Source organism: Cervus elaphus, chromosome 22, assembly GCF_910594005.1.
Source record: "Cervus elaphus chromosome 22, mCerEla1.1, whole genome shotgun sequence".
Lineage (NCBI taxonomy): Eukaryota > Metazoa > Chordata > Mammalia > Artiodactyla > Cervidae > Cervus > Cervus elaphus.
The window spans coordinates 65,973,284-66,045,372 of NC_057836.1; positions in this window are offsets into that span (position 1 = coordinate 65,973,284).

Genomic DNA, 72,089 nt, shown 5'->3' on the forward strand with positions numbered 1-72,089 from the left:
GGCTCGTCTTGCATCTCCCAAGACGAAAGGATGTCTGAATCCCCTGTGGAGACCATAGAAAAAGACCTAGTTCCCCACCTCATCGCGATCGGAGGCCTCACATCATTTGAAAACTCCAGAGGTACGCGGAGATCCGTGCCTCCAAAGGAGACGATTCCTGACTCCTCGTGAAACATGATAGGAGTCCCAGGATTCCTGTGGCACGTGGAAAGGGACTCTTGGTCTCCCGCCTCAGCTGGAGAGGCATCCCAATTGACCTGCCAAGCCTTGAGGAGAACCCCGAGTTGTCCCTCGCAACTAGGCAGGAGTCCTGACGTCGCTGAAGAAACACGTGTGTGGAAGGGCCATCCCCGTCGTAACTCGAGAATATACCCCAGGTTCCCGCCGCAACTCGAGAAAAACCATGAGACTTCCCCCTCGCTGCGAGATGAGGCCCGATTCCCCTGCACTGCGTGCAGAGCAATTCCGTGTTGCACATCACACATGAAAGGAGCCTTGATTTCCTTGATGGCACTCCAGATAAACCCCAAGAACACTGTTTCAAGGCTAGAGGGATCCTGAGGTCACTGTAGCAACACGAAAGAGCTCCGTGGACCAAAAATCAACTCGAGATGAGAGGTTAGTCCCTGGCTTCGACTCCAGAGGAATACCACCTTACACAAGCACCTCAAGAGGAGGCTTCTCTCAGCTCTAGGTATGTGAGAGGGACCCTGAGTTTGCGGCCTCAAGTGGAATGGACACCGCGATGCCCTGATGCGAAATAAGGCCGGATATCCCTGCAGTGACTTGAATGCAGGCTCGTCTTGCATCTTCCAAGACGAAAGGATGTCTGAAACCCCTGTGGAGACCACAGAGAAAGACCTAGTTCCCCACCTCATCGCGACCAGAGGCCTCACATCCTTTGAAAACTCCAGAGGTACGCGGAGATCATTGCCTCCAAAGGAGACGATGCCTGAATTCTCGTGAAACTTTATAGGAGTCCTAGGATTGCTGTGGCACATGGAAAGGGACCCTTGGTCTCCAGCCTCAGCTGGAGAGGCGTCCCAATTGCCCTGCCAAGCCTCGAGGAGAATACCGAGTTGTCCCTCGCAACTAGGCAGGAGTCCTGACGTCGCTGAACAAACACGTGTATGGAAGGGCCATCCCCGTCGTAACTCGAGAATATACCCCAGGTTCCCGCCGCAATCGAGAAAAACCATGAGACTTCCCCCTCGCCGTGAGATAAGGCCCGATTCCCCTGCACTGCGTGCAGAGCAAATCCGTGTTGCACATCACACATGAAAGGAGCCTTGATTTCCTTGATGGCACTCCAGAGAAACCCCAAGAACACTGTTTCAAGGCTAGAGGGATCCTGAGGTCACTGTAGCAACACGAAAGAGCTCCGTGGACCAAAAATCAACTCGAGATGAGAGCTTACTCCCTGGCTTCGACTTCAGAGGAATACCACGTTACCACAAGCACCTCAAGAGGAGGCTTCTCTCAGCTCTAGGTATGTGAGAGGGACCCTGATTTTGCGGCCTCAAGTGGAATGGACACCGCGATGCCCTGACTCGAAATAAGGCCGGATATCCCTGCAGTGACTTGAATGCAGGCTCGTCTTGCATCTCCCAAGACGAAAGGATGTCTGAATCCCCTGTGGAGACCACAGAGATAGACCTAGTTCCCCACCTCATGACGACCGGAGGCCTCACATCGTTTGAAAACTCCAGAGGTACGCGGAGATCAGTGCCTCCAAAGGAGACGATGCCTGACTTCTCGTGAAACTTTATAGGAGTCCCAGGATTCCTGTGGCACATGGAAAGGGACGCTTGGTCTCCCGCCTCAGCTGGAGAGGCGTCCCAATTGCCCTGCCAAGCCTCGAGGAGAATCCCGAGTTGTCCCTCGCAACTAGGCAGGAGTCCTGACGTCGCTGAACAAACACGTGTATGGAAGGGCCATCCCCGTCGTAACTCGAGAATATACCCCAGGTTCCCGCCGCAACTCGAGAAAAACCATGAGACTTCCCCCTCGCCGTGAGATAAGGCCCGATTCCCCTGCACTGCGTGCAGAGAAATTCCGTGTTGCACATCACACATGAAAGGAGCCTTGATTTCCTTGATGGCACTCCAGAGAAACCCCAAGAACACTGTTTCAAGGCTAGAGGGATCCTGAGGTCACTGTAGCAACACGAAAGAGCTCCGTGGACCAAAAATCAACTCGAGATGAGAGATTAAGCCCTGGCTTCGACTCCAGAGGAATACCACCTTACCACAAGCACCTCAAGAGGAGGCTTCTCTCAGCTCTAGCTATGTGAGAGGGACCCTGATATTGCGGCCTCAAGTGGAATGGACACCGTGATGCCCTGACTCGAAATAAGGCCGAATATCCCTGCAGTGACTTGAATGCAGGCTCGTCTTGCATCTCCCAAGATGAAAGGATGACTGAATCCCCTGTGGAGACCACAGAGAAAGACCTAGTTCCCCACCTCATGACGACCGGAGGCCTCACATCCTTTGAAAACTCCAGAGGTACGCGGAGATCAGTGCCTCCAAAGGAGACGATGCCTGACTCCTCGTGAAACTTTATAGGAGTCCCAGGATTCCTATGGCACATGGAAAGGGACCCTTGGTCTCCCGCCTCAGCTGGAGAGGAGTCCCAATTGCCCTGCCAAGCGTCGAGGAGAATCCCGAGTTGTCCCACGCAACTAGGCAGGAGTCTTGACGTCCCTGAACAAACACTTGTGTGTAAGAGCCATCCCCGTCGTAACTCGAGAATATACCCCAGGTTCCCGCCGCAACTCGAGAAGAAGCATGAGACTTCCCCCTCGCCGTGAGATGAGGCCCGATTCCCCTGCACTGCGTGCAGAGCAAATCCGTGTTGCACATCACACATGAAAGGAGCCTTGATTTCCTTGATGGCACTCCAGAAAAACCCCAAGAACACTGTTTCAAGGCTAGAGGGATCCTGAGGTCACTGTAGCCACACGAAAGAGCTCCGTGGACCAAAAATCAACTCGAGATGAGAGGTTAGTCCCTGGCTTCGACTCCAGAGGAATATCACCTTACCAGAAGCACCTCAAGAGGAGGCTTCTCTCAGCTCTAGGTATGTGAGAGGGACCCTGATTTGCGGCCTCAAGTGGAATGGACACCGCGATGCCCTGACTCGAAATAAGGCCGGATATCCCTGCAGTGACTTGAATGCAGGCTCGTCTTGCATCTCCCAAGACGAAAGGATGTCTGAATCCCCTGTGGAGACCACAGAAAAAGACCTAGTTCCCCACCTCATCGCGACCGGAGGCCTCACATTCTTTGAAAACTCCACAGGTACGCGGAGATCAGTGCCTCCAAAGAAGACGATGCCTGACTCCTCGTGAAACTTGATAGGAGTCCCAGGATTCCTGTGGCACGTGGAAAGGGACACTTGTTCTCCCGCCTCAGCTGGAGAGGCGTCCCAATTGCCCTACCAACCCTCGAGGAGAATCCCGAGTTGTCCCTCGCAACTAGGCAGGAGTCCTGACGTCGCTGAAGAAACACGTGGGTGGAAGGGCCATCCCCGTTGTAACTCGAGAATATACCCCAGGTTCCCGCCGTAACTCGAGAAAAACCATGAGACTTTTCCCTTGCCGCGATATGAGGCCCGATTCCCCTCCACTGCGGGCAGAGCAATTCCGTGATGCACATCTCACATGAAAGGAGCCTTGATTTCCTTGATGGCACTCCAGAGAAACCCCAAGAACACTGTTTCAAGGCTAGAGGGATCCTGAGGTCACTATAGCAACACGAAAGAGCTCCGTGGACCAAAAATCAACTCGAGATGAGAGGTTAGTCCCTGGCTTCGACTCCAGAGGAATACCACCTTACCACAAGCACCTCAAGAGGAGGCTTCTCTCAGCTCTAGCTATGTGAGAGGGACCCTGAGTTTGCGGCCTCAAGTGGTATGGACACCGCGTTGCCCTGATGCGAAATAAGGCCGGATATCCCTGCAGTGACTTGAATGCAGGCTCGTCTTGCATCTTCCGAGACGAAAGGATGTCTGAATCCCCTGTGGAGACCACAGAGAAAGACCTAGTTCCCCACCTCATCGCGACCAGAGGCCTCACATCCTTTGAAAACTCCAGAGGTACGCGGAGATCAGTGCCTCCAAAGGAGACGATGCCTGACTCCTCGTGAAACTTGATAGGAGTCCCAGGATTCCTGTGGCACGTGGAAAGGGACCCTTGGTCTCCCGCCTCAGCTGGAGAGGCGTCCCAATTGCCCTGCCAAACCTGGAGCAGAATCCGGAGTTGTCCCTCGGAACTAGGCAGGAGGCTTGACGTCGCTGAAGAAACACGTGTGTGGAAGGGCCATCCCCGTCGTAACTCGAGAATATACCCCAGGTTCCCGCCGCAACTTGAGAAAAACCATGAGACTTCCCCCTCGCCGAGAGATGAGGCCCGATTCCCCTGCACTGCATGCAGAGCAATTCCGTGTTGCACATCAAACAAGAAAGGAGCCTTGATTTCCTTGATGGCACTCCAGAGAAACCCCAAGAACACTCTTTCAAGGCTAGGGGGATCCTGAGGTCACTGTAGCAACACGAAAGAGCTCCGTGGACCAAAAATCAACTCGAGATGAGAGGTTAGTCCCTGGCTTCAACTCCAGAGGAATACCACCTTACCACAAGCACCTCAAGAGGCGGCTTCTCTCAGCTCTAAGTATGTGAGAGGGACCCTGATTTTGCGGCCTCAAGTGGAATGGACACCGCGATGCCCTGACTCGAAATAAGGCCGAATATCCCTGCAGTGACTTGAATGCAGGCTCGTCTTGCATCTCCCAAGACGAAAGGATGTCTGAATCTCCTGTGGAGACCACAGAGAAAGACCTAGTTCCCCACCTCATGGCGACCGGAGGCCTCACATCCTTTGAAAACTCCAGAGGTACGCGGAGATCAGTGCCTCCAAAGGAGAGGATGCCTGACTCCTCGTGAAACTTTATAGGAGTCCCAGGATTCCTGTAGCACGTGGAAAGGGACCCTTGGTCTCCCACCTCAGCTGGAGAGGCGTCCCAATTGCCCTGCACAGCCTCGAGGAGAATCCCGAGTTGTCCCTCACAACTAGGCAGGAGTCCTGACGTCGCTGAAGAAACACGTGTGTGGAAGGGCCATCCCCGTCGTAACTCGAGAATATACCCCAGGTTCCCGCCGCAACTCGAGAAAAACCATGAGACTTCCCCCTCGCCGCGAGATGAGGCCCGATTCCCCTGCACTGCGTGCAGAGCAATTCCGTGTTGCACATCACACATGAAAGGAGCCTTGATTTCCTTGATGGCAATCCAGAGAAAACCCAAGAACACTGTTTCAAGGCTAGAGGGATCCTGAGGACACTGTAGCAACACGAAAGCGCTCAGTGGACCAAAAATCAACTCGAGATGAGAGCTTAGTCCCTGGCTTCGACTCCAGAGGAATACCACCTTACCACAAGCACCTCAAGAGGAGGCTTCTCTCAGCTCTAGGTATGTGAGAGGGACCCTGAGTTTGCGGCCTCAAGTGGAATGGACACCGCGATAGTCTGGCTCGAAATAAGGCCGCATATCCCTGCAGTGACTTGAATGCAGGCTCGTCTTGCATCTCCCAAGATGAAAGGATGTCTGAATCCCCTGTGGAGACCACAGAGGAAGACCTAGTTCCCCACCTCATGACGACCGGAGGCCTCACATCGTTTGAAAACTCCAGAGGTAGGCGGAGATCAGTGCCTCCAAAGGAGACGATGCCTGACTCCTCGTGAAACTTGACAGGAGTCCCAGGATTCCTGTGGCACATGGAAAGGGACCCTTGGTCTCCCGCCTCAGCTGGAGAGGCGTCCCAATTGCCCTGCCAAGCCTCGAGGAGAATCCCGAGTTGTCCCTCGCAACTAGGCAGAAGTCCGGACGTCGCTGAACAAACACGTGTGTGGAAGGGCCATCCCCGTTCTAACTCGAGAATATACCCCAGGTTCCCGCCGCAACTCGAGAAAAACCATGAGACTTCCCCCTCGCCGCGAGATGAGGCCCGATTCCCCTGCACTGCGTGCAGAGCAATTCCGTGTTGCACATCACACATGAAAGGAGCCTTGATTTCCTTGATGGCACTCCAGAGAAACCCCAAGAACACTGTTTCAAGGCTAGAGGGATCCTGAGGTCACTGTAGCAACACGAAAGAGCTCCGTGGACTAAAAATCAACTCGAGATGAGAGGTTAGTCCCTGGCTTCGACTCCAGAGGAATACCACCTTACCACAAGCACCTCAAGAGGAGGCTTCTCTCAGCTCTAGCTATGTGAGAGGGACCGTGAGTTTCCGGACTCAAGTGGAATGGAGACCGCGATGCCCTGACTCGAAATAAGGACGGATATCCCTGCAGTGACTTGAATGCAGGCTCGTCTTGCATCTCCCAAGATGAAAGGATGTCTGAATCCCCTGTGGAGACCACAGAGAAAGACCTAGTTCCCCACCTCATCGCGACCGGAGGCCTCACATCGTTTGAAAACTCCAGAGGTACGCGGAGATCAGTGCCTCCAAAGGAGACGATGCCTGACTCCTCGTGAAACTTGATAGGAGTCCCAGGATTGCTGTGGCACGTGGAAAGGGACTCTTGGTCTCCCGCCTCAGCTGAAGAGGCATTCCAAATACCCTGCCAAGCCTCGAGGAGAATCCCGAGTTGTCCCTCGCAACTAGGCAGGAGTCCTGACGTCGCTGAACAAACACGTGGGTGGAAGGGCCATCCCCGTCGTAACTCGAGAATATACCCCAGGTTCCCGCCGCAACTCGAGAAAAACCATGAGACTCCCCCCTCGCCGCGAGATGAGGCCCGATTCCCCTGCACTGCATGCAGAGCAATTCCGTGTTGCACATCAAACAAGAAAGGAGCCTTGATTTCCTTGATGGCAATCCAGAGAAACCCCAAGAACACTGTTTCAAGGCTAGACGGATCCTGAGGTCACTGTAGCAACACGAAAGAGCTCCGTGGACCAAAAATCAACTCGAGATGAGAGCTTAGTCCCTGGCTTCGACTCCAGAGGAATACCACCTTACCAAAAGCACCTCAAGAGGAGGCTTCTCTCAGCTCTAGGTATGTGAGTGGGACCCTGAGTTTGCGGCCTCAAGTGGAATGGACACCGCGATTCCCTGACGCGAAATAAGGCCGGATATCCCTGCAGTGACTTGAATGCAGGCTCGTCTTGCATCTCCCAAGATGAAAGGATGTCTGAATCCCCTGTGAGGCCACAGAGAAAGACCTAGTTCCCCACCTCATCGCGACCGGAGGCCTCACATCCTTTGAAAACTCCAGAGGTACGCGGAGATCAGTGCCTCCAAAGGAGACGATGCCTGACTCCTCGTGAAACTTTATAGTTGTCCCAGGATTCCTGTGGCACGTGGAAAGGGACCCTTCGTCTCCCGCCTCAACTGGAGAGGCGTCCCAATTGCCCTGCCAAGCCTCGAGGAGAATCCCGAGTTGTCCCTCGCAACTAGGCAGGAGTCCTGACGTCGCTGAACAAACACGTGTGTGGAAGGGCCATCCCCGTCGTAACTCGAGAATATACAACAGGTTCCCACCGCAACTCGAGTAAAAACATGAGACTTCCCCCTCGCCGCGAGATGAGGCCCGATTCCCCTGCACTGGGTGCAGAGCAATTCCGTGTTGCACATCACACAGGAAAGGAGCCTTGATTTCCTTGATGGCACTCCAGAGAAACCCCAAGAACACTGTTTCAAGGCTAGAGGGATCCTGAGGTCACTATAGCAACACGAAAGAGCTCCGTGGACCAAAAATCAACTCGAGATGAGAGGTTAGTCCCTGGCTTCGACTCCAGAGGAATACCACCTTACACAAGCACCTCAAGAGGAGGCTTCTCTCAGCTCTAGCTATGTGAGAGGGACCCTGAGTTTGCGGCCTCAAGTGGTATGGACACCGCGATGCCCTGACTCGAAATAAGGCTGGATATCCCTGCAGTGACTTGAATGCAGGCTCGTCTTGATTCTCCCAAGACGAAAGGATGTCTGAATCTCCTGTGGAGACCACAGAGAAAGACCTAGTTCCCCACCTCATGGCGAACGGAGGCCTCACATCCTTTGAAAACTCCAGAGGTACGCGGAGATCAGTTCCTCCAAAGGAGACGATGCCTGACTCCTCGTGAAACTTTATAGGAGTCCCAGGATTCCTGTAGCACGTGGAAAGGGACCCTTGGTCTCCCGCCTCAGCTGGAGAGGCGTCCCAATTGCCCTGCCAAGCCTCGAGGAGAATCCCGAGTTGTCCCTCACAACTAGGCAGGAGTCCTGACGTCGCTGAACAAACACGTGTGTGGAAGGGCCATCCCCGTCGTAACTCGAGAATATACCCCAGGTTCCCGCCGCAACTCGAGAAAAACCATGAGACTTCCCCCTCGCCGCGAGATGAGGCCCGATTCCCCTGCACTGCATGCAGAGCAATTCCGTGTTGCACATCACACATGAAAGGAGCCTTGATTTCCTTGATGGCACTCCAGAGAAACCCCAAGAACACTATTTCAAGGCTAGAGGGATCCTGAGGACACTGTAGCAACACGAAAGAGCTCCGTGGACCAAAAATCAACTCGAGATGAGAGCTTAGTCCCTGGCTTCGACTCCAGAGGAATACCACCTTACCACAAGCACCTCAAGAGGAGGCTTCTCTCAGCTCTAGGTATGTGAGAGGGACCCTGAGTTTGCGGCCTCAAGTGGAATGGACACCGCGATAGTCTGGCTCGAAATAAGGCCGCATATCCCTGCAGTGACTTGAATGCAGGCTCGTCTTGCATCTCCCAAGATGAAAGGATGTCTGAATCCCCTGTGGAGACCAAAGAGAAAGACCTAGTTCCCCACCTCATGACGACCGGAGGCCTCACATCCGTTGAAAACTCCAGAGGTACGCGGAGATCAGTGCCTCCAAAGGAGACGATGCCTGACTCCTCGTGAAACTTGACAGAAGTCCCAGGATTCCTGTGGCACGTGGAAAGGGACCCTTGGTCTCCCGCCTCAGCTGGAGAGGCGTCCCAATTGCCCTGCCAAGCCTCGAGGAGAACCCCGAGTTGTCCCTCGCAACTAGGCAGGAGTCCTGACGTCGCTGAACAAACACGTGTGTGGAAGGGCCATCCCCGTCGTAACTCGAGAATATACCCCAGGTTCCCGCCGCAACTCGAGAAAAACCATGAGACTTCCCCCTCGCCGCGAGATGAGGCCCGATTCCCCTGCCCTGCGTGCAGAGCAATTCCGTGTTGCACATCACACATGAAAGGAGCCTTGATTTCCTTCATGGCACTCCAGAGAAACCCCAAGAGCACTGTTTCAAGGCTAGAGGGATCCTGAGGTCACTGTAGCAACACGAAAGAGCTCCGTGGACCAAAAATCAACTCGAGATGAGAGGTTAGTCCCTGGCTTCGACTCCAGAGGAATACCACCTTACACAAGCACCTCAAGAGGAGGCTACTCTCAGCTCTAGGTATGTGAGAGGGACCCTGACTTTGCGGCCTCAAGTGGAATGGACACCGGGATGCCCTGGCTCGAAATAAGGCTGGATATCCCTGCAGTGACTTGAATGCAGGCTCGTCTTGCATCTCCCAAGACGAAAGGATGTCTGAATCCCCTGTGGAGACCACAGAGAAAGACCTAGTTCCCCACCTCATGGCGACCGGAGGCCTCACATCCTTTGAAAACTCCAGAGGTACGCGGAGATTAGTGCCTCCAAAGGAGACGATGCCTGACTCCTCGTGAAACTTGACAGGAGTCCCAGGATTCCTGTGGCATGTGGAAAGGGACCCTTGGTCTCCCGCCTCAGCTGGAGAGGCGTCCCAATTGCCCTGCCAAGCCTCGAGGAGAATCCCGAGTTGTCCCTCACAACTAGGCAGGAGTCCTGACGTCGCTGAAGAAACACGTGTGTGGAAGGGCCATTCCCGTCGTAACTCGAGAATATACCCCAGGTTCCCGCCGCAACTCGAGAAAAACCATGAGACTTCCCCCTCGCCGCGAGATGAGGCCCGATTCCCCTCCACTGCATGCAGAGCAATTCCGTGTTGCACATCACACATGAAAGGAGCCTTGATTTCCTTGATGGCAATCCAGAGAAACCCCAAGAACACTGTTTCAAGGCTAGAGGGATCCTGAGGACACTGTAGCAACACGAAAGAGCTCCGTGGACCAAAAATCAACTCGAGATGAGAGCTTAGTCCCTGGCTTCGACTCCAGACGAATACCACCTTACCACAAGCACCTCAAGAGGAGGCTTCTCTCAGCTCTAGGTATGTGAGAGGGACCCTGAGTTTGCGGCCTCAAGTGGAATGGACACCGCGATAGTCTGGCTCGAAATAAGGCCGGATATCCCTGCAGTGACTTGAATGCAGGCTCGTCTTGCATCTCCCAAGATGAAAGGATGTCTGAATCCCCTGTGGAGACCACAGAGAAAGACCTAGTTCCCCACCTCATGACGACCGGAGGCCTCACATCCGTTGAAAACTCCAGAGGTACGCGGAGATCAGTGCCTTCAAAGGAGACGATGCCTGACTCCTCGTGAAACTTGACAGGAGTCCCAGGATTCCTGTGGCACGTGGAAAGGGACCCTTGGTCTCCCGCCTCAGCTGGAGAGGCGTCCCAATTGCCCTGCCAAGCCTCGAGGAGAACCCCGAGTTGTCCCTCGCAACTAGGCAGGAGTGCGGACGTCGCTGAACAAACACGTGTGTGGAAGGGCCATCCCCGTCGTAACTCGAGAATATACCCCAGGTTCCCGCCACAACTTGAGAAAAACCATGAGACTTCCCCCTCGCCGCGAGATGAGGCCCGATTCCCCTGCCCTGCGTGCAGAGCAATTCCGTGTTGCACATCACACATGAAAGGAGCCTTGATTTCCTTGATGGCACTCCAGAGAAACCCCAAGAACACTGTTTCAAGGCTAGAGGGATCCTGAGGTCACTGTAGCAACACGAAAGAGTTCCGTGGACCAAAAATCAACTCGAGATGAGAGCTTAGTCCCTGGCTTCGACTCCAGAGGAATACCACCTTACCACAAGCACCTCAAGAGGAGGCTTCTCTCAGCTCTAAGTATGTTAGAGGGACCCTGATTTTGCGGCCTCAAGTGGAATGGACACCGCGATGCCCTGACTCGAAATAAGGCCGAATATCCCTGCAGTGACTTGAATGCAGGCTCGTCTTGCATCTCCCAAGACGAAAGGATGACTGAATCTCCTGTGGAGACCACAGAGAAAGACCTAGTTCCCCACCTCATGGCGACCGGAGGCCTCACATCCTTTGAAAACTCCAGAGGTACGCGGAGATCAGTGCCTCCAAAGGAGACGATGCCTGACTCCTCGTGAAACTTTATAGGAGTCCCAGGATTCCTGTAGCACGTGGAAAGGGACCCTTGGTCTCCCGCCTCAGCTGGAGAGGCGTCCCAATTGCCCTGCCAAGCCTCGAGGAGAATTCCGAGTTGTCCCTCACAACTAGGCAGGAGTCCTGACGTCGCTGAAGAAACACGTGGGTGGAAGGGCCATCCCCGTCGTAACTCGAGAATATACCCCAGGTTCCCGCCGCAACTCGAGAAAAACCATGAGACTTCCCCCTCGCCGCGAGATGAGGCCCGATTCCCCTGCACTGCATGCAGAGCAATTCCGTGTTGCACATCACACATGAAAGGAGCCTTGATTTCCTTGATGGCACTCCAGAGAAACCCCAAGAACACTGTTTCAAGGCTAGAGGGATCCTGAGGACACTGTAGCAACACGAAAGAGCTCCGTGGACCAAAAATCAACTCGAGATGAGAGCTTAGTCCGTGGCTTCGACTCCAGAGGAATACCACCTTACCACAAGCACCTCAAGAGGAGGCTTCTCTCAGCTCTAGGTATGTGAGAGGGACCCTGAGTTTGCGGCCTCAAGTGGAATGGACACCGCGATAGTCTGGCTCGAAATAAGGCTGGATATCCCTGCAGTGACTTGAATGCAGGCTCGTCTTGCATCTCCCAAGACGAAAGGATGTCTGAATACCCTGTGGAGACCACAGAGAAAGACCTAGTTCCCCACCTCATCGCGACCGGAGGCCTCACATCCTTTGAAAATTCCAGAGGTACGCGGAGATCAGTGCCTCCAAAGGAGACGATGCCTGACTCCTCGTGAAACTTTACAGGAGTCCCAGGATTCCTGTGCCACGTGGAAAGGGACCCTTGGTCTCCCGCCTCACCTGGAGAGGCGTCCCAATTGCCCTGCCAAGCCTCGAGGAGAATCCCGAGTTGTCCCTCGCAACTAGGCAGGAGTGCGGACGTCGCTGAACAAACACGTGTGTGGAAGGGCCATCCCCGTCCTAACTCGAGAATATACCCCAGGTTCCGGCCGCAACTCGAGAAAAACCATGAGACTTCCCCCTCGCCGCGAGATGAGGCCCGATTCCCTTGCCCTGCGTGCAGAGCAATTCCGTGTTGCACATCACACATGAAAGGAGCCTTGATTTCCTTCATGGCACTCCAGAGAAACCCCAAGAACACTGTTTCAAGGCTAGACGGATCCTGAGGTCACTGTAGCAACACGAAAGAGCTCCGTGGACCAAAAATCAACTCGAGATGAGAGGTTAGTCCCTGGCTTCGACTCCAGAGGAATACCACCTTACCACAAGCACCTCAAGAGCAGGCTTATCTCAGCTCTTGGTATGTGAGAGGGACCCTGAGTTTGCGGCCTCAAGTGGAATGGACACCGCGATGCCCTGGCTCGAAATAAGGCCGGATATCCCTGCAGTGACTTGAATGCAGGCTCGTCTTGCATCTCCCAAGACGAAAGTATGTCTGACTCCCCTGTGGAGACCACAGAAAAAGACCTAGTTCCCCACTTCATCGCGACCGGAGGCCTCACATTCTTTGAAAACTCCACAGGTACGCGGAGATCAGTGCCTCCAAAGGAGACGATGCCTGACTCCTCGTGAAACTTGATAGGAGTCCCAGGACTCCTGTGGCAGGTGGAAAGGGACACTTGTTCTCCCGCCTCAGCTGGAGAGGCGTCCCAATTGCCCTACCAACCCTCGAGGAGAATCCCGAGTTGTCCCTCGCAACTAGGCAGGAGTCCTTACGTCGCTGAAGAAACACGTGGGTGGAAGGGCCATCCCCGTTGTAACTCGAGAATATACCCCAGGTTCCCGCCGTAACTCGAGAAAAACCATGAGACTTTTCCCTTGCCGCGATATGAGGCCCGATTCCCCTCCACTGCGGGCAGAGCAATTCCGTGATGCACATCTCACATGAAAGGAGCCTTGTTTTCCTTGATGGCACTCCAGAGAAACCCCAAGAACACTGTTTCAAGGCTAGAGGGATCCTGAGGTCACTGTAGCAACACAAAAGAGCTCCGTGGACCAAAAATCAACTCGAGATGAGAGGTTAGTCCCTGGCTTCGACTTCAGAGGAATACCACGTTACCACAAGCACCTCAAGAGGAGGCTTCTCTCAGCTGTAGGTATGTGAGAGGGACCCTGATTTTGCGGCCTCAAGTGGAATGGACACCGCGATGCCCTGACTCGAAATAAGGCCGGATATCCCTGCAGTGACTTGAATGCAGGCTCGTCTTGCATCTCCCAAGACGAAAGGATGTCTGAATCCCCTGTGGAGACCACAGAGAAAGACCTAGTTCCCCACCTCATGACGACCGGAGGCCTCACATCGTTTGAAAACTCCAGAGGTACGCGGAGATCAGTGCCTCCAAAGGAGACGATGCCTGACTTCTCGTGAAACTTTATAGGAGTCCCAGGATTCCTGTGGCACATGGAAAGGGACACTTGGTCTCCCGCCTCAGCTGGAGAGGCGTCCCAATTGCCCTGCCAAGCCTCGAGGAGAATCCCGAGTTGTCCCTCGCAACTAGGCAGGAGTCCTGACGTCGCTGAACAAACACGTGTATGGAAGGGCCATCCCCGTCGTAACTCGAGAATATACCCCAGGTTCCCGCCGCAACTCGAGAAAAACCATGAGACTTCCCCCTCGGCGTGAGATGAGGCCCGATTCCCCTGCACTGCGTGCAGAGAAATTCCGTTTTGCACATCACACATGAAAGGAGCCTTGATTTCCTTGATGGCACTCCAGAGAAACCCCAAGAACACTGTTTCAAGGCTAGAGGGATCCTGAGGTCACTGTAGCAACACGAAAGAGCTCCGTGGACCAAAAATCAACTCGAGATGAGAGATTAATCCCTGGCTTCGACTCCAGAGGAATACCACCTTACCACAAGCACCTCAAGAGGAGGCTTCTCTCAGCTCTAGCTATGTGAGAGGGACCCTGATATTGCGGCCTCAAGTGGAATGGACACCGTGATGCCCTGACTAGAAATAAGGCCGAATATCCCTGCAGTGACTTGAATGCAGGCTCGTCTTGCATCTCCCAAGATGAAAGGATGACTGAATCCCCTGTGGAGACCACAGAGAAAGACCTAGTTCCCCACCTCATGACGACCGGAGGCCTCACATCCTTTGAAAACTCCAGAGGTACGCGGAGATCAGTGCCTCCAAAGGAGACGATGCCTGACTCCTCGTGAAACTTTATAGGAGTCCCAGGATTCCTGTGGCACATGGAAAGGGACCCTTGATCTCCCGCCTCAGCTGGAGAGGAGTCCCAATTGCCCTGCCAAGCGTCGAGGAGAATCCCGAGTTGTCCCTCGCAACTAGGCAGGAGTCTTGACGTCGCTGAACAAACACGTGTGTGGAAGTGCCATCCCCGTCGTAACTCGAGAATATACCCCAGGTTCCCGCCGCAACTCGAGAAGAAGCATGAGACTTCCCCCTCGCCGTGAGATGAGGCCCGATTCCCCTGCACTGCGTGCAGAGCAAATCCGTGTTGCACATCACACATGAAAGGAGCCTTGATTTCCTTGATGGCACTCCAGAAAAACCCCAAGAACACTGTTTCAAGGCTAGAGGGATCCTGAGGTCACTGTAGCCACACGAAAGAGCTCCGTGGACCAAAAATCAACTCGAGATGAGAGGTTAGTCCCTGGCTTCGACTCCAGAGGAATATCACCTTACCAGAAGCACCTCAAGAGGAGGCTTCTCTCAGCTCTAGGTATGTGAGAGGGACCCTGATTTGCGGCCTCAAGTGGAATGGACACCGCGATGCCCTGACTCGAAATAAGGCCGGATATCCCTGCAGTGACTTGAATGCAGGCTCGTCTTGCATCTCCCAAAACGAAAGGATGTCTGACTCCCCTGTGGAGACCACAGAAAAAGACCTAGTTCCCCACCTCATCGCGACCGGAGGCCTCACATTCTTTGAAAACTCCACAGGTACGCGGAGATCAGTGCCTCCAAAGGAGACGATGCCTGACTCCTCGTGAAACTTGATAGGAGTCCCAGGATTCCTGTGGCACGTGGAAAGGGACACTGGTTCTCCCGCCTCAGCTGGAGAGGCGTCCCAATTGCCCTACCAACCCTCGAGGAGAATCCCGAGTTGTCCCTCGCAACTAGGCAGGAGTCCTGACGTCGCTGAAGAAACACGTGGGTGGAAGGGCCATCCCCGTTGTAACTCGAGAATATACCCCAGGTTCCCGCCGTAACTCGAGAAAAACCATGAGACTTTTCCCTTGCCGCGATATGAGGCCCGATTCCCCTCCACTGCGGGCAGAGCAATTCCGTGATGCACATCTCACATGAAAGGAGCCTTGTTTTCCTTGATGGCACTCCAGAGAAACCCCAAGAACACTGTTTCAAGGCTAGAGGGATCCTGAGGTCACTGTAGCAACACGAAAGAGCTCCGTGGACCAAAAATCAAGTCGAGATGAGAGCTTAGTCCCTGGCTTCGACTTCAGAGGAATACCACGTTACCACAAGCACCTCAAGAGGAGGCTTCTCTCAGCTGTAGCTATGTGAGAGGGATCCTGATTTTGCGGCCTCAAGTGGAATGGACACCGCGATGCCCTGACTCGAAATAAGGCCGGATATCCCTGCAGTGACTTGAATGCAGGCTCGTCTTGCATCTCCCAAGACGAAAGGATGTCTGAATCCCCTGTGGAGACCACAGAGAAAGACCTAGTTCCCCACCTCATGACGACCGGAGGCCTCACATCCTTTGAAAACTCCAGAGGTACGCGGAGATGAGTGCCTCCAAAGGAGACGATGCCTGACTCCTCGTGAAACTTGATAGGAGTCCCAGGATTCCTGTGGCACGTGGAAAGGGACTCTTGGTCTCCCGCCTCAGCTGAAGAGGCATTCCAAATGCCCTGCCAAGCCTCGAGGAGAATCCCGAGTTGTCCCTCGCAACTAGGCAGGAGTCCTGACGTCGCTGAACAAACACGTGGGTGGAAGGGCCATCCCCGTCGTAACTCGAGAATATACCCCAGGTTCCCGCCGCAACTCGAGAAAAACCATGAGACTCCCCCCTCGCCGCGAGATGAGGCCCGATTCCCCTGCACTGCATGCAGAGCAATTCCGTGTTGCACATCAAACAAGAAAGGAGCCTTGATTTCCTTGATGGCAATCCAGAGAAACCCCAAGAACACTGTTTCAAGGCTAGACGGATCCTGAGGTCACTGTAGCAACACGAAAGAGCTCCGTGGACCAAAAATCAACTCGAGATGAGAGCTTAGTCCCTGGCTTCGACTCCAGAGGAATACCACCTTACCACAAGCACCTCAAGAGGAGGCTTCTCTCAGCTCTAGGTATGTGAGAGGGACCCTGAGTTTGCGGCCTCAAGTGGAATGGACACCGCGATTCCCTGACGCGAAATAAGGCCGGATATCCCTGCAGTGACTTGAATGCAGGCTCGTCTTGCATCTCCCAAGATGAAAGGATGTCTGAATCCCCTGTGAGGCCACAGAGAAAGACCTAGTTCCCCACCTCATCGCGACCGGAGGCCTCACATCCTTTGAAAACTCCAGAGGTACGCGGAGATCAGTGCCTCCAAAGGAGACGATGCCTGACTCCTCGTGAAACTTTATAGTTGTCCCAGGATTCCTGTGGCACGTGGAAAGGGACCCTTGGTCTCCCGCCTCAACTGGAGAGGCGTCCCAATTGCCCTGCCAAGCCTCGAGGAGAATCCCGAGTTGTCCCTCGCAACTAGGCAGGAGTCCTGACGTCGCTGAACAAACACGTGTGTGGAAGGGCCATCCCCGTCGTAACTCGAGAATATACAACAGGTTCCCACCGCAACTCGAGTAAAAACATGAGACTTCCCCCTCGCCGCGAGATGAGGCCCGATTCCCCTGCACTGGGTGCAGAGCAATTCCGTGTTGCACATCACACAGGAAAGGAGCCTTGATTTCCTTGATGGCACTCCAGAGAAACCCCAAGAACACTGTTTCAAGGCTAGAGGGATCCTGAGGTCACTATAGCAACACGAAAGAGCTCCGTGGACCAAAAATCAACTCGAGATGAGAGGTTAGTCCCTGGCTTCGACTCCAGAGGAATACCACCTTACACAAGCACCTCAAGAGGAGGCTTCTCTCAGCTCTATGTATGGGAGAGGGACCCTGAGTTTGCGGCCTCAAGTGGTATGGACACCGCGATGCCCTGACTCGAAATAAGGCTGGATATCCCTGCAGTGACTTGAATGCAGGCTCGTCTTGCATCTCCCAAGACGAAAGGATGTCTGAATCTCCTGTGGAGACCACAGAGAAAGACCTAGTTCCCCACCTCATGGCGACCGGAGGCCTCACATCCTTGGAAAACTCCAGAGGTACGCGGAGATCAGTGCCTCCAAAGGAGACGATGCCTGACTCCTCGTGAAACTTTATAGGAGTCCCAGGATTCCTGTAGCACGTGGAAAGGGACCCTTGGTCTCCCGCCTCAGCTGGAGAGGCGTCCCAATTGCCCTGCCAAGCCTCGAGGAGAATTCCGAGTTGTCCCTCACAACTAGGCAGGAGTCCTGACGTCGCTGAAGAAACACGTGTGTGGAAGGGCCATCCCCGTCGTAACTCGAGAATATACCCCAGGTTCCCGCCGCCACTCGAGAAAAACCATGAGACTTCCCCCTCGCCGCGAGATGAGGCCCGATTCCCCTGCACTGCATGCAGAGCAATTCCGTGTTGCACATCACACATGAAAGGAGCCTTGATTTCCTTGATGGCACTCCAGAGAAACCCCAAGAACACTGTTTCAAGGCTAGAGGGATCCTGAGGACACTGTAGCAACACGAAAGAGCTCCGTGGACCAAAAATCAACTCGAGATGAGAGCTTTGTCCGTGGCTTCGACTCCAGAGGAATACCACCTTACCACAAGCACCTCAAGAGGAGGCTTCTCTCAGCTCTAGGTATGTGAGAGGGACCCTGAGTTTGCGGCCTCAAGTGGAATGGACACCGCGATAGTCTGGCTAGAAATAAGGCCGCATATCCCTGCAGTGACTTGAATGCAGGCTCGTCTTGCATCTCCCAAGATGAAAGGATGTCTGAATCCCCTGTGGAGACCACAGAGAAAAACCTAGTTCCCCACCTCATGACGACCGGAGGCCTCACATCCGTTGAAAACTCCAGAGGTACGCGGAGATCAGTGCCTCCAAAGGAGACGATGCCTGACTCCTCGTGAAACTTGATAGGAGTCCCAGGATACCTGTGGCACGTGGAAAGGGAACCTTGGTCTCCCGCCTCAGTTGGAGAGGCGTCCCAATTGCCCTGCCAAGCCTCGAGGAGAATTCCGAGTTGTCCCTTGCAACTAGGCAGGAGTCCTGACGTCGCTGAACAACACGTGTGTGGAAGGGCCATCCCCGTCGTAACTCGAGAATATACCCCAGGTTCCCGCCGCAACTCGAGAAAAACCATGAGACTTCCCCCTCGCCGCGAGATGAGGCCCGATTCCCCTGCCCTGCGTGCAGAGCAATTCCGTGTTGCACATCACACATGAAAGGAGCCTTGATTTCCTTGATGGCACTCCAGAGAAACCCCAAGAACACTGTTTCAAGGCTAGAGGGATCCTGAGGTCACTGTAGCAACACGAAAGAGCTCCGTGGACCAAAAATCAACTCGAGATGAGAGGTTAGTCCCTGGCTTCGACTCCAGAGGAATACCACCTTACACAAACACCTCAAGAGGAGGCTTCTCTCAGCTCTAGGTATGTGCGAGGGACCCTGACTTTGCGGCCTCAAGTAGAATGGACACCGCGATGCCCTGGCTCGAAATAAGGCTGGATATCCCTGCAGTGACTTGAATGCAGGCTGGTCTTGCATCTCCCAAGACGAAAGGATGTCTGAATACCCTGTGGAGACCACAGAGAAAGACCTAGTTCCCCACCTCATCGCGACCGGAGGCCTCACATCCTTTGAAAATTCCAGAGGTACGCGGAGATCAGTGCCTCCAAAGGAGACGATGCCTGACTCCTCGTGAAACTTTACAGGAGTCCCAGGATTCCTGTGCCACGTGGAAAGGGACCCTTGGTCTCCCGCCTCACCTGGAGAGGCGTCCCAATTGCCCTGCCAAGCCTCGAGGAGAATCCCGAGTTGTCCCTCGCAACTAGGCAGGAGTGCGGACGTCGCTGAACAAACACGTGTGTGGAAGGGCCATCCCCGTCCTAACTCGAGAATATACCCCAGGTTCCCGCCGCAACTCGAGAAAAACCATGAGACTTCCCCCTCGCCGCGAGATGAGGCCCGATTCCCTTGCCCTGCGTGCAGAGCAATTCCGTGTTGCACATCACACATGAAAGGAGCCTTGATTTCCTTGATGGCACTCCAGAGAAACCCCAAGAACACTGTTTCATGGCTAGACGGATCCTGAGGTCACTGTAGCAACACGAAAGAGCTCCGTGGACCAAAAATCAACTCGAGATGAGAGGTTAGTCCCTGGCTTCGACTCCAGAGGAATACCACCTTACCACAAGCACCTCAAGAGCAGGCTTATCTCAGCTCTTGGTATGTGAGAGGGACCCTGAGTTTGCGGCCTCAAGTGGAATGGACACCGCGCTGCCCTGGCTCGAAATAAGGCCGGATATCCCTGCAGTGACTTGAATGCAGGCTCGTCTTGCATCTCCCAAGACGAAAGGATGTCTGACTCCCCTGTGGAGACCACAGAAAAAGACCTAGTTCCCCACTTCATCGCGACCGGAGGCCTCACATTCTTTGAAAACTCCACAGGTACGCGGAGATCAGTGCCTCCAAAGGAGACGATGCCTGACTCCTCGTGAAACTTGATAGGAGTCCCAGGACTCCTGTGGCAGGTGGAAAGGGACACTTGTTCTCCCGCCTCAGCTGGAGAGGCGTCCCAATTGCCCTACCAACCCTCGAGGAGAATCCCGAGTTGTCCCTCGCAACTAGGCAGGAGTCCTTACGTCGCTGAAGAAACACGTGGGTGGAAGGGCCATCCCCGTTGTAACTCGAGAATATACCCCAGGTTCCCGCCGTAACTCGAGAAAAACCATGAGACTTTTCCCTTGCCGCGATATGAGGCCCGATTCCCCTCCACTGCGGGCAGAGCAATTCCGTGATGCACATCTCACATGAAAGGAGCCTTGTTTTCCTTGATGGCACTCCAGAGAAACCCCAAGAACACTGTTTCAAGGCTAGAGGGATCCTGAGGTCACTGTAGCAACACAAAAGAGCTCCGTGGACCAAAAATCAACTCGAGATGAGAGGTTAGTCCCTGGCTTCGACTTCAGAGGAATACCACGTTACCACAAGCACCTCAAGAGGAGGCTTCTCTCAGCTGTAGGTATGTGAGAGGGACCCTGATTTTGCGGCCTCAAGTGGAATGGACACCGCGATGCCCTGACTCGAAATAAGGCCGGATATCCCTGCAGTGACTTGAATGCAGGCTCGTCTTGCATCTCCCAAGACGAAAGGATGTCTGAATCCCCTGTGGAGACCACAGAGAAAGACCTAGTTCCCCACCTCATGACGACCGGAGGCCTCACATCGTTTGAAAACTCCAGAGGTACGCGGAGATCAGTGCCTCCAAAGGAGACGATGCCTGACTTCTCGTGAAACTTTATAGGAGTCCCAGGATTCCTGTGGCACATGGAAAGGGACCCTTGGTCTCCCGCCTCAGCTGGAGAGGCGTCCCAATTGCCCTGCCAAGCCTCGAGGAGAATCCCGAGTTGTCCCTCGCAACTAGGCAGGAGTCCTGACGTCGCTGAACAAACACGTGTATGGAAGGGCCATCCCCGTCGTAACTCGAGAATATACCCCAGGTTCCCGCCGCAACTCGAGAAAAACCATGAGACTTCCCCCTCGGCGTGAGATGAGGCCTGATTCCCCTGCACTGCGTGCAGAGAAATTCCGTGTTGCACATCACACATGAAAGGAGCCTTGATTTCCTTGATGGCACTCCAGAGAAACCCCAAGAACACTGTTTCAAGGCTAGACGGATCCTGAGGTCACTGTAGCAACACGAAAGAGCTCCGTGGACCAAAAATCAACTCGAGATGAGAGATTAATCCCTGGCTTCGACTCCAGAGGAATACCACCTTACCAGAAGCACCTCAAGAGGAGGCTTCTCTCAGCTCTAGCTATGTGAGAGGGACCCTGATATTGCGGCCTCAAGTGGAATGGACACCGTGATGCCCTGACTGGAAATAAGGCCGAATATCCCTGCAGTGACTTGAATGCAGGCTCGTCTTGCATCTCCCAAGATGAAAGGATGACTGAATCCCCTGTGGAGACCACAGAAAAACACCTAGTTCCCCACCTCATCGCGACCGGAGGCCTCACATTCTTTGAAAACTCCACAGGTATGCGGAGATCAGTGCCTCCAAAGGAGACGATGCCTGACTCCTCGTGAAACTTGATAGGAGTCCCAGGATTCCTGTGGCACGTGGAAAGGGACACTTGTTCTCCCGCCTCAGCTGGAGAGGCGTCCCAATTGCCCTACCAACCCTCGAGGAGAATCCCGAGTTGTCCCTCGCAACTAGGCAGGAGTCCTGACGTCGCTGAAGAAACACGTGGGTGGAAGGGCCATCCCCGTTGTAACTCGAGAATATACCCCAGGTTCCCGCCGTAACTCGAGAAAAACCATGAGACTTTTCCCTTGCCGCGATATGAGGCCCGATTCCCCTCCACTGCGGGCAGAGCAATTCCGTGATGCACATCTCACATGAAAGGAGCCTTGTTTTCCTTGATGGCACTCCAGAGAAACCCCAAGAACACTGTTTCAAGGCTAGAGGGATCCTGAGGTCACTGTAGCAACACGAAAGAGCTCCGTGGACCAAAAATCAAGTCGAGATGAGAGCTTAGTCCCTGGCTTCGACTTCAGAGGAATACCACGTTACCACAAGCACCTCAAGAGGAGGCTTCTCTCAGCTGTAGGTATGTGAGAGGGACCCTGATTTTGCGGCCTCAAGTGGAATGGACACCGCGATGCCCTGACTCGAAATAAGGCCGGATATCCCTGCAGTGACTTGAATGCAGGCTCGTCTTGCATCTCCCAAGACGAAAGGATGTCTGAATCCCCTGTGGAGACCACAGAGAAAGACCTAGTTCCCCACCTCATGACGACCGGAGGCCTCACATCTTTTGAAAACTCCAGAGGTACGCGGAGATCAGTGCCTCCAAAGGATACGATGCCTGACTCCTCGTGAAACTTGATAGGAGTCCCAGGATTCCTGTGGCACGTGGATAGGGACCCTTGGTCTCCCGCCTCAGCTGGAGAGGCGTCCCAATTGCCCTGTCAAGCCTCGAGGAGAATCCCGAGTTGTCCCTCGCAACTAGGCAGTAGTCCTGCCGTTGCTGAACAAACACGTGGGTGGAAGGGCCATCCCCGTCTTAACTCGAGAATATACCCCAGGTTCCCGCCGCAACTAGAGAAAAACCATGAGACTTCCCCCTCGCCGCGAGATGAGGCCCGATTCCCCTGCACTGCGTGCAGAGCAATTGCGTGTTGCACATCACACATGAAAGGAGCCTTGATTTCCTTGATGGCACTCCAGAGAAACCCCAAGAACACTGTTTCAAGGCTAGAGGGATCCTGAGGTAATTGTAGCAACACGAAAGAGCTCCGTGGACCAAAAATCAACTCGAAATGAGAGGTTAGTCCCTGGCTTCGACTCCAGAGGAATACCACCTTACCACAAGCACCTCAAGAGGAGGCTTCTCTCAGCTCTCTGTATGTGAGAGGGACCCTGAGTTTGCGGCCTCAAGTGGAATGGACACCACGATGCCCTGACGCAAAATAAGGCCGGATATCCCTGCAGTGACTTAAATGCAGGCTCGTCTTGCATCTCCCAAGACGAAAGGATGTCTGAATCCCCTGTGAAGACCACAGAAAAAGACCTAGTTCCCCACCTCATCGCTACCGGAGGCCTCACATTCTTTGAAAACTCCACAGGTACGCGGAGATCAGTGCCTCCAAAGGAGACGATGCCTGACTCCTCGTGAAACTTGATAGGAGTCCCAGGATTCCTGTGGCACGTGGAAAGGGACCCTTGGTCTCCCGCCTCAGCTGGAGAGGCGTCTCAATTGCCCTCCCAAGCCTCGAGGAGAATCCCGAGTTGTCCCTCGCAACTAGGCAGGAGTCCTGACGTCGCTGAACAAACACGTGGGTGGAAGGGCCATCCCCGTCGTAACTCGAGAATATACCCCAGGTTCCGGCCGCAACTCGAGAAAAACCATGAGACTTCCCCCTCGCCGCGAGATGAGGCCCGATTCCCCAGCACTGCCTTCAGAGCAATTCCGTGTTGCACATCACACATGAAAGGAGCCTTGATTTCCTTGATGGCACTCCAGAGAAACCCCAAGAACACTGTTTCAAGGCTAGAGGGATCCTGAGGTCACTGTAGCCACACGAAAGATCTCCGTGGACCAAATATCAACTCGAGATGAGAGGTTAGTCCCTGGCTTCGACTCCAGAGGAATACCACCTTACCACAAGCACCTCAAGAGGAGGCTTCTCTCAGCTCTAGGTATGAGAGAGGGACCCTGAGTTTGCGGCCTCAAGTGGAATGGACACCGCGATGCCCTGACTCGAAATAAGGCCGGATATCCCTGCAGTGACTTGAATGCAAGCTCGTCTTGCATCTCCCAAGATGAAAGGATGTCTGAATCCCCTGTGGAGACCACAGAGAAAGACCTAGTTCCCCACCTCATGGCGACAGGAGGCCTCACATCCGTTGAAAACTCCAGAGGTACGCGGAGATCAGTGCCTCCAAAGGGGACGATGCCTGACTCCTCGTGAAACTTGACAGGAGTTCCAGGATTCCTGTGGCGCGTGGAAAGGGACCCTTGGTCTCCCGCCTCAGCTGGAGAGGCATCCCAATTGCCCTGCCAAGCCTCGAGGAGAATCCCGAGTTGTCCCTCGCAACGAGGCAGGAGTCTTGACTAGCTGAACAAACACGTGGGTGGAAGGGCTATCCCCGTCGTAACTCGAGAATATACCCCAGGTTCCCATCGCAACTCGAGAAAACCATGAGACTTCCCCCTCGCCGCAAAATGAGGCCCGATACCCTGCACTGCGTGCAGAGCAATTTCCTGTTGCACATCACACATGAAAGGAGCCTTGATTTTCTCGATGGCACTCCAGAGAAGCCCCAAGAACACTGTTTCAAGGCTAGAGGGATCCTGAGGTCACTGTAGCAACAGGAAAGAGCTCCGTGGACCAAAAATCAACTCGAAATGAGAGGTTTGTCCCTGGCTTCGACTCCAGAGGAATACCACCTTACCACAAGCACCTCAAGAGGAGGCTTCTCTCAGCTCTAGGTATGTGGGAGGGACCCTGAGTTTGCGGCCTCAAGTGGAATGGACACCGCGATGCCCTGACTCGAAATAAGGCCGGATATCCCTGCAGTGACATGAATGAAGGCTCGTCTTGCATCTCCCAAGATGAAAGGATGTCTGAATCCCCTGTGGAGACCACAGAGAAAGACCTAGTTCCCCACCTCATCGCGACCGGAGGCCTCACATCCTTTGAAAACTCCAGAGGGACGCGGAGATCAGTGCCTCCAAAGGAGACGATGCCTGACTCCTCGTGAAACTTGATAGGAGTCCCAGGATTCCTGTGGCACGTGGAAAGGGAACCTTGGTCTCCCGCCTCAGCTGGAGAGGCGTCCTAATTGCCCTGCCAAGCCTCGAGGAGAATCCCGAGTTTTCCCTCGCAACTAGGCAGGAGTCCTGCTTTCGCTGAACAAACATGTGGGTGGAAGGGCCATCCCCGTCGTAACTCGAGAATATACCCCAGGTTCCCCCCGCAACTCGAGAAAAACCATGAGACTTCCCCCTCGTCGCGAGATGAGGCCCGATTCCCCTGCACTGCGTGCAGAGCAAATCCGTGTTGCACATCACACATGAAAGGAGCCTTGATTTCCTTGATGGCACTCCAGAGAAACCCCAAGAACACTGTTTCAAGGCTAGAGGGATCCTGAGGTCACTGTAGCAACACAAAAGTGATCCGGGGACCAAAAAACAACTCGAAATGAGAGGTTAGTCCCTGGCTTCGACTCCAGAGGAATATCACCTTACCAGAAGCACCTCAAGAGGAGGCTTCTCTCAGCTCTAGGTATGTGAGAGGTACCCTGATTTGCGGCCTCAAGTGGAATGGACACCGCGATGCCCTGACTCGAAATAAGGCCGGATATCCCTGCAGTGACTTGAATGCAGGCTCGTGTTGCATCTCCCAAGACGAAAGGATGTCTGACTCCCCTGTGGAGACCACAGAAAAAGACCTAGTTCCCCACCTCATCGCGACCGGAGGCCTCACATTCTTTGAAAACTCCACAGGTACGCGGAGATCAGTGCCTCCAAAGGAGACGATGCCTGACTCCTCGTGAAACTTGATAGGAGTCCCAGGATTCCTGTGGCACGTGGAAAGGGACACTTGTTCTCCCGCCTCAGCTGGAGAGGCGTCCCAATTGCCCTACCAACCCTCGAGGAGAATCCCGAGGTGTCCCTCGCAACTAGGCAGGAGTCCTGACGTCGCTGAAGAAACACGTGGGTGGAAGGGCCATCCCCGTTGTAACTCGAGAATATACCCCAGGTTCCCGCCGTAACTCGAGAAAAACCATGAGACTTTTCCCTTGCCGCGATATGAGGCCCGATTCCCCTCCACTGCGGGCAGAGCAATTCCGTGATGCACATCTCACATGAAAGGAGCCTTGTTTTCCTTGATGGCACTCCAGAGAAACCCCAAGAACACTGTTTCAAGGCTAGAGGGATCCTGAGGTCACTGTAGCAACACGAAAGAGCTCCGTGGACCAAAAATCAAGTCGAGATGAGAGCTTAGTCCCTGGCTTCGACTTCAGAGGAATACCACGTTACCACAAGCACATCAAGAGAAGGCTTCTCTCAGCTGTAGGTATGTGAGAGGGACCCTGATTTTTCGGCCTCAAGTGGAATGGACACCGTGATGCCCTGACTCGAAATAAGGCCGGATATCCCTGCAGTGACTTGTATGCAGGCTCGTCTTGCATCTCCCAAGACGAAAGGATGTCTGAATCCCCTGTGGAGACCACAGAGAAAGACCTAGTTCCCCACCTCATGACGACCGGAGGCCTCACATCGTTTGAAAAATCCAGAGGTACGCGGAGATCAGTGCCTCCAAAGGAGACGATGCCTGACTCCTCGTGAAACTTCATAGGAGTCCCAGGATTCCTGTGGCACATGGAAAGGGACCCGTGGTCTCCCGCCTCAGCTGGAGAGGCGTCCCAATTGCCCTGCCAAGCCTCGAGGAGAATCCCGAGTTGTCCCTCGCAACTAGGCAGGAGTCCTGACGTCGCTGAACAAACACGTGTATGGAAGGGCCATCCCCGTCGTAACTCGAGAATATACCCCAGGTTCCCGCCGCAACTCGAGAAGAAGCATGAGACTTCCCCCTCGCCGTGAGATGAGGCCCGATTCCCCTGCACTGCGTGCAGAGCAAATCCGTGTTGCACATCACACATGAAAGGAGCCTTGATTTCCTTGATGTCACTCCAGAAAAACTTCAAGAACACTGTTTCAAGGCTAGAGGGATCCTGAGGTCACTGTAGCAACACGAAAGAGCTCCGTGGACCAAAAATCAACTCGAGATGAGAGGTTAGTCCCTGGCTTCGACTATAGAGGAATATCACCTTACCAGAAGCACCTCAAGAGGAGGCTTCTCTCAGCTCTAGGTATGTGAGAGGGACCCTGATTTGCGGCCTCAAGTGGAATGGACACCGCGATGCCCTGACTCGAAATAAGGCCGGATATCCCTGCAGTGACTTGAATGCAGGCTCGTCTTGCATCTCCCAAGACGAAAGGATGTCTGAATCCCCTGTGGAGACCACAGAGAAAGACCTAGTTCCCCACCTCATCGCTACCGGAGGCCTCACATTCTTTGAAAACTCCACAGGTACGCGGAGATCAGTGCCTCCAAAGGAGACGATGCCTGACTCCTCGTGAAACTTGATAGGAGTCCCAGGATTCCTGTGGCAAGGGGAAAGGGACCCTTGTTCTCCCGCCTCACCTGGAGAGGCGTCCCAATTGCCCTGCCAAGCCTCGAGAAGAATCCCAAGTTGTCCCTCGCAACTAGGCAGGAGTCCTGACGTGGCTGAACAAACACGTGGGTGGAAGGGCCATCCCCGTCGTAACTCGAGAATATACCCCAGGTTCCCGCCGCAACTCGAGAAAAACCATGAGACTTCCCCCTCTCCGCGAGATGAGGCCCGATTCCCCTGACCTGCGTGCAGAGCAATTCCGTCTTGCACATCACACAAGAAAGGAGCCTTGATTTCCTTGATGGCACTCCAGAGAATCCCCAAGAACACTGTTTCAAGGTAGAGGGATCCTGAAGTCACTGTAGCCACACAAAAGAGCTCCGTGGACCAAAAATCAACTCGAGTTGAGAGGTTAGTCCCTGGCTTCGACTACAGAGGAATACCACCTTACCACAAGCACCTCAAGAGGAGGCTTCTCTCAGCTCTAGATATGTGAGAGGGACCCTGAGTTTGCGGCCTCAAGTGGAATGGACACCGTGATGCCCTGACTCGAAATAAGGCCGAATATCCCTGCATTGACTTGAATGCAGGCTCGTCTTGCATCTCCCAAGACGAAAGGATGTCTGAATCCCCTGTGGAAAACAGAGAGAAAACCTACTTCCCCACCTCATCGCGACCGGAGGCCTCACATCCTTTGAAAACTCCAGAGGTACACGGAGATCAGTGCCTCCAAAGGAGACGATGCCTGACTCCTCGTGAAACTTGATAGGAGTCCCACGATTCCTGTGGCACGTGGAAAGGGACCCTTGGTCTCCCGCCTCAGCTGGAGAGGCGTCCCAATTGCCCTACCAAGCCTCGAGGAGAATCCCGAGTTGTCCCTCGCAACTAGGCAGGAGTTCTGCCGTCGCTGAACAAACACGTGTGTGGAAGGTCCATCCCCGTCCTAACTCGAGAATATACCCCAGGTTCCCCCCGCAACTGGAGAAAAACCATGAGACTTCCCCCTCGCCGCAAAATGAGGCCCGATTCCCCTGCACTGCGTGCAGAGCAATTCCGTGTTGCACATCACACATGAAAGGAGCCTTGATTTCCTTGATGGCACTCCAGAGAAACCCCAAGAACACTGTTTCAAGGCTAGACGGATCTTGAGGTCACTGTAGCAACACGAAAGAGCTCCGTGGACCAAAAATCAACTCGAGATGAGGGGTTAGTCCCTGGCTTCGACTCCAGAGGAATACCACCTTACCACAAGCACCTCAAGAGCAGGCTTATCTCAGCTCTTGGTATGTGAGAGGGACCCTGAGTTTGCGGCCTCAAGTGGAATGGAGACCGCGATGCCCTGACTCGAAATAAGGCCGAATATCCCTGCAGTGACTTGAATGCAGGCTCGTCTTGCATCTCCCAAGACGAAAGGATGTCTGAATCCTCTGTGGACACCACAAGGAAACCTACTTCCCCACCTCATCGCGACCGGAGGCCTCACATCCTTTGAAAACTCCAGAGGTACGCGGAGATCAGTGCCTCCAAAGGAGACGATGCCTGACTCCTCGTGAAACTTGATAGGAGTCCCAGGATTCCTGTGGCACGTGGAAAGGGACCCTTGTTCTCCCGTCTCAGCTGGAGAGGCATCCCAATTGCCCTGCCAAGCCTCGAGGAGAATCCCGAGTTGTCCCTCGCAACTAGGCAGGAGTCCTGACGTCGCTGAACAAACACGTGGGTGGAAGGGCCATCCCCGTCGTAACTCGAGAATATACCCCAGGTTCACACAGCAACTCGAGAAAAACCATGAGACTTCCCCCTCGCCGAAAAATGAGGCCCGATACCGTGCACTGCGTGCAGAGCAATTCCCTGTTGCACATCACACATGAAAGGAGCCTTGATTTCCTTGATGGCACTCCAGAGAAACCCCAAGAACACTGTTTCAAGGCTAGAGGGATCCTGAGGTCACTGTAGCAACACGAAAGAGCTCCGTGGACCAAGAATCAACTCGAGATGAGAGGTTAGTCCCTGGCTTCGACTCCAGAGGAATACCACCTTACCACAAGCACCTCAAGAGGAGGCTTCTCTCAGCTCTAGGTATGTGAGAGGGACCCTGATTTTGCGGCCTCAAGTGGAATGGACACCGCAATGCCCTGACTCGATATAAGGCCGGATATCCCTGCAGTGACTTGAATGCACGCTCGTCTTGCATCTCCCAAGATGAAAGGATGACTGAATCCCCTGTGGAGACCACAGAGAAAGACCTAGTTCCCCACCTCATCGTGACCGGAGGCCTCACATCCTTAGAAAACTACAGAGGTACACGGAGATCAGTGCCTCCAAAGGAGACGATGCCTGACTCCTCGTGAAACTTGATAGGAGTCCCAGGATTCCTGTGGCACCTGGAAAGGGACCTTTGGTCTCCCGCCTCAGATTGAGAGGAGTCCCAATTGCCCTGCCAAGCCTCGCGGAGAATCCCGAGTTGTCCCTCGCAACTAGGCAGGAGTCCTGACGTGGCTGAACAAACACGTGGGTGAAAGGGCCATCCCCGTCGTAACTCGAGAATATACCCCAGGTTCCCGCCGCAACTCGAGAAAAACCATGAGACTTCCCCCTCGCCGCGAGATGAGGCCCGATTCCCCTGCACTGCATGCAGTGCAATTCCGTCTTGCACATCACACATGAATGGAGCCTTGATTTCCTTGATGGCACTCCAGAGAAACCCCAAGAACACTGTTTCAAGGTAGAGGGATCCTGAGGTCACTGTAGCCACACAAAAGAGCTCCGTGGACCAAAAATCAACTCGAGTTGAGAGGTTAGTCCCTGGCTTCGACTCCAGAGGAATACCACCTTACCACAAGCACCTCAAGAGGAGGCTTCTCTCAGCTCTAGATATGTGAGAGGGACCGTGAGTTTGCGGCCTCAAGTGGAATGGACACCGTGATGCCCTGACTCGAAATAAGGCCGAATAACCCTGCAGTGACTTGAATGCAGGCTCGTCTTGCATCTCCCAAGACGAAAGGATGACTGAATCCCCTGTGGAGACCACAGAGAAAGACCTAGTTCCCCACCTCATCGCGACCGGAGGCCTCACATCCTTTGAAAACTCCAGAGGTACGCGGAGATCAGTGCCTCCAAAGGAGACGATGCCTGATTCCTCGTGAAACTTGATAGGAGTCCCAGGATTCCTGTGACACGTGGAAAGGGACCCTTGGTCTCCCGCCTCAGCTGGAGCGGCGTCCCAATTGCCCTGCCAAGCCTCGAGGAGAATCCCGAGTTGTCCCTCGCAACTAGGCAGGAGTCCTGCCATCGCTGAACAAACACGTGTGTGGAAGGGCCATCCCCGTCGTAACTCGAGAATATACCCCAGGTTCCCGCCGCAACTCGAGAAAAACCATGAGACTTCCCCCTCGCCGCGAGATGAGGCACGATTCCCCTACACTGCGTCCAGAGCAATTCCGTGTTGCACATCACACATGAAAGGAGCCTTGATTTTCTTGATGGCACTCCAGAGAAACCCCAAGAACACTGTTTCAAGGCTAGAGGGATCCTGAGGTCACTTGAAGCAACACGAAAGAGCTCCGTGGACCAAAAATCAACTCGAGATGAGAGGTTAGTCCCTGGCTTCGACTCCAGAGGAATACCACCTTACCACAAGCACCTCAAGAGGAGGCTTCTCTCAGCTCTAGATATGTGAGAGGGACCCTGAGTTTGCGGCCTCAAGTGGAATGGATACCACGATGCGCTGACTCGAAATAAGGCCGGATATCCCTGCAGTGACTTGAATGCAGACTCGTCTTGCATCTCCCAAGACGAAAGGATGTCTGAATCCCCTGTGGAGACCACAGAGAAAGACCTAGTTCCCCACCTCATCGCGACCGGAGGCCTCACATCCTTTGAAAACTCCAGAGGTACGCGGAGATCAGTGGCTCCAAAGGAGACGATGCCTGACTCCTCGTGAAACTTGATAGGAGTCCCAGGATTCCTGTGGCACGTGGAAAGGGACCCTTGGTCTCCCGCCTCAGCCAGAGAGGCGTCCCAATTGCCCTGCCAAGCCTCGAGGAGAATCCCGAGTTGTCCCTAGCAACTAGGCAGGAGTCCTGACGTCGCTGAACAAACACGTGGGTGGAAGGGCCATCCCCGTCGTAACTCGAGAATATACCCCAGGTTCCCACAGCAACTCGAGAAAAACAATGAGACTTCCCCCTCGCCGCAAAATGAGGCCCGATACCCTGCACTGCGTGCAGAGCAATTCCCTGTTGCACATCACACATGAAAGGAGCCTTGATTTCCTTGATGGCACTCCAGAGAAACCCCAAGAACACTGTTTCAAGGCTAGAGGGAAACTGAGGTCACTGTAGCGACAAGAAAGAGCTCCGTGGACCAAGAATCAGCTCGAGGAGAGAGGTTAGTCCCTGGCTTCGACTCCAGAGGAATACCACCTTACCACAAGCACCTCAAGAGGAGGCTTCTCTCAGCTCTAGGTATGTGAGAGGGACCCTGATTTTGCGGCCTCAAGTGGAATGGACACCGCGATGCCCTGACTCGATATAAGGCCGGATATCCCTGCAGTGACTTGAATGCAGGCTCGTCTTGCATCTCCCAAGACGAAAGGATGTCTGAATCCCCTGTGGAGACCACAGAGAAAGACCAACTTCCCCACCTCATCGCGACCGGAGGCCTCACATCTTTTGAAAACTCCAGAGGTACACGGAGATCAGTGCCTCCAAAGGAAACGATGCCTGACTCCTCGTGAAACTTGATAGGAGTCCCAGGATTCCTGTGGCACGTGGATAGGGACCCTTGGTCTCCCGCCTCAGCTGGAGAGGCGTCCCAATTGACCTGCCAAGCCTCGAGGAGAATCCCGAGTTGTCCCTCGCAACTAGGCAGGAGTCCTGCCGTTGCTGAACAAACACGTGGGTGGAAGGGCCATCCCCGTCGTAACTCGAGAATATACCCCAGGTTCCCGCCGCAACTCGAGAAAAACCATGAGACTTCCCCCTCGCCGCGAGATGAGGCCCGATTCCCCTGCACTGCGTGCAGAGCAATTGCGTGTTGCACATCACACATGAAAGGAGCCTTGATTTCCTTGATGGCACTCCAGAGAAACACCAAGAACACTGTTTCAAGGCTAGAGTGATCCTGAGGTCACTGTAGCAACACGAAAGAGCTCCGTGGACCAAAAATCAACTCGAAATGAGAGGTTAGTCCCTGGCTTCGACTCCAGAGGAATACCACCTTACCACAAGCACCTCAAGAGGAGGCTTCTCTCAGCTCTAGGTATGTGAGAGGGACCCTGAGTTTGCGGCCTCAAGTGGAATGGACACCACGATGCCCTGACGCAAAATAAGGCCGGATATCCCTGCAGTGACTTAAATGCAGGCTCGTCTTGCATCTCCCAAGACGAAAGGATGTCTGAATCCCCTGTGGAGACCACAGAAAAAGACCTAGTTCCCCACCTCATCGCTACCGGAGGCCTCACATTCTTTGAAAACTCCACAGGTACGCGGAGATCAGTGCCTCCAAAGGAGACGATGCCTGACTCCTCGTGAAACTTGATAGGAGTCCCAGGATTCCTGTGGCACGTGGAAAGGGACCCTTGGTCTCCCGCCTCAGCTGGAGAGGCGTCCCAATTGCCCTCCCAAGCCTCGAGGAGAATCCCGAGTTGTCCCTCGCAACTAGGCAGGAGTACTGACGTCGCTGAACAAACACGTGGGTGGAAGGGCCATCCCCGTCCTAACTCGAGAATATACCCCAGGTTCCGGCCGCAACTCGAGAAAAACCATGAGACTTCCCCCTCGCCGCGAGATGAGGCCCGATTCCCCAGCACTGCCTTCAGAGCAATTCCGTGTTGCACATCACACATGAAAGGAGCCTTGATTTCCTTGATGGCACTCCAGAGAAACCCCAAGAACACTGTTTCAAGGCTAGAGGGATCCTGAGGTCACTGTAGCCACACGAAAGATCTCCGTGGACCAAATATCAACTCGAGATGAGAGGTTAGTCCCTGGCTTCGACTCCAGAGGAATACCACCTTACCACAAGCACCTCAAGAGGAGGCTTCTCTCAGCTCTAGGTATGTGAGAGGGACCCTGAGTTTGCGGCCTCAAGTGGAATGGACACCGCGATGCTCTGACTCGAAATAAGGCCGGATATCCCTGCAGTGACTTGAATGCAAGCTCGTCTTGCATCTCCCAAGACGAAAGGATGTCTGAATCCCCTGTGGAGACCACAGAGAAAGACCTAGTTCCCCACCTCATGGCGACCGGAGGCCTCACATCCTTTGAAAACTCCAGAGGTACGCGGAGATCAGTGCCTCCAAAGGGGACGATGCCTGACTCCTCGTGAAACTTGACAGGAGTTCCAGGATTCCTGTGGCGCGTGGAAAGGGACCCTTGGTCTCCCGCCTCAGCTGGAGAGGCATCCCAATTGCCCTGCCAAGCCTCGAGGAGAATCCCGAGTTGTCCCTCGCAACGAGGCAGGAGTCTTGACTAGCTGAACAAACACGTGGGTGGAAGGGCTATCCCCGTCGTAACTCGAGAATATACCCCAGGTTCCCATCGCAACTCGAGAAAACCATGAGACTTCCCCCTCGCCGCAAAATGAGGCCCGATACCCTGCACTGCGTGCAGAGCAATTTCGTGTTGCACATCACACATGAAAGGAGCCTTGATTTTCTCGATGGCACTCCAGAGAAACCCCAAGAACACTGTTTCAAGGCTAGAGGGATCCTGAGGTCACTGTAGCAACACGAAAGAGCTCCGTGGACCAAAAATCAACTCGAAATGAGAGGTTTGTCCCTGGCTTCGACTCCAGAGGAATACCACCTTACCACAAGCACCTCAAGAGGAGGCTTCTCTCAGCTCTAGGTATGTGGGAGGGACCCTGAGTTTGCGGCCTCAAGTGGAATGGACACCGCGATGCCCTGACTCGAAATAAGGCCGGATATCCCTGCATTGACTTGAATGAAGGCTCGTCTTGCATCTCCCAAGATGAAAGGATGTCTGAATCCCCTGTGGAGACCACAGAGAAAGACCTAGTTCCCCACCTCATCGCGACCGGAGGCCTCACATCCTTTGAAAACTCCAGAGGGACGCGGAGATCAGTGCCTCCAAAGGAGACGATGCCTGACTCCTCGTGAAACTTGATAGGAGTCCCAGGATTCCTGTGGCACGTGGAAAGGGAACCTTGGTCTCCCGCCTCAGCTGGAGAGGCGTCCCAATTGCCCTGCCAAGCCTCGAGGAGAATCCCGAGTTTTCCCTCGCAACTAGGCAGGAGTCCTGCTTTCGCTGAACAAACATGTGGGTGGAAGGGCCATCCCCGTCGTAACTCGAGAATATACCCCAGGTTCCCGCCGCAACTCGAGAAAAACCATGAGACTTCCCCCTCGTCGCGAGATGAGGCCCGATTCCCCTGCACTGCGTGCAGAGCAATTCCGTGTTGCACATCACACATGAAAGGAGCCTTGATTTCCTTGATGGCACTACAGAGAAACCCCAAGAACACTGTTTCAAGGCTAGAGGGATCCTGAGGTCACTGTAGCAACACAAAAGTGCTCCGGGGACCAAAAAACAACTCGAAATGAGAGGTTAGTCCCTGGCTTCAACTCCAGAGGAATACCACCTTACCACAAGCACCTCAAGAGGAGGCTTCTCTCAGCTCTAGGTATGGGAGAGGGACCCTGAGTTTGCGGCCTCAAGTGGAATGGACACCGCAATTCCCTGACTCGAAATAAGTCCGGATATCCCAGCAGGGACTTGAATGAAAGCTCGTCTTGCATCTCCCAAGACGAAAGGATGTCTGAATCCCCTGTGGAGACAACAGAGAAAGACCTAGGTCCCCACCTCATCGCGACCGGAGGCCTCACATCCTTTGAAGACTCCAGAGGTACGCGGAGATCAGTGCCTCCAAAGGAGACGATGCCTGACTCCTCGTGAAACTTGATAGGAGTCCCAGGATTCCTGTGGCACGTGGAAAGGGACACTTGGTCTCCCGCCTCAGCTGGAGAGGCGTCCCAATTGCCCTGCCAAGCCTCGAGGAGAATCCCGAGTTGTCCCTCGCAACTAGGCAGGAGTCCTGACGTCGCTGAACAAACACGTGGGTGGAAGGGCCATCCCCGTCGTAACTCGAGAATATACCCCAGGTTCCCGCGGCAACTCGAAAAAAACCAAGAGACTTCCCCCTCGCCTCGAGATGAGGCTCGATTCTCCTGCACTGCATGCAGAGCAATTCCGTGTTGCACATCACACATGAAAGGAGCCTTGATTTTCTTGATGGCACTCCAGAGAAACCCCAAGAACACTGTTTCAAGGCTAGACGGATCCTGAGGTCACTGTAGCAACACGAAAGAGCTCCGTGGACCAAAAATCAACTCGAGATGAGAGGTTAGTCCCTGGCTTCGACTCCAGAGGAATACCACCTTACCACAAGCACCTCAAGAGCAGGCTTATCTCAGCTCTTGGTATGTGAGAGGGACCCTGAGTTTGCGGCCTCAAGTGGAATGGAGACCGCGATGCCCTGACTCGAAATAAGGCCGAATATCCCTGCAGTGACTTGAATGCAGGCTCGTCTTGCATCTCCCAAGACGAAAGGATGTCTGAATCCTCTGTGGACACCACAAGGAAACCTACTTCCCCACCTCATTGCGACCGGAGGCCTCACATCCTTTGAAAACTCCAGAGGTACGCGGAGATCAGTGCCTCCAAAGGAGACGATGCCTGACTCCTCGTGAAACTTGATAAGAGTCCCAGGATTCCTGTGGCACGTGGAAAGGGACCCTTGGTCTCCCGTCTCTGCTGGAGAGGCATCCCAATTGCCCTGCCAAGCCTCGAGGAGAATCCCAAGTTGTCCCTCGCAACTAGGCAGGAGTCCTGACGTCGCTGAACAAACACGTGGGTGGAAGGGCCATCCCCGTCGTAACTCGAGAATATACCCCAGGTTCACACAGCAACTCGAGAAAAACCATGAGACTTCCCCCTCGCCGAAAAATGAGGCCTGATACCGTGCACTGCGTGCAGAGCAATTCCCTGTTGCACATCACACATGAAAGGAGCCTTGATTTCCTTGATGGCACTCCAGAGAAACCCCAAGAACACTGTTTCAAGGCTAGAGGGATCCTGAGGTCACTGTAGCAACACGAAAGAGCTCCGTGGACCAAGAATCAACTCGAGATGAGAGGTTAGTCCCTGGCTTCGACTCCAGAGGAATACCACCTTACCACAAGCACCTCAAGAGGAGGCTTCTCTCAGCTCTTGGTATGTGAGAGGGACCCTGATTTTGCGGCCTCAAGTGGAATGGACACTGCGATGCCCTGACTCGATATAAGGCCGGATATCCCTGCAGTCACTTGAATGCACGCTCGTCTTGCATCTCCCAAGATGAAAGGATGACTGAATCCCCTGTGGAGACCACAGAGAAAGACCTAGTTCCCCACCTCATCGTGACCGGAGGCCTCACATCCTTAGAAAACTACAGAGGTAGACGGAGATCAGTGCCTCCAAAGGAGACGATGCCTGACTCCTCGTGAAACTTGATAGGAGTCCCAGGATTCCTGTGGCACCTGGAAAGGGACCCTTGGTCTCCCGCCTCAGATTGAGAGGAGTCCCAATTGCCCTGCCAAGCCTCGCGGAGAATCCCGAGTTGTCCCTTGCAACTAGGCAGGAGTCCTGACGTGGCTGAACAAACACGTGGGTGAAAGGGCCATCCCCGTCGTAACTCGAGAATATACCCCAGGTTCCCGCCGCAACTCGAGAAAAACCATGAGACTTCCCCCTCGCCGGGAGATGAGGCCCGATTCCCCTGCACTGCATGCAGTGCAATTCCGTCTTGCACATCACACATGAATGGAGCCTTGATTTCCTTGATGGCACTCCAGAGAAACCCCAAGAACACTGTTTCAAGGTAGAGGGATCCTGAGGTCACTGTAGCCACACAAAAGAGCTCCGTGGACCAAAAATCAACTCGAGTTGAGAGGTTAGTCCCTGGCTTCGACTCCAGAGGAATACCACCTTACCACAAGCACCTCAAGAGGAGGCTTCTCTCAGCTCTAGGTATGTGAGAGGGACCGTGAGTTTGCGGCCTCAAGTGGAATGGACACCGTGATGCCCTGACTCGAAATAAGGCCGAATAACCCTACAGTGACTTGAATGCAGGCTCGTCTTGCATCTCCCAAGACGAAAGGATGACTGAATCCCCTGTGGAGACCACAGAGAAAGACCTAGTTCCCCACCTCATCGCGACCGGAGGCCTCACATCCTTTGAAAACTCCAGAGGTACGCGGAGATCAGTGCCTCCAAAGGAGACGATGCCTGATTCCTCGTGAAACTTGATAGGAGTCCCAGGATTCCTGTGACACGTGGAAAGGGACCCTTGGTCTCCCGCCTCAGCTGGAGCGGCGTCCCAATTGCCCTGCTAAGCCTCGAGGAGAATCCCGAGTTGTCCCTCGCAACTAGGCAGGAGTCCTGCCATCGCTGAACAAACACGTGTGTGGAAGGGCCATCCCCGTTGTAACTCGAGAATATACCCCAGGTTCCGGCCGCAACTCGAGAAAAACCATGAGACTTCCCCCTCGCCGCGAGATGAGGCACGATTCCCCTACACTGCGTGCAGAGCAATTCCATGTTGCACATCACACATGAAAGGAGCCTTGATTTCCTTGATGGCACTCCAGAGAAACCCCAAGAACACTGTTTCAAGGCTAGAGGGATCCTGAGGTCACTTGTAGCAACACGAAAGAGCTCCGTGGACCAAAAATCAACTCGAGATGAGAGGTTAGTCCCTGGCTTCGACTCCAGAGGAATACCACCTTACCACAAGCACCTCAAGAGGCGGCTTCTCTCAGCTCTAGATATGTGAGAGGGACCCTGAGTTTGCGGCCTCAAGTGGAATGGATACCACGATGACCTGACTCGAAATAAGGCCGGATATCCCTGCAGTGACTTGAATGCAGACTCGTCTTGCATCTCCCAAGACGAAAGGATGTCTGAATCCCCTGTGGAGACCACAGAGAAAGACCTAGTTCCCCACCTCATCGCGACCGGAGGCCTCACATCCTTTGAAAACTCCAGAGGTACGCGGAGATCAGTGGCTCCAAAGGAGACGATGCCTGACTCCTCGTGAAACTTGATAGGAGTCCCAGGATTCCTGTGGCACGTGGAAAGGGACCCTTGGTCTCCCGCCTCAGCCAGAGAGGCATCCCAATTGCCCTGCCAAGCCTCGAGGAGAATCCCGAGTTGTCCCTCGCAACTAGGCAGGAGTCCTGACGTCGCTGAACAAACACGTGGGTGGAAGGGCCATCCCCGTCGTAACTCGAGAATATACCCCAGGTTCCCACAGCAACTCGAGAAAAACCATGAGACTTCCCCCTCGCCGCAAAATGAGGCCCGATACCCTGCACTGCGTGCAGAGCAATTCCGTGTTGCACATCACACATGAAAGGAGCCTTGATTTCCTTGATGGCACTCCAGAGAAACCCCAAGAACACTGTTTCATGGCTAGAGGGAAACTGAGGTCACTGTAGCAACACGAAAGAGCTCCGTGGACCAAGAATCAGCTCGAGGTGAGAGGTTAGTCCCTGGCTTCGACTCCAGAGGAATACCACCTTACCACAAGCACCTCAAGAGGAGGCTTCTCTCAGCTCTAGGTATGTGAGAGGGACCCTGAGTTTGCGGCCTCAATTGGAATGGACACCGCGATGCCCTGACTCGATATAAGGCCGGATATCCCTGCAGTGACTTGAATGCAGGCTCGTCTTGCATCTCCCAAGACGAAAGGATGTCTGAATCCCCTGTGGAGACCACAGAGAAAGACCTACTTCCCCACCTCATCGCGACCGGAGGCCTCACATCTTTTGAAAACTCCAGAGGTACACGGAGATCAGTGCCTCCAAAGGAAACGATGCCTGACTCCTCGTGAAACTTGATAGGAGTCCCAGGATTCCTGTGGCACGTGGATAGGGACCCTTGGTCTCCCGCCTCAGCTGGAGAGGCGTCCCAATTGACCTGCCAAGCCTCGAGGAGAATCCCGAGTTGTCCCTCGCAACTAGGCAGGAGTCCTGCCGTTGCTGAACAAACACGTGGGTGGAAGGGCCATCCCCGTCGTAACTCGAGAATATACCCCAGGTTCCCGCCGCAACTCGAGAAAAACCATGAGACTTCCCCCTCGCCGCGAGATGAGGCCCGATTCCCCTGCACTGCGTGCAGAGCAATTGCGTCTTGCACATCACACATGAAAGGAGCCTTGATTTCCTTGATGGCACTCCAGAGAAACCCCAAGAACACTGTTTCAAGGCTAGAGGGATCCTGAGGTCAATGTAGCAACACGAAAGAGCTCCGTGGACCAAAAATCAACTCGAGATGAGAGGTTAGTCCCTGGCTTCGAATCCAGAGGAACACCACCTTACCACAAGCACCTCAAGAGGAGGCTTCTCTCAGCTCTAGCTATGTGAGAGGGACCCTGAGTTTGCGGCCTCAAGTGGAATGGACACCACGATGCCCTGACGCAAAATAAGGCCGGATATCCCTGCAGTGACTTAAATGCAGGCTCGTTTTGCATCTCCCAAGATGAAAGGATGTCTGAATCCCCTGTGGAGACCACAGAGAAAGACCTAGTTCCCCACCTCATCGCGACCGGAGGCCTCACATCCTTTGAAAACTCCAGAGGTACACGGAGATCAGTGCCTCCAAAGGAGACGATGCCTGACTCCTCGTGAAACTTGATAGGAGTCCCAGGATTCCTGTGGCACGTGGAAAGGGACACTTGGTCTCCCCCCTCAGCTGGAGAGGCGTCCCAATTGCCCTGCCAAGCCTCGAGGAGAACCCCGAGTTGTCCCTCGCAACTAGGCAGGAGTCCTGACGTCGCTGAACAAGCACGTGTGTGGAAGCGCCATCCCCGTCGTAACTCGAGATTATACCCCAGGTCCCCGCCGCAACTCGAGAAAAACCATGAGACTTCCCCCTCGCCGCAAAATGAGGCCCTATTCTCCTGCACTACGTGCAGCGCAATTCCATGTTGCACATCACACATGAAAGGAGCCTTGATTTCCTTGATGGCACTGCAGAGAAACCCCAAGAACACTGTTTTAAGGCTAGAGGGATCCTGAGGTCACTTGTAGCAACACGAAAGAGCTCCGTCGACCAAAAATCAAATCGAGATGAGAGGTTAGTCCCTGGCTTCGACTCCAGAGGAATACCACCTTACCACAAGCACCTCAAGAGGAGGCTTCTCTCAGCTCTAGGTATGTGAGAGGTACCCTTAGTTTGCGGCCTCAACTGGAATGGACACCGCGATTCCCTGACTCGAAATAAGGCCGGATATCCCTGCAGTGACTTAAATGCAGGCTCGTCTTGCATTTCCCAAGACGAAAGGATGTCTGAATCCCCTGTGGAGACCACAGAAAAAGACCTAGTTCCCCACCTCATCGCTACCGGAGGCCTCACATTCTTTGAAAACTCCACAGGTACGCGGAGATCAGTGCCTCCAAAGGAGACGATGCCTGACTCCTCGTGAAACTTGATAGGAGTCCCAGGATTCCTGTGGCACGTGGAAAGGGACCCTTGGTCTCCCGCCTCAGCTGGAGAGGCGTCCCAATTGCCCTCCCAAGCCTCGAGGAGAATCCCGAGTTGTCCCTCGCAACTAGGCAGGAGTCCTGACGTCGCTGAACAAACACGTGGGTGGAAGGGCCATCCCCGTCGTAACTCGAGAATATACCCCAGGTTCCGGCCGCAACTGGAGAAAATCCATGAGACTTTCCCCTCGCCGCAAAATGAGGCCCGATACCCTGCACTGCGTGCAGAGCAATTTCGTGTTGCACATCACACATGAAAGGAGCCTTGATTTTCTCGATGGCACTCCAGAGAAACCCCAAGAACACTGTTTCAAGGCTAGAGGGATCCTGAGGTCACTGTAGCAACAGGAAAGAGCTCCGTGGACCAAAAATCAACTCAAAATGAGAGGTTTGTCCCTGGCTTCGACTCCAGAGGAATACCACCTTACCACAAGCACCTCAAGAGGAGGCTTCTCTCAGCTCTAGGTATGTGGGAGGGACCCTGAGTTTGCGACCTCAAGTGGAATGGACACCGCGATGCCCTGACGAGAAATAAGGCCGGATATCCCTGCAGTGACATGAATGAAAGCTCGTCTTGCATCTCCCAAGATGAAAGGATGTCTGAATCCCCTGTGTAGACCACAGAGAAAGACCTAGTTCCCCACCTCATCGCGACCGGAGGCCTCACATCCTTTGAAAACTCCAGAGGGACGCGGAGATCAGTGCCTCCAAAGGAGACGATGCCTGACTCCTCGTGAAACTTGACAGGAGTCCCAGGATTCCAGTGGCACGTGGAAAGGGACCCTTGGTCTCCCGCCTCAGCTGGAGAGGCGTCCCAATTGCCCTGCCAAGCCTCGAGGAGAATCCCGAGTTTTCCCTCGCAACTAGGCAGGAGTCCTGCTTTCGCTGAACAAACATGTGGGTGGAAGGGCCATCCCCGTCGTAACTCGAGAATATACCCCAGGTTCCCGCCGCAACTCGAGAAAAACCATGAGACTTCCCCCTCGCTGCAAAATGAGGCCCGATTCCCCTGCACTGCGTGCAGAGCAATTCCGTGTTGCACATCACACATGAAAGGAGCCTTGATTTCCTTGATGGCACTACAGAGAAACCCCAAGAACACTGTTTCAAGGCTAGAGGGATCCTGAGGTCACTGTAGCAACACAAAAGTGCTCCGGGGACCAAAAAACAACTCGAAATAAGAGGTTAGTCCCTGGCTTCAACTCCAGAGGAATACCACCTTACCACAAGCACCTCAAGAGGAGGCTTCTCTCAGCTCTATGTATGGGAGAGGGACCCTGAGTTTGCGGCCTCAAGTGGAATGGACACCGCAATGCCCTGACTCGAAATAAGTCCGGATATCCCTGCAGGGACTTGAATGCAAGCTCGTCTTGCATCTCCCAAGACGAAAGGATGTCTGAATCCCCTGTGGAGACAACAGAGAAAGACCTAGGTCCCCACCTCATCGCGACCGGAGGCCTCACATCCTTTGAAGACTCCAGAGGTACGCGGAGATCAGTGCCTCCAAAGGAGACGATGCCTGACTCCTCGTGAAACTTGATAGGAGTCCCAGGATTCCTGTGGCACGTGGAAAGGGACCCTTGGTCTCCCGCCTCAGCTGGAGAGGCGTCCCAATTGCCCTGCCAAGCCTCGAGGAGAATCCCGAGTTGTCCCTCGCAACTAGGCAGGAGTCCTGACGTCGCTGAACAAACACGTGGGTGGAAGGGCCATCCCCGTCGTAACTCGAGAATATACCCCAGGTTCCCGCGGCAACTCGAGAAAAACCAAGAGACTTCCCCCTCGCCTCGAGATGAGGCTCGATTCTCCTGCACTGCATGCAGAGCAATTCCGTGTTGCACATCAAACATGAAAGGAGCCTTGATTTTCTTGATGGCACTCTAGAGAAACCCCAAGAACACTGTTTCCAGGCTAGAGGGATCCTGAGGTCACTGTAGCATCAAGAAAGAGCTCCTTGGAGCAGAAATCACCTCGAGATGAGAGGTTAGACCCTGTCTTCGACTCCAGAGGAATACCACCTTACCACAAGCACCTCAAGAGGAGGCTTCTCTCAGCTCTAGGTATGTGAGAGGGACCCTGATTTTGCGGCCTCAAGTGGAATGGACACCGCAATGCCCTGACTCAAAATAAGGCCGGATATCCCTGCAGTGACTTGAATGCAGGCTCGTCTTGCATCTCCCAAGATGAAAGGATGTCTGAATCGCCTGTGGAGAACTCAGAGAAAGACCTAGTTCCCCACCTCATCGCGACCGGAGGCCTCACATCCTTTGAAGACTCCAGAGGTACGCGGAGATCAGTGCCTCTAAAGGAGACGATGCCTGACTCCTCGTGAAACTTGATAGGAGTCCCAGGATTCCTGTGGCACGTGGAAAGGGACCCTTGGTCTCCCGCCTCAGCTGGAGAGGCGTCCCAATTGCCCTGCCAAGCCTCGAGGAGAATCCCGAGTTGTCCCTCGCAACTAGGCAGGAGTCCTGACTTGGCTGAACAAACAAGTTGGTGGAAGGGCCATGCCCGTCATAACTCGAGAATATACCCCAGGTTCCCACCTCAACTCGAGAAAAACCAAGAGACTTCCCCCTCGCCGCAAAATGAGTCCCGATATCCTGCACTGCATGCAGAGCAATTCCGTATTGCACATCACACATGAAAGGAGCCTTGATTTCCTTGATGGCACTCCAGAGAAACCCCAAGAACACTGTTTCAAGGCTAGAAGTATCCTGAGGTTACTGTAGCAACACGAAAGAACTACGTGGACCAAGAATCAACTCGAGATGAGAGGTTAGTCCCTGGCTTCGACTCCAGAGGAATACCACCTTACCACAAGCACCTCAAGAGGAGGCTTCTCTCAGCTCTAGGTATGTGAGAGGAACCCTGAGTTTGCGGCCTCAAGTAGAATGGACACCGCGGTGGCCTGACTCGAAATAAGGCCGGATATCCCTGCAGTGACTCGAATGCCGGCTCGTCTTGCATCTCCCAAGAAGAAAGGATGTTTGAATCCCCTGTGGAGACCACAGAGAAAGACCTAGTTCCCCACCTCATCGTGACCGGAGGCCTCACATACTTTGAAAACTCCAGAGGTACGCGGAGATCTGTGCCTCCAAAGGGGACGATGCCTGACTCCTCGTGAAACTTGATAGGAGTTCCAGGATTCCTGTGGCACGTGGAAAGGGACCCTTGGTCTCCCACCTCAGCTGGAGACGCATCCCAATTGCCCTGCCAAGCCTCGAGGAGAATCCCGAGTTGTCCCTCGCAACTAGGCAGGAGTCCTGACGTCGCTGAACATACACGTGGGTGGAAGGGCTATCCCCAACGTAACTCAGAATATACCCCAGGTTCCCACCGCAACTCGAGAAAACCATGAGACGTCCCCCTCGCCACAAAATGAGGCCCGATACCCTGCACTGCGTGCAGAGCAATTCCGTGTTGCACAACACACATGAAAGGAGCCTTGATTTCCTTGACGGCACTCCAGAGAAACTCCAAGAACACTGTTTCAAGGCTAGAGGGAACCTGAGGTCACTGTAGTAACAAGAAACAGCTCCGTGGACCAAAATTCAACTCGAAATGAGAGGTTAGTCCTTGGCTTCGACTCCAGAGGAATACCACCTTACCACAAGCACCTTAAGAGGAGGCTTCTCTCAGCTCTAGGTATGTGAGAGGGACCCTGAGTTTGCGGCCTCAATTGGAATGGACACCCCGATGCCCTGACTCGAAATAAGACTGGATATCCCTGCAGTGACTTGAATGCAGGCTCGTGTTGCATCTCCCAAGACGAAAGGATGTCTGAATCCCCTGTGGAGACCACAGAGAAAGACCTAGTTCCCCACATCTTCGCGACCGGAGGCCTCACATCCTTTGAAAACTTCAGAGGTACTCGGAGATCCGTGCCTCCAAAGGAGACGATGCCTGATTCCTCGTGAAACTGATAGGAGTCCCAGGATTCCTGTGGCACGTGGAAAGGGACCCTTGGTCTCCCGCCTTAGCTGGAGAGGCGTCCCAGCTGCCCTGCCAAGCCTCGAGGAGAATCCCGAGTTGTCCCTCGCAACTAGGCAGGAGTCCTGACGTCGCTGAACAAACACGTGGTTGGAAGGGCTATCCCCATCGTAACTCAGAATTTACCCCAGGTTCCCACCGCAACTCGAGAAAACCATGAGACTTCCCTCTCGCCGCAAAATGAGGCCCGATACGCTGCACTGCGTGCAGAGCAATTCCGTGTTGCACATCACACATGAAAGGAGCCTTGATTTCCTTGACGGCACTCCAGAGAAACCCCAAGAACACTGTTTCAAGGCTAGAGGGATCCTGAGGGCACTGTAGCAACACAAAAGAGCTCCATGGATCAAAAATCACCTCGAAATGAGAGGTTAGTCCCTGGCTTCGACTCCAGAGGAATACCACCTTACCACAAGCACCTCAAGAGGAGGCTTCTCTCAGCTCTAGGTATGTGAGAGGGACCCTGAGTTTGCGGCCTCAAGTGGAATGGACACCGCGATGCCCTGACTCGAAATAAGGACGGATATCCCTGCAGTGACTTGAATGCAGGCTCCTCTTGCATCTCCCAAGACGAAAGGATGTCTGAATCCCCTGTGGAGACCACAGAAAAAGAAATAGTTCCCCACCTCATCGCGAACGGAGGCCTCACATCCTTTGAAAACTCCAGAGGTACGCGGAAATCAGTGCCTCCAAAGGAGACGATGCCTAACTCCTCGTCAAACTTGATAGGAGCCCCAGGATTCCTGTGGCACGTGGAAAGGGAACCTTGGTATCCCGCCTCAGCTGGAGAGGCGTCCCAATTGCCCTGCCAAGCCGCGAGGAGAATCCTGAGTTGTCCCTCACAACTAGGCAGGAGTCCTGACGTCGCTGAACAAACACGTGGGTGGAAGGGGCATCCCCGTCGTAACTCGAGAATATACCCCAGGTTCCCGCCGCAACTTGAGAAAAACCATGAGACTTCCCCCTCGTCGCGAGATGAGGCCCGATTCCCCTGCACTGCGTGCAGAGCAATTCCGTGTTGCACATCACACATGAAAGGAGCCTTGATTTCCTTGATGGCACTGCAGAGAAACCCCAAGAACACTGTTTCAAGGCTAGAGGGATCCTGAGGTCACTGTAGCCACACGAAAGAGCTCCGTGGCCCAAAAATCAACTGGAGATGAGAGATTAGTCCCTGGCTTCGACTCCAGAGGAATACCACCTTACCACAAGCACCTCAAGAGGAGGCTTCTCTCAGATCTAGGTATGTGAGAGGGACCCTGAGTTTGCGGCCACAAGTGGAATGGACACCGCGATGCCCTGACTCGAAATAAGGACGGATATCCCAGCAGTGACTTGAATGCAGGCTCGTCTTGCATCTCCCAAGATGAAAGGATGTCTGAATCCCCTGTGGAGACCACAGAAAAAGACCTAGTTCCCCACCTCATCGCGACCGGAGGCCTCAGATCCTTTGAAAACTCCAGAGGTACACGGAGATCAGTGCCTCCAAAGGAGACGATGCCTGACTCCTCGTGAAACTTGATAGGAGTCCCAGGATTCCTGTGGCACATGGAAAGGGACCCTTGGTCTCCCGCCTCAGCTGGAGAGGCGTCCCAATTGCCCTGCCAAGCCTCGAGGAGAATCCCGAGTTGTCCCTCGCAACTAGGCAGGAGTCCTGACGTGGCTGCACAAACACGTGGCTGGAAGGGCCATCCCCGTCATAACTGGAGAATATACCCCAGGGTCCCGCCGCAACTTTAGAAAAACCGTGAGACTTCCCCCTCGCCGCGAGATGAGGCTCGATTCTCCTGCACTGCATGCAGAGCAATTTCGTGTTGCACATCAAACATGAAAGGAGCCTTGATTTCCTTGCTGGCCCTCCAGAGAAACCCCAAGAACACTGTTTCAAGGCTAGAGGTATCCTGAGGTTACTGTAGCAACACGAAAGAACTCCGTGGACCAAGAATCAACTCGAGATGAGAGGTTAGTCCCTGGCTTCGACTCCAGAGAAATACCACCTTACCAAAAGCACCTCAAGAGGAGGCTTCTCTCAGCTCTAGGTATGGGAGAGGGACCCTGAGTTTGCAGCCTCATGTGGAATGGACACCCCGATGCCCTGACGCGAAATAAGACCGAATATCCCTGCAGTGACTTGAATGCAGGCTCGTCTTGCATCTCCCAAGATGAAAGGATGTCTGAATCCCCTGTGGAGACCACAGAGAAAGACCTAGTTCCCCAGCTCATCGCGACCGGAGGCCTCACATCCTTTGAAAACTCCAGAGGTACGCGGAGATCAGTGCCTCCAAAGGAGACGATGCCTGACTCCTCGTGAAACTTGATAGGAGTCCCAGGATTCCTGTGGCACGTGGAAAGGGACCCTTGGTCTCCCGCCTCAGCTGGAGAGGCGTCCCAATTGCCCTGCCAAGCCTCGAGGAGAATCCCGAGTTGTCCCTCGCAACTAGGCAGGAGTCCTGACGTCGCTGAACAAACACGTGGGTGGAAGGGCCATCCCCGTCGTAACTCGAGAATATACCCCAGGTTCCCGCCGCAACTCGAGAAAAACCATGAGACTGCCCCCTCGCCGCGAGATGAGGCCCGATTCCCCTGCACTGCGTGCAGAGCAAATCCGTGTTGCACATCACACATGAAAGGAGCCTTGATTTCCTTGATGGCACTCCAGAGAAACCCCAAGAACACTGTTTCAAGGCTAGAGGGATCCTGAGGTCACTGTAGCAACACGAAAGAACTGCGTGGACCAAAAATCAACTCGAGATGAGAGGTTAGTCCCTGGCTTAGACTCCAGAGGAATACCACCTTACCACAAGCACCTCAAGAGGAGGCTTCTCTCAGCTCTAGGTATGGGAGAGGGACCCTGAGTTTGCGGCCTCAAGTGGAATGGACACTGCGATGCCCTGACTCGAAATAAGGCCGGATATCCCTGCAGTGACTTGAATGCAGGCTCGTCATGCTTTTCCCAAGAAGAATGGATGTCTGAATCCCCTGTGGAGACCTCAGGGAAAGACCTAGTTCCCCACCTCATCGCGACCGGAGGCCTCACATCCTTTGAAAACTCCAGAGGTACGCGGAGATCAGTGCCTCCAAAGGAGACGATGCCTGACTCCTCGTGAAACTTGATAGAAGTCCCAGGATTCCTGTGGCACGTGGAAAGGGACCCTTGGTCTCCCGCCTCAGCTGGAGAGGCGTCCCAATTGCCCTGCCAAGCCTCGAGGAGAATCCCGAGTTGTCCCTTACAACTAGGCAGGAGTCCTGACGTCGCTGAACAAACACGTGTGTGGAAGGGCCATCCCCGTCGTAACTCGAGAATATACCCCAGGTTCCCGCCGCAACTCGAGAAAAACCATGAGACTTCCCCCTCGCCGCGAGATGAGGCCCGATTCCCCTGCACTGCGTGCAGAGCAATTCCGTGTTGCACATCACACATAAAAGGAGCCTTGATTTCCTTGATGGCACTCCAGAGAAACCCCAAGAACACTGTTTCAAGGCTAGAGGGATCCTGAGGTCACTGTAGCCACAGGAAAGAGCTCCGTGGACCAAAAATCAACTCGAGATGAGAGGTTAGTCCCTGGCTTCGACTCCAGAGGAATACCACCTTACCACAAGCACCTCAAGAGGAGGCTTCTCTCAGCTCTAGGCATGTGAGAGGTACCCTGATTTTGCGGCCTCAATTGGAGTGGACATCGCGATGCCCTGACTCGAAATAAGGCCGGATATCCCTGCAGTGACTTGAATGCAGGCTCGTCTTGCATCTCCCAAGACGAAAGGCTGTCTGAATCCCCTGTGGAGACCACAGAGAAAGACCTAGTTCCCCACCTCATCGCGACCGGAGGCCTCACATCCTTTGAAAACTTCAGAGGTACGCGGAGATCAGTGCCTCCAAAGGAGACGATGCCTGACTCCTCGTAAAACTTGATAGGAGTCCCAGGATTCCTGTGGCACGTGGAAAGGGACCCTTGGTCTCCCGCCTCAGCTGGAGAGGCGTCCCAATTGCCCTGCCAAGCCTCGAGGAGAATCCCGAGTTGTCCCTCACAACTAGGCAGGAGTCCTGACGTCGCTGAACAAACACGTGGGTGGAAGGGCCATCCCCGTCTTAACTCGAGAATATACCCCAGGTTCCCGCCGCAACTCGAGAAAAACCATGAGACTTCCCCCTCGCCGCGAGATGAGGCCCGATTCCCCTGCACTGCGTGCAGAGCAATTCCGTGTTGCACATCACACATGAAAGGAGCCTTGATTTCCTTGATGGCACTCCAGAGAAACCCCAAGAACACTGTTTCAAGGCTAGAGGGATCCTGAGGTCACTGTAGCAACACGAAAGAGCTCCGTGGACCAAAAATCAAATCGAGATGAGAGCTTAGTCCCTGGCTTCGACTCCAGAGGAATACCACCTTACCACAAGCACCTCAAGAGGAGGCTTCTCTCAGCTCTAGGTATGTGAGAAGGACCCTGAGTTTGTGGCCTCAAGTTGAATGGACACCGCGATGCCCTGACTCGAAATAAGGCCGGATATCCCTGCAGTGTCTTGAATGCAGGCTCGTCTTGCATCTCCCAAGACGAAAGGATGTCTGAGTCCCCTGTGCAGACCACATAGAAAGACCTAGTTCCCCACCTCATCGCGACCGGAGGCCTCACATCCTTTGAAAACTCCAGAGGTACGCGGAGATCAGTGCCTCTAAAGGAGACGATGCCTGACTCCTTGTGAAACTTGATAGGAGTCCCAGGATTCCTGTGGCACGTGGAATGGGACTCTTGGTCTCCCGCCTCAGCTGGAGAGGCGTCCCAATTGCCCTGCCAAGCCTCGAGGAGAATCCCGAGTTGTCCCTCGCAACTAGGCAGGAGTCCTGACTTGGCTGAACAAACAAGTTGGTGGAAGGTCCATGCCCGTCATAACTCGAGAATATACCCCAGGTTCCCACCTCAACTCGAGAAAAACTTGAGACTTCCCCCTCGCCGCAAAATGAGGCCTGATATCCTGCACTGCGTGTAGAGCAATTTCGTGTTGCACATCACACATGAAAGTAGCCTTGATTTCCTTGAAGGCACTCCAGAGAAACCCCAACAACACTGTTTCAAGGCTAGAGGGAACCTGAGGTCACTGGAGCAACACGAAAGTGCTCCGTGGCCCAACAATCAACACGAGATGAGAGGTTAGTCCCTGGCTTAGACTCCAGAGGAATACCACCTTACCACAAGCACCTCAAGAGGAGGCTTCTCTCAGCTCTAGCTATGTGAGAGGGACCCTGAGTTTGCGGCCTCAAGTGGAATGGACACCGCGATGCCCTGACTCGAAATAAGGCCGGATATCCCTGCAGTGACTTGAATGCAGGCTCGTCTTGCATCTCCCAAGACGAAAGGATGTCTGAATCCCTTGTGGAGACCACAGAGAAAGACCTAGTTCCCCACCTCATCGCGACCGGAGGCCCCACATCCTTTGAAAACTCCAGAGGTACGCGGAGATCAGTGCCTCCAAGGGAGACGATGCCTGACTCCTCGTGAAACTTGATAGGAGTCCCAGGATTAATGTGGCACGTGGAAAGGGACCCTTGGTCTCCCGCCTCAGCTGGAGAGGCGTCCCAATTGCCCTGCCAAGCCTCCAGGAGAATCCCGAGTTTTCCCTCGCAACTAGGCAGGAGTCCTGCCTTCGCTGAACAAACACTTGGGTTGAAGGGCCATCCCCGTCGTAACTCGAGAATATACCCCAGGTTCCCGCCGCAACTCGAGAAAAACCATGAGACTTCCCCCTCGCCGCGAGATGAGGCCCGATTCCCCTGCACTGCGTGCAGAGCAATTGTGTGTTGCACATCACACTTGAAAGGAGCCTTGATTTCCTTGATGGCACTCCAGAGAAACCCCAAGAACACTGTTTCAAGGCTAGAGGGATCCTGAGGTCAATGTATCCACAGGAAAGAGCTCCGTGGACCAAAAATCAACTCGAGATGAGAGGTTAGTCCCTGGCTTCGACTCCAGAGGAATACCACCTTACCACAAGCACCTCAAGAGGAGGCTTCTCTCAGCTCTAGGCATGTGAGAGGTACCCTGATTTTGCGGCCTCAATTGGAGTGGACATCGCGATGCCCTGACTCGAAATAAGGCCGGATATCCCTGCAGGGACTTGAATGCAAGCTCGTCTTGCATCTCCCAAGACGAAAGGATGTCTGAATCCCCTGTGGAGACAACAGAGAAAGACCTAGGTCCCCACCTCATCGCGACCGGAGGCCTCACATCCTTTGAAGACTCCAGAGGTACGCGGAGATCAGTGCCTCCAAAGGAGACGATGCCTGACTCCTCGTGAAACTTGATAGGAGTCCCAGGATTCCTGTGGCACGTGGAAAGGGACACTTGGTCTCCCGCCTCAGCTGGAGAGGCGTCCCAATTGCCCTGCCAAGCCTCGAGGAGAATCCCGAGTTGTCCCTCGCAACTAGGCAGGAGTCCTGACGTCGCTGAACAAACACGTGGGTGGAAGGGCCATCCCCGTCGTAACTCGAGAATATACCCCAGGTTCCCGCGGCAACTCGAGAAAAACCAAGAGACTTCCCCCTCGCCTCGAGATGAGGCTCGATTCTCCTGCACTGCATGCAGAGCAATTCCGTGTTGCACATCACACATGAAAGGAGCCTTGATTTTCTTGATGGCACTCCAGAGAAACCCCAAGAACACTGTTTCAAGGCTAGACGGATCCTGAGGTCACTGTAGCAACACGAAAGAGCTCCGTGGACCAAAAATCAACTCGAGATGAGAGGTTAGTCCCTGGCTTCGACTGCAGAGGAATACCACCTTACCACAAGCACCTCAAGAGCAGGCTTATCTCAGCTCTTGGTATGTGAGAGGGACCCTGAGTTTGCGGCCTCAAGTGGAATGGAGACCGCGATGCCCTGACTCGAAATAAGGCCGAATATCCCTGCAGTGACTTGAATGCAGGCTCGTCTTGCATCTCCCAAGACGAAAGGATGTCTGAATCCTCTGTGGACACCACAAGGAAACCTACTTCCCCACCTCATTGCGACCGGAGGCCTCACATCCTTTGAAAACTCCAGAGGTACGCGGAGATCAGTGCCTCCAAAGGAGACGATGCCTGACTCCTCGTGAAACTTTATAGGAGTCCCAGGATTCCTGTGGCACGTGGAAAGGGACCCTTGGTCTCCCGTCTCAGCTGGAGAGGCATCCCAATTGCCCTGCCAAGCCTCGAGGAGAATCCCGAGTTGTCCCTCGCAACTAGGCAGGAGTCCTGACGTCGCTGAACAAACACGTGGGTGGAAGGGCCATCCCCGTCGTAACTCGAGAATATACCCCAGGTTCACACAGCAACTCGAGAAAAACCATGAGACTTCCCCCTCGCCGAAAAATGAGGCCCGATACCGTGCACTGCGTGCAGAGCAATTCCCTGTTGCACATCACACATGAAAGGAGCCTTGATTTCCTTGATGGCACTCCAGAGAAACCCCAAGAACACTGTTTCAAGGCTAGAGGGATCCTGAGGTCACTGTAGCAACACGAAAGAGCTCCGTGGACCAAGAATCAACTCGAGATGAGAGGTTAGTCCCTGGCTTCGACTCCAGAGGAATACCACCTTTCCACAAGCACCTCAAGAGGAGGCTTCTCTCAGCTCTAGGTATGTGAGAGGGACCCTGATTTTGCGGCCTCAAGTGGAATGGACACCGCGATGCCCTGACTCGATATAAGGCCGGATATCCCTGCAGTGACTTGAATGCAGGCTCGTCTTGCATCTCCCAAGACGAAAGGATGTCTGACTCCCCTTTGGAGACCACAGAAAAAGACCTAGTTCCCCACCTCATGACGACCGGAGGCCTCACATCCGTTGAAAACTCCAGAGGTACGCGGAGATCAGTGCCTCCAAAGGAGACGATGCCTGACTCCTCGTGAAACTTGATAGGAGTCCCAGGATTCCTGTGGCACCTGGAAAGGGACCCTTGGTCTCCAGCCTCAGATTGAGAGGAGTCCCAATTGCCCTGCCAAGCCTCGCGGAGAATCCCGAGTTGTCCCTCGCAACTAGGCAGGAGTCCTGACGTGGCTGAACAAACACGTGGGTGAAAGGGCCATCCCCGTCGTAACTCGAGAATATACCCCAGGTTCCCGCCGCAACTCGAGAAAAACCATGAGACTTCCCCCTCGCCGCGAGATGAGGCCCGATTCCCCTGCACTGCATGCAGTGCAATTCCGTCTTGCACATCACACATGAATGGAGCCTTGATTTCCTTGATGGCACTCCAGAGAAACCCCAAGAACACTGTTTCAAAGTAGAGGGATCCTGAGGTCACTGTAGCCACACAAAAGAGCTCCGTGGACCAAAAATCAACTCGAGTTGAGAGGTTAGTCCCTGGCTTCGACTCCAGAGGAATACCACCTTACCACAAGCACCTCAAGAGGAGGCTTCTCTCAGCTCTAGATATGTGAGAGGGACCGTGAGTTTGCGGCCTCAAGTGGAATGGACACCGTGATGCCCTGACTCGAAATAAGGCCGAATAACCCTGCAGTGACTTGAATGCAGGCTCGTCTTGCATCTCCCAAGACGAAAGGATGACTGAATCCCCTGTGGAGACCACAGAGAAAGACCTAGTTCCCCACCTCATCGCGACCGGAGGCCTCACATCCTTTGAAAACTCCAGAGGTACGCGGAGATCAGTGGCTCCAAAGGAGACGATGCCTGACTCCTCGTGAAACTTGATAGGAGTCCAGGATTCCTGTGACACGTGGAAAGGGACCCTTGGTCTCCCGCCTCAGCTGGAGCGGCGTCCCAATTGCCCTGCCAAGCCTCGAGGAGAATCCCGAGTTGTCCCTCGCAACTAGGCAGGAGTCCTGCCATCGCTGAACAAACACGTGTGTGGAAGGGCCATCCCCGTCGTAACTCGAGAATATACCCCAGGTTCCCGCCGCAACTCGAGAAAAACCATGAGACTTCCCCCTCGCCGCGAGATGAGGCACGATTCCCCTACACTGCGTGCAGAGCAATTCCATGTTGCACATCACACATGAAAGGAGCCTTGATTTCCTTGATGGCACTCCAGAGAAACCCCAAGAACACTGTTTCAAGGCTAGAGGGATCCTGAGGTCACTTGTAGCAACACGAAAGAGCTCCGTGGACCAAAAATCAACTCGAGATGAGAGGTTAGTCCCTGGCTTCGACTCCAGAGGAATACCACCTTACCACAAGCACCTCAAGAGGAGGCTTCTCTCAGCTCTAGGTATGTGAGAGGGACCCTGAGTTTGCGGCCTCAATTGGAATGGACACCGCGATGCCCTGACTCGATATAAGGCCGGATATCCCTGCAGTGACTTGAATGCAGGCTCGTCTTGCATCTCCCAAGACGAAAGGATGTCTGAATCCCCTGTGGAGACCACAGAGAAAGACCTAGTTCCCCACCTCATCGCGACCGGAGGCCTCACATCCTTTGAAAACTCCAGAGGTACGCGGAGATCAGTGGCTCCAAAGGAGACGATGCCTGACTCCTCGTGAAACTTGATAGGAGTCCCAGGATTCCTGTGGCACGTGGAAAGGGACTCTTGGTCTCCCGCCTCAGCCAGAGAGGCATCCCAATTGCCCTGCCAAGCCTCGAGGAGAATCCCGAGTTGTCCCTCGCAACTAGGCAGGAGTCCTGACGTCGCTGAACAAACACGTGGGTGGAAGGGCCATCCCCGTCGTAACTCGAGAATATACCCCAGGTTCCTACAGCAACTCGAGAAAAACCATGAGACTTCCCCCTCGCCGCAAAATGAGGCCCGATACCCTGCACTGCGTGCAGAGCAATTCCCTGTTGCACATCACACATGAAAGGAGCCTTGATTTCCTTGATGGCACTCCAGAGAAACCCCAAGAACACTGTTTCAAGGCTAGAGGGAAACTGAGGTCACTGTAGCGACAAGAAAGAGCTCCGTGGACCAAGAATCAGCTCGAGGTGAGAGGTTAGTCCCTGTCTTCGACTCCAGAGGAATACCACCTTACCACAAGCACCTCAAGAGGAGGCTTCTCTCAGCTCTAGGTATGTGAGAGGGACCCTGAGTTTGCGGCCTCAATTGGAATGGACACCGCGATGCCCTGACTCGATATAAGGCCGGATATCCCTGCAGTGACTTGAATGCAGGCTCGTCTTGCATCTCCCAAGATGAAAGGATGTCTGAATCCCCTGTGGAGACCACAGAGAAAGACCTACTTCCCCACCTCATCGCGACCGGAGGCCTCACATCTTTTAAAACTCCAGAGGTACACGGAGATCAGTGCCTCCAAAGGAAACGATGCCTGACTCCTCGTGAAACTTGATAGGAGTCCCAGGATTCCTGTGGCACGTGGATAGGGACCCTTGGTCTCCCGCCTCAGCTGGAGAGGCTTCCCAATTGACCTGCCAAGCCTCGAGGAGAATCCCGAGTTGTCCCTCGCAACTAGGCAGGAGTCCTGCCGTTGCTGAACAAACACGTGGGTGGAAGGGCCATCCCCGTCGTAACTCGAGAATATACCCCAGGTTCCCGCCGCAACTCGAGAAAAACCATGAGACTTCCCCCTCGCCGCGAGATGAGGCCCGATTCCCCTGCACTGCGTGCAGAGCAATTGCGTCTTGCACATCACACATGAAAGGAGCCTTGATTTCCTTGATGGCACTCCAGAGAAACCCCAAGAACACTGTTTCAAGGCTAGAGGGATCCTGAGGTCAATGTAGCAACACGAAAGAGCTCCGTGGACCAAAAATCAACTCGAGATGAGAGGTTAGTCCCTGGCTTCGACTCCAGAGGAACACCACCTTACCACAAGCACCTCAAGAGGAGGCTTCTCTCAGCTCTAGCTATGTGAGAGGGACCCTGATTTTGCGGCCTCAAGTGGAATGGACACCACAATGCCCTGACGCCAAATAAGGCCGGATATCCCTGCAGTGACTTAAATGCAGGCTCGTTTTGCATCTCCCAAGATGAAAGGATGTCTGAATCCCCTGTGGAGACCACAGAGAAAGACCTAGTTCCCCACCTCATCGCGACCGGAGGCCTCACATCCTTTGAAAACTCCAGAGGTACACGGAGATCAGTGCCTCCAAAGGAGACGATGCCTGACTCCTCGTGAAACTTGATAGGAGTCCCAGGATTCCTGTGGCACGTGGAAAGGGACACTTGGTCTCCCCCCTCAGCTGGAGAGGCGTCCCAATTGCCCTGCCAAGCCTCGAGGAGAATCCCGAGTTGTCCCTCGCAACTAGGCAGGAGTCCTGACGTCGCTGAACAAGCACGTGTGTGGAAGCGCCATCCCCGTCGTAACTCGAGATTATACCCCAGGTCCCCGCCGCAACTCGAGAAAAACCATGAGACTTCCCCCTCGCCGCAAAATGAGGCCCTATTCTCCTGCACTACGTGCAGCGCAATTCCATGTTGCACATCACACATGAAAGGAGCCTTGATTTCCTTGATGGCACTGCAGAGAAACCCCAAGAACACTGTTTCAAGGCTAGAGGGATCCTGAGGTCACTTGTAGCAACACGAAAGAGCTCCGTCGACCAAAAATCAAATCGAGATGAGAAGTTAGTCCCTGGCTTCGACTCCAGAGGAATACCACCTTACCACAAGCACCTCAAGAGGAGGCTTCTCTCAGCTCTAGGTATGTGAGAGGTACCCTTAGTTTGCGGCCTCAACTGGAATGGACACCGCGATGCCCTGACTCGAAATAAGGCCGGATATCCCTGCAGTGACTTTAATTCAGGCTCGTCTTGCATTTCCCAAGACGAAAGGATGTCTGAATCCCCTGTGGAGACCACAGAAAAAGACCTAGTTCCCCACCTCATCGCTACCGGAGGCCTCACATTCTTTGAAAACTCCACAGGTACGCGGAGATCAGTGCTTCCAAAGGAGACGATGCCTGACTCCTCGTGAAACTTGATAGGAGTCCCAGGATTCCTGTGGCACGTGGAAAGGGACCCTTGGTCTCCCGCCTCAGCTGGAGAGGCGTCCCAATTGCCCTGCCAAGCCTCGAGGAGAATCCCGAGTTGTCCCTCGCAACTAGGCAGGAGTCCTGACGTCGCTGAACAAACACGTGGGTGGAAGGGCCATCCCCGTCGTAACTCGAGAATATACCCCAGGTTCCGGCCGCAACTCGAGAAAAACCATGAGACTTCCCCCTCGCCGCAAAATGAGGCCCGATACCCTGCACTGCGTGCAGAGCAATTTCGTGTTGCACATCACACATGAAAGGAGCCTTGATTTTCTCGATGGCACTCCAGAGAAACCCCAAGAACACTGTTTCAAGGCTAGAGGGATCCTGAGGTCACTGTAACAACAGGAAAGAGCTCCGTGGACCAAAAATCAACTCAAAATGAGAGGTTTGTCCCTGGCTTCGACTCCAGAGGAATACCACCTTACCACAAGCACCTCAAGAGGAGGCTTCTCTCAGCTCTAGGTATATGGGAGGGACCCTGAGTTTGCGGCCTCAAGTGGAATGGACACCGCGATGCCCTGACGAGAAATAAGGCCGGATATCCCTGCAGTGACATGAATGAAGGCTCGTCTTGCATCTCCCAAGATGAAAGGATGTCTGAATCCCCTGTGGAGACCACAGAGAAAGACCTAGTTCCCCACCTCATCGCGACCGGAGGCCTCACATCCTTTGAAAACTCCAGAGGGACGCGGAGATCAGTGCCTCCAAAGGAGACGATGCCTGACTCCTCGTGAAACTTGATAGGAGTCCCAGGATTCTTGTGGCACGTGGAAAGGGAACCTTGGTCTCCCGCCTCAGCTGGAGAGGCGTCCCAATTGCCCTGCCAAGCCTCGAGGAGAATCCCGAGTTTTCCCTCGCAACTAGGCAGGAGTCCTGCTTTCGCTGAACAAACATGTGGGTGGAAGGGCCATCCCCGTCGTAACTCGAGAATATACCCCAGGTTCCCGCCGCAACTCGAGAAAAACCATGAGACTTCCCCCTCGTCGCGAGATGAGGCCCGATTCCCCTGCACTGCGTGCAGAGCAATTCCGTGTTGCACATCACACATGAAAGGAGCCTTGATTTCCTTGAGGGCACTGCAGAGAAACCCCAAGAACACTGTTTCAAGGCTAGAGGGATCCTGAGGTCACTGTAGCCACACGAAAGAGCTCCGTGGCCCAACAATCAACACGAGATGAGAGCTTAGTCCCTGGCTTCGACTCCAGAGGAATACCACCTTACCACAAGCACCTCAAGAGGAGGCTTCTCTCAGCTCTAGGTATGTGAGAGGGACCCTGAGTTTGCGGCCTCAAGTGGAATGGACACCGCGATGCCCTGACTCGAAATAAGGACGGATATCCCTGCAGTGACTTGAATGCAGGCTCCTCTTGCATCTCCCAAGACGAAAGGATGTCTGAATCCCCTGTGGAGACCACAGAAAAAGAAATAGTTCCCCACCTCATCGCGAACGGAGGCCTCACATCCTTTGAAAACTCCAGAGGTACGCCGAGATCAGTGCCTCCAAAGGAGACGATGCCTAACTCCTCGTCAAACTTGATAGGAGCCCCAGGATTCCTGTGGCACGTGGAAAGGGACACTTGGTCTCCCGCCTCAGCTGGAGAGGCGTCCCAATTGCCCTGCCAAGCCGCGAGGAGAATCCTGAGTTGTCCCTCACAACTAGGCAGGAGTCCTGACGTCGCTGAACAAACACGTGGGTGGAAGGGGCATCCCCGTCGTAACTCGAGAATATACCCCAGGTTCCCGCCGCAACTTGAGAAAAACCATGAGACTTCCCCCTCGTCGCGAGATGAGGCCCGATTCCCCTGCACTGCGTGCAGAGCAATTCCGTGTTGCACATCACACATGAAAGGAGCTTTGATTTCCTTGAGGACACTGCAGAGAAACCCCAAGAACACTGTTTCAAGGCTAGAGGGATCCTGAGGTCACTGTAGCCACACGAAAGAGCTCCGTGGCCCAAAAATCAACTCGAGATGAGAGATTAGTCCCTGGCTTCGACTCCAGAGGAATACCACCTTACCACAAGCACCTCAAGAGGAGGCTTCTCTCAGATCTAGGTATGTGAGAGGGACCCTGAGTTTGCGGCCTCAAGTGGAATGGACACCGCGATGCCCTGACTCGAAATAAGGACGGATATCCCTGCAGTGACTTGAATGCAGGCTCGTCTTGCATCTCCCAAGACGAAAGGATGTTTGAATCCCCTGTGGAGACCACAGAAAAAGACCTAGTTCCCCACCTCATCGCGACCGGAGGCCTCAGATCCTTTGAAAACTCCAGAGGTACGCGGAGATCAGTGCCTCCAAAGGAGACGATGCCTGACTCCTCGTGAAACTTTATAGGAGTCCCAGGATTCCTATGGCACGTGGAAAGGGAACCTTGGTCTCCCGCCTCAGCTGGAGAGGCGTCCCAATTGCCCTGCCAAGCCTCAAGGAGAATCCCGAGTTGTCCCTCACAACTACTCAGGAGTCCTGACTTCGCTGAACAAACACGTGGGTGGAAGGGCCATCCCCGTCGTAACTCGAGAATATACCCCAGGTTCCCGCCGCAACTAGAGAAAAACCATGAGACTTCCCCCTCGCCGTGAGATGAGGCCCGATTCCCCTGCACTGCGTGCAGAGCAATTCCGTGTTGCACATCACACATGAAAGGAGCCTTGATTTCCTTGATTGCACTCCAGAGAAACCCCAGGAACACTATTTCAAGGCTAGAGGGATCCTGAGGTCACTGTAGCCACACGAAAGAGCTCCGTGGACCAAAAATCAACTCGAGATGAGAGGTTAGTCCCTGGCTTAGACTCCAGAGGAATACCACCTTACCACAAGCCCCTCAAGAGGAGGCTTCTCTCAGCTCTAGGTATGGGAGAGGGACCCTGAGTTTGCGGCCTCAAGTGGAATGGACACCGCGATGCCCTGACTCGAAATAAGGCCGGATATCCCTGCAGTGACTTGAATGCAGGCTCGTCTTGCATCTCCCAAGATGAAAGGATGTCTGAATCCCCTGTGGAGAACACAGAAAAAGACCTAGTTCCCCACCTCATCGCGACCGGAGGCGTCACATCCTTTGAAAACTCCAGAGGTACGCGGAGATCAGTGCCTCCAAAGGAGACGATGCCTGACTCCTCGTCAAACTTGATAGGAGTCCCAGGATTCCTGTGGCACATGGAAAGGGACCCTTGGTCTCCCGCCTCAGCTGGAGAGGCGTCCCAATTGCCCTGCCAAGCCTCGAGGAAAATCCCGAGTTGTCCCTCGCAACTAGGCAGGAGTCCTGACGTCGCTGAACAAACACGTGGTTGGAAGGGCTATCCCCATCGTAACTCAGAATTTACCCCAGGTTCCCACCGCAACTCGAGAAAACCATGAGACTTCCCTCTCGCCGCAAAATGAGGCCCGATACGCTGCACTGCGTGCAGAGCAATTCCGTGTTGCACATCACACATGAAAGGAGCCTTGATTTCCTTGACGGCACTCCAGAGAAACCCCAAGAACACTGTTTCAAGGCTAGAGGGATCCTGAGGGCACTGTAGCAACACAAAAGAGCTCCATGGATTAAAAATCACCTCGAAATGAGAGGTTAGTCCCTGGCTTCGACTCCAGAGGAATACCACCTTACCACAAGCACCTTAAGAGGAGGCTTCTCTCAGCTCTAGGTATGTGAGAGGGACCCTGAGTTTGCGGCCTCAAGTGGAATGGACACCCCGAAGCCCTGACTCGAAATAAGGCCAGATATCCCTGCAGTGACTTGAATGCAGGCTCGTGTTGCATCTCCCAAGACGAAAGGATGTCTGAATCCCCTGTGGAGACCACAGAGAAAGACCTAGTTCCCCACATCTTCGCGACCGGAGGCCTCACATCCTTTGAAAATTTCAGAGGTACGCGGAGATCCGTTCCTCCAAAGGAGACGATGCCTGACTCCTCCTGAAACTTGATAGGAGTCCCAGGATTCCTGTGGCACGTGGAAAGGGACCCTTGGTCTCCCGCCTCAGCTGGAGCGGCGTCCCAATTGCCCTGCCAAGCCTCGAGGAGAATCCCGAGTTGTCCCTCGCAACTAGGCAGGAGTCCTGACGTCGCTGAACAAACACGTGGGTGGAACGGCCATCCCCGTCGTAACTCGAGAATATACCCCAGGTTCCCGCCGCAACTCAAGAAAAAACATGAGACTTCCCCCTCGCCGCGAGATGAGGCCCGATTCCCCTGCACTGCGTGCAGAGCAATTCCCTGTTGCACATCACACATGAAAGGAGCCTTGATTTCCTTGAGGGCACTGCAGAGAAAACCCAAGAACACTGTTTCAAGGCTAGAGGGATCCTGAGGTCACTGTAGCCACACGAAAGAGCTCCGTGGCCCAAAAATCAACTCGAGATGAGAGCTTAGTCCCTGGCTTCGACTCCAGAGGAATACCACCTTACCACAAGCACCTCAAGAGGAGGCTTCTCTCAGCTCTAGGTATGTGAGAGGGACCCTGAGTTTGCGGCCTCAAGTGGAATGGACACCGCAATGCCCTGACTCAAAATAAGGCCGGATATCCCTGCAGTGACTTGAATGCAGGCTCGTCTTGCATCTCCCAAGATGAAAGGATGTCTGAATCGCCTGTGGAGAACTCAGAGAAAGACCTAGTTCCCCACCTCATCGCGACCGGAGACCTCACATCCTTTGAAGACTCCAGAGGTACGCGGAGATCAGTGCCTCTAAAGGAGACGATGCCTAACTCCTCGTGAAACTTGATAGGAGTCCCAGGATTCCTGTGGCACGTGGAAAGGGACCCTTGGTCTCCCGCCTCAGCTGGAGAGGCGTCCCAGCTGCCCTGCCAAGCCTCGAGGAGAATCCCGAGTTGTCCCTCGCAACTAGGCAGGAGTCCTGACGTCGCTGAACAAACACGTGGGTGGAAGGGCCATCCCCGTCGTAACTTGAGAATATACCCCAGGTTCCCGCCGCAACTCGAGAAAAACAATGAGACTTCCCCCTCGCCGCGAGATGAGGCCCGATTCCCCTGCACTGCTTGCAGAGCAATTCCGTGTTGCACATCACACATGAAAGGAGCCTTGATTTCCTTGATGGCACTCCAGAGAAACCCCAAGAACACTGTTTCAAGGCTAGAGGGATCCTGAGGTCACTGTAGCCACACGAAAGATCTCCGTGGACCAAATATCAACTCGAGATGAGAGGTTAGTCCCTGGCTTCGACTCCAGAGGAATACCACCTTACCACAAGCACCTCAAGAGGAGGCTTCTCTCAGCTCTAGTTATGTGAGAGGGACCCTGATTTTGCGGCCTCAATTGGAATGGACACCGCGATGCCCTGACTCGAAATAAGGCCTGATATCCCTGCAGTGACTTGAATGCAGGCTCGTCTTGCATCTCCCAAGACGAAAGGCTGTCTGAATCCCCTGTGGAGACCACAGAAAAAGACCTAGTTCCCCAACTCATCGCGACCGGAGGCCTCACATCCTTTGAAAACTCCAGAGGTACGCGGAGATCAGTGCCTCCAAAGGAGACGATGCCTGACTCCTCGTGAAACTTGACAGGAGTCCCAGGATTCCTGTGGCACGTGGAAAGGGACCCTTGGTCTCCCGCCTCAGCTGGAGAGGCGTCCCAATTGCCCTGCCAAGCCTCGAGGAGAATCCCGAGTTGTCCCTCGCAACTAGGCAGGAGTCCTAACGTCGCTGAACAAACACGTGGGTAGAAGGGCCATCCCCGTCGTAACTCGAGAATATACCCCAGGTTCCCGCCGCAACTCGAGAAAAACCATGAGACTTCCCCCTCGCCGCGAGATGAGGCCCGATTCCCCTGCACTGCGTGCAGAGCAATTCCGTGTTGCACATCACACATTAAAGGAGCCTTGATTTCCTTGATGGCACTCCAGAGAAAGCCCAAGAACACTGTTTCAAGGCTAGAGGGATCCTGAGGTCACTGTAGTAACAAGAAACAGCTCCGAGGACCAAAAATCAACTCGAGATGAGAGCTTAGTCCCTGGCTTCGACTCCAGAGGAATACCACCTTACCACAAGCACCTCAAGAGGAGGCTTCTCTCAGCTCTAGCTATGTGAGAGGGACCCTGAGTTTGCGGCCTCAAGTGGAATGGACACCGCGATGCCCTGACTCGAAATAAGGACGGATATCCCTGCAGTGACTTGAATGCCGGCTCGTCTTGCATCTCCCAAGTTGAAAGGATGTTTGAATCCTCTGTGGAGACCACAGAGAAAGACCTAGTTCCCCACCTCATCGCGACCGGAGGCCTCACATCCTTTGAAAACTCCAGAGGTATGCGGAGATCAGTGCCTCCAAAGGGGACGATGCCTGACTCCTTGTGAAACTTGATAGGAGTTCCAGGAATCCTGTGGCACGTGGAAAGGGACCCTTGGTCTCCCGCCGCAGCTGAAGAGGCATCCCAATTGCCCTGCCAAGCCTCGAGGAGAATCCCGAGTTGTCCCTTGCAACTAGGCAGGAGTCCTGACGTCGCTGAACAAACACGTGGGTGTAAGGGCTATCCCCATCGTAACTCAGAATATACCCCAGGTTCCCCCCGCAACTCGAGAAAACCATGAGACTTCCCCCTCGCCGCAAAATGAGGCCCGATACCCTGCACTGCGTGCAGAGCAATTAAGTGTTGCACATCTCACATGAAACGAGCCTTGATTTCCTTGACGGCACTCCAGAGAAACCCCAAGAACACTGTTTCAAGGATAGAGGGAACCTGAGGTCACTGTAGTAACAAGAAACAGCTCCGTGGACCAAAAATCACCTCGAAATGAGAGGTTAGTCCCTGGCTTCGACTCCAGAGGAATACCACCTTACCACAAGCACCTTAAGAGGAGGCTTCTCTCAGCTCTAGGTATGGGAGAGGGACCCTGAGTTTGCGGCCTCATGTGGAATGGACACCCCGATGCCCTGACTCGAAATAAGGCCAGATATCCCTGCAGTGACTTGAATGCAGGCTCGTCTTGCATCTCCCAAGACGAAAGGCTGTCTGAATTCCCTGTGGAGAACAGAGAGAAAGACCTAGTTATCCACCTCATCACGACCGGAGGCCTCACATCCTTTGAAAACTTCAGAGGTACACGGAAATCAGTGCATCCAAAGGAGACGATGCCTGATTCCTCGTGAAACTATATAGGAGTCCCAGGATTCCTGTGGCACGTGGAAAGGGACCCTTGGTCTCCCGCCTCAGCTGGAGAGGCGTCCCAATTGCCCTGCCAAGCCTCGAGGAGAATCCCGAGTTGTCCCTCACAACTAGGCAGGAGTCCTGACTTCGCTGAACAAACACGTGTGTGGAAGGGCCATCCCCTTCGTAACTCGAGAATATACCCCAGGTTCCCGCCGCAACTCGAGAAAAACCATGAGACTTCGCCCTCGCCGCGAGATGAGGCCCGATTCCCCATCACTGCGTGCAGAGCAATTCCGTGTTGCACATCGAACATGAAAGGAGCCTTGATTTCCTTGATGGCACTCCAGAGAACCCCCAAGAACACTGTTTCAAGGCTAGAGGGATCCTGAGGTCACTGTAGCCACACGAAAGAGCTTCGAGGACGAAAAATCAACTCGAGATGAGAGCTTAGTCCCTGGCTTCGACTCCAGAGGAATACCACCTTACCACAAGCACCTCAAGAGGAGGCTTCTCTCAGCTCTATGTATGGGAGAGGGACCCTGAGTTTGCGGCCTCAAGTGGAATGGACACCGCGATGCCCTGACTCGAAATAAGGGCGGATATCCCTGCAGTGACTTGAATGCAGGCTCGTCTTGCATTTCCCAAGAAGAATGGATGTCTGAATCCCCTGTGGAGACCTCAGAGAAAGACCTAGTTCCCCACCTCATCGCGACCGGAGGCCTCACATCCTTTGAAAACTCCAGAGGTACGCGGAGATCAGTGCCTCCAAAGGAGACGATGCCTGACTCCTTGTCAAACTTGATAGGAGTCCCAGGATTCCTGTGGCACGTGGAAAGGTACCCTTGGTCTCCCGCCTCAGCTGGAGAGGCGTCCCAATTGCCCTGCCAAGCCTCGAGGAGAATCCCGAGTTGTCCCTCGCAACTAGGCAGGAGTCCGGCCGTCGCTGAATAAACACGTGGGTGAAAGGGCCATCCCCGTCGTAACTCGAGAATATACCCCAGGTTCCCGCCGCAACTCGAGTAAAACCATGAGACGTCCCCCTCGCCGCGAGATGAGGCCCGATTCCCCTGCACTGTGTGCAGAGCAATTTCATGTTGCACATCACACATGAAAGGAGCCTTGATTTCCTTGATGGTACTCCAGAGAAACCCCAAGGACACTGTTTCAAGGCTAGAGGGATCCTGAGGTCACTGTAGCAACACAAAAGAGCTCCATGGCCCAAAAATCAACTCGAGATTAGAGGTTAGTCCCTGGCTTCAACTCCAGAGGAATACCACCTTAACACAAGCAACTCAAGAGGAGGCTTCTCTCAGCTCTATGTATGTGAGAGGGACCCTGAGTTTGCGGCCTCAAGTGAAATGAACACCGCGATGCCCTGACTCGAAATAAGGCCGGATATACCTGCAGTGACTTGAATGCAAGCTCGTCTTGCATCTCCCAAGACGAAAGGATGTCTGAATCCCCTGTGGAGACCACAGAGAAAGACCTAGTTCCCCACCTCATCGTGAGAGAAGGCCTCCCATCCTTTGAAAACTTCAGAGGTACGCGGAGATCAGTGCCTCCAAAGGAGACGATGCCTGACTCCTCGTGAAACTTGATAGGAGTCCCAGGATTTCTGTGGCACGTGGAAAGGGACCCTTGGTCTCCCGCCTCAGCTGGAGAGGCATCCCAATTGCCCTGCCAAGCCTCGAGGAGAATCCCGAGTTGTCCCTCGCAACTAGGCAGGAGTCTTGACTAGCTGAACAAACACGTGGGTGGAAGGGCTATCCCCGTCGTAACTCGAGAATATACCCCAGGTTCCCATTGCAACTCGAGAAAACCATGAGACTTCCCCCTCGCCGCAAAATGAGGCCTGATACCCTGCACTGCGTGCAGAGCAATTCCGTGTTGCACATCACACATGAAAGGAGCCTTGATTTTCTTGATGGCACTCCAGAGAAACCCCAAGAACACTGTTTCAAGGCTAGAGGGAACCTGAGGTCACTGTAGCAACAAGAAAGAGCTCCGTGGACCAAAAATCAACTCGAAATGAGAGGTTTGTCCCTGGATTCGACTCCAGAGGAAAACCACCTTACCACAAGCACCTCAAGAGGAGGCTTCTCTCAGCTCTAGGTATGTGGGAGGGACCCTGAGTTTGCGGTCTCAAGTGGAATGGACACCGCGATGCCCTGACTCGAAATAAGGCCGGATATCCCTGAAGTGACTTGAATGCAGGCTCGTCTTGCATCTCCCAAGACGAAAGGATGTCTGAATCCCCTGTGCAGACCACAGAGAAAGACCTAGTTCCCCACCTCATCGCGACCGGAGTCCTCACATCCTTTGAAAACTCCAGAGGTACGCGGAGATCAGTGCCTCCAAAGGAGACGATGCCTGACTCCTCGTGAAACTTGATAGGAGTCCCAGGATTCCTGTGGCACGTGGAATGGGACTCTTGGTCTCCCGCCTCAGCTGGAGAGGCGTCCCAATTGCCCTGCCAAGCCTCGAGGAGAATCCCGAGTTGTCCCTCGCAACTAGGCAGGAGTCCGGACGTCGCTGAACAAACACGTGGGTGGGAGGGCCATCCCCGTCATAACTCGAAAATATACCCCAGGTTCACGACGCAACTCGAAAAAAACCATGAGACTTCCCCCTCGCCGCGAGATGAAGCTCGATTCTCCTGCACTGCATGCAGAACAGTACCGTGTTGCACATCACACATGAAAGGAGCCTTGATTTCCTTGATGGCACTGCAGAGAAACCCCAAGAACACTGTTTCAAGCCTAGAGGTATCCTGAGGTCACTGTAGCAACAAGAAAGAGATCCGTGGCCCAAAAATCAACTCGAGATGAGAGGTTAGTCCCTGGCTTTGACTCCAGAGGAATACCACCTTACCACAAGCACCTCAAGAGGATGCTTCTCTCAGATCTAGGTATGTGAGAGGGACCCTGAGTTTGCGGCCTCAAGTGGAATGGACACCCCGATGCCCTGACTTGAAATAAGGCCGGATATCCCTGCCGTGACTTGAAAGCAGGCTCGTCTTCTATCTCCCAAGATGAAAGGATGTCTGAATCCCCTGTGGAGACCACAGAGAAAGACCTAGTTCCCCACCTCATGGCGACCGGATGCCTCACATCCTTTGAAAACTCCAGAGGTACGCGGAGATCAGTGCCTCCAAAGGAGACGATCCCTGACTCCTCGTGAAACTTGATAGGAGTCCCAGGATTCCTGTGGCACGTGGAAAGGGACCCTTGGTCTCCTGCCTCAGCTGGAGAGGCGTCCCAATTGCCCTGCCAAGCCTCGAGGAGAATCCCGAGTTGTCCCTCGCAACTAGGCAGGAGTCCTGACGTCGCTGAACAAACACGTGGGTGGAAGGGCCATCCCCGTTGTAACTCGAGAATATACCCCAGGTTCCCGCCGCAACTGGAGAAAAACCATGAGACTTCCCCCTCGCCGCGAGATGAGGCTCGATTCTCCTGCACTGCATGCAGAGCAATTCCGTGTTGCACATCAAACATGAAAGGAGCCTTGATTTTCTTGATGGCACTCTAGAGAAACCCCAAGAACACTGTTTCAAGGCTAGAGGAAAACTGAAGTCACTGTAGCAACACGAAAGAGCTCCGTGGACCAAAAATCAACTCGAGATGAGAGGTTAGTCCGAGGCTTCGACTCCAGAGGAATACCACCTTACCACAAGCACCTCAAGAGGAGGCTTCTCTCAGCTCTAGGTATGTGAGAGGGACCCTGAGTTTGCGGCCTCAAGTGGAATGGACACTGTGATGCCCTGACGCGAAATAAGGCCCAATATCCCTGCAGTGACTTGAATGAAGGCTCGTCTTGCATCTCCCAAGATGAAAGGATGTCTGAATCCCCTGTGGAAACCACAGAGAAAGACCTAGTTCCCCACCTCATCGCGACCGGAGGCCTCATATCCTTTGAAGACTCCAGAGGTACGGGGAGATCAGTGCCTCTAAAGGAGACGATGCCTAACTCCTCGTGAAACTTGATAGGAGTTCCAGGATTCCTGTGGCAAGTGGAATGGGACCCTTGGTCTCCCGCCTCAGCTGGAGAGGCGTCCCAATTGCCCTGCCAAGCCTCGAGGAGAATCCCGAGTTGTCCCTCGCAACTAGGCAGGAGTCCTGACTTGGCTGAACAAACACGTTGGTGGAAGGGCCATGCCCGTCATAACTCGAGAATATACCCCAGGTTCCCACCTCAACTCGAGAAAAACCTTGAGACTTCCCCCTCACCGCAAAATGAGGCCCGATATCCTGCACTGCGTGTAGAGCAATTCCGTGTTGCACATCACACATGAAAGTAGCCTTGATTTCCTTGATGGCACTGCAGAGAAACCCCAAGAACACTCTTTCAAGGCTAGAGGGAACCTGAGGTCACTGTAGTAACAAGAAACAGCTCCGTGGACCAAAAATCACCTCGAAATGAGAGGTTAGTCCCTGGCTTCGACTCCAGAGGAATACCACCTTACCACAAGCACCTTAAGAGGAGGCTTCTCTCAGCTCTTGGTATGTGAGAGGGACCCTGAGTTTGCGGCCTCAAGTGGAATGGACACCCCGATTCCCTGACTCGAAATAAGGCCAGATATCCCTGCAGTGACTTGAATGCAGGCTCGTGTTGCATCTCCCAAGACGAAAGGATGTCTGAATCCCCTGTGGAGAACACAGAGAAAGACCTAGTTCCTCACATCTTCGCAACCGGAGGCCTCACATCCTTTGAAAATTTCAGACGTAGGCGGAGATCCGTGCCTCCAAAGGAGACGATGCCTGACTCCTCCTGAAACTTGATAGGAGTCCCAGGATTCCTGTGGCACGTGGAAAGGGACCCTTGGTCTCCCGCCTCAGCTGGAGAGGCGTCCCAATTGCCCTGCCAAGCCTCGAGGAGTATCCCGAGTTGTCCTTTGCAACTAGGCAGGAGTCCTGACGTCGCTGAACAAACACGTGGGTGGAAGGGCCATCCCCGTCGTAACTCGAGAATATACCCCAGGTTCCCGCCGCAACTCAAGAAAAACCATGAGACTTCCCCCTCGCCGCGAGATGAGGCCTGATTCCTCTGCACTGCGTGCAGAGCAATTCCGTGTTGCACATCACACATGAAAGGAGCCTTGATTTCCTTGATGGCACTCCAGAGAAACCCCAAGAACACTGTTTCAAGGCTAGAGGGATCCTGAGGTCACTGTAGCCACACGAAAGAGCTCCGTGGCCCAAAAATCAACTCGAGATGAGAGGTTAGTCCCTGGCTTCGACTCCAGAGGAATACCACCTTACCACAAGCACCTCAAGAGGAGGCTTCTCTCAGCTCTAGGTATGTGAGAGGGACCCTGAGTTTGCGGCCTCAAGTGGAATGGACACCGCGATGCCCTGACTCGAAATAAGGACGGACATCCCTGCAGTGACTTGAATGCAGGCTCCTCTTGCATCTCCCAAGACGAAAGGATGTCTGAATCCCCTGTGGAGACCACAGAAAAAGACCTAGTTTCCCACCTCATCGCGACCGGAGGCCTCACATCCTTTGAAAACTCCAGAGGTACGCGGAGATCAGTGCCTCCAAAGGAGACGATGCCTGACTCCTCGTGAAACTTGATAGGAGTCCCAGGATTCCTGTGGCACGTGGAAAGGGACCCTTGGTCTCCCGCCTCAGCTGGAGAGGCGTCCCAATTGCCCTGCCAAGCCTCGAGGAGAATCCCGAGTTGTCCCTCGCAAATAGGCAGGAGTCCTGACGTCGCTGAACAAACACGTGGGTAGAAGGGCCATCCCCGTCGTAACTCGAGAATATACCCCAGGTTCCCGCCGCAACTCGAGAAAAACCATGAGACTTCCCCCTCGCCGCGAGATGAGGCCCGATTCCCCTGCACTGTGTGCAGAGCAATTCCGTGTTGCACATCACACATGAAAGGAGCCTTGATTTCCTTGATGGCACTCCAGAGAAACCCCAAGAACACTGTTTCAAGGCTAGAGGGATCCTGAGGTCACTGTAGCCACACGAAAGATCTCCGTGGACCAAATATCAACTCGAGATGAGAGGTTAGTCCCTGGCTTTGACTCCAGAGGAATACCACCTTACCACAAGCACCTCAAGAGGAGGCTTCTCTCAGCTCTAGGTATGTGAGAGGGACCCTGATTTTGCGGCCTCAAGTGGAATGGACACCGCGATGCCCTGACTCGAAATAAGGCCGTATATCCCTGCAGAGACTTGAATGCAGGCTCGTCTTGCATCTCCCAAGACGAAATGCTGTCTGAATCCCCTGTGGAGACCACAGAAAAAGACCTAGTTCCCCAACTCATCGCGACCGGAGGCCTCACATCCTTTGAAAACTCCAGAGGTACGCGGTGATCAGTGCCTCCAAAGGAGACGATGCCTGATTCCTCGTGAAACTGATAGGAGTCCCAGGATTCCTGTGGCACGTGGAAAGGGACCCTTGGTCTCCCGCCTCAGCTGGAGAGGCGTCCCAATTGCCCTGCCAAGCCTCGAGGAGAATCCCGAGTTGTCCCTCGCAACTAGGCAGGAGTCCTGACGTGGCTGAACAAACACGTGGCTGGAAGGGCCATCCCCGTCATAACTCGAGAATATACCCCAGGGTCCCGCCGCAACTTGAGAAAAACCATGAGACTTCCCCCTCGCCGCGAGATGAGGCTCGATTCTCCTGCACTGCATGCAGAGCAATTTCGTGTTGCACGTCACACATGAAAGGAGCCTTGATTTCCTTGATCGCCCTCCAGAGAAACCCCAAGAACACTGTTTCAAGGCTAGAGGTATCCTGAGGTCACTGTAGCAACACGAAAGAACTCCGTGGACCAAGAATCAACTCGAGATGAGAGGTTAGTCCCTGGCTTCGACTCCAGAGGAATACCACCTTACCACAAGCACCTCAAGAGGAGGCTTCTCTCAGCTCTAGGTATGTGAGAGGGACCATGAGTTTGCGGCCTCACGTGTAATGGACACTGCGATGTCCTGACGCGATATAAGGCCGAATATCCCTGCAGTGACTTGAATGCAGGCTCGTCTTGCATCTCCCAAGATGAAAGGATGTCTGAATCCCCTGTGGAGACCACAGAGAAAGACATAGTTCCCCAGCTCATCGCGACCGGAGGCCTCACATCCTTTGAAAACTCCAGAGGTACGCGGAGATCAGTGCCTCCAAAGGAGACGATGCCTGACTCCTCGTGAAACTTGATAGGAGTTCCAGGATTCCTGTGGCACGTGGAAAGGGACCCTTGGTCTCCCGCCGCCGCTGGAGAGGCATCCCAATTGCCCTGCCAAGCCTCGAGGAGAATCCCGAGTTGTCCCTTGCAACTAGGCAGGAGTCCTGACGTCGCTGAACAAACACGTGGGTGTAAGGGCTATCCCCATCGTAACTCAGAATATACCCCAGGTTCCCCCCGCAACTCGAGAAAACAATGAGACTTCCCCCTCGCCGCAAAATGACGCCCGATACCCTGCACTTCGTGCAGAGCAATTAAGTGTTGCACATCTCACATGAAACGAGCCTTGATTTCCTTGACGGCACTCCAGAGAAACCCCAAGAACACTGTTTCAAGGATAGAGGGAACCTGAGGTCACTGTAGTAACAAGAAACAGCACCGTGGACCAAAAATCACCTCGAAATGAGAGGTTAGTCCCTGGCTTCGACTCCAGAGGAATACCACCTTACCACAAGCACCTTAAGAGGAGGCTTCTCTCAGCTCTAGGTATGGGAGAGGGACCCTGAGTTTGCGGCCTCAAGTGGAATGGACACCCCGATGCCCTGACTCGAAATAAGGCCAGATATCCCTGCAGTGACTTGAATGCAGGCTCATCTTGCATCTCCCAAGACGAAAGGCTGTCTGAATCCCCTGTGGAGAACAGAGAGAAAGACCTAGTTATCCACCTCATCACGACCGGAGGCCTCACATCCTTTGAAAACTTCAGAGGTACACGGAGATCAGTGCCTCCAAAGGAGACGATGCCTGATTCCTCGTGAAACTTGATAGGAGTCCCAGGATTCCTGTGGCACGTGGAAAGGGACCCTTGGTCTCCCGCCTCAGCTGGAGAGGCGTCCCAATTGCCCTGCCAAGCCTCGAGGAGAATCCCGAGTTGTCCCTCACAACTAGGCAGGAGTCCTGACTTCGCTGAACAAACACGTGTGTGGAAGGGCCATCCCCTTCGTAACTCGAGAATATACCCCAGGTTCCCGCCGCAACTCGAGAAAAACCATGAGACTTCCCCCTCGCCGCGAGATGAGGCCCGATTCCCCATCACTGCGTGCAGAGCAATTCCGTGTTGCACATCGAACATGAAAGGAGCCTTGATTTCCTTGA